The 70,445-nt window shown below is 42.6% G+C and overlaps 2 protein-coding genes across 10 annotated transcripts in view; both read left to right on the top strand.

Moving 5' to 3' along the window:
• RELCH (RAB11 binding and LisH domain, coiled-coil and HEAT repeat containing) overlaps nt 1-24,993 on the top strand; it is a 74,928-nt gene extending 49,935 nt beyond the window's left edge. For 3 of the 6 annotated variants that reach the window (XM_065667522.1, XM_065667520.1, XM_065667526.1), the window contains 16 exons: nt 658-798; nt 1,451-1,615; nt 2,495-2,642; nt 4,143-4,299; nt 4,829-4,952; nt 6,587-6,635; nt 7,105-7,184; nt 7,972-8,078; nt 8,688-8,787; nt 12,835-12,917; nt 13,845-13,908; nt 15,450-15,588; nt 16,545-16,661; nt 17,691-17,779; nt 19,533-19,603; nt 23,170-24,993. In XM_065667522.1, the coding sequence (XP_065523594.1) occupies nt 658-798; nt 1,451-1,615; nt 2,495-2,642; nt 4,143-4,299; nt 4,829-4,952; nt 6,587-6,635; nt 7,105-7,184; nt 7,972-8,078; nt 8,688-8,787; nt 12,835-12,917; nt 13,845-13,908; nt 15,450-15,588; nt 16,545-16,661; nt 17,691-17,779; nt 19,533-19,603; nt 23,170-23,290 (1,755 nt within the window). In that variant the 3' untranslated portion in view covers nt 23,291-24,993. Of the gene's footprint in view, nt 1-657; nt 799-1,450; nt 1,616-2,494; nt 2,643-4,142; nt 4,300-4,828; nt 4,953-6,586; nt 6,636-7,104; nt 7,185-7,971; nt 8,079-8,687; nt 8,788-12,834; nt 12,918-13,568; nt 13,652-13,844; nt 13,909-15,449; nt 15,589-16,544; nt 16,662-17,690; nt 17,780-19,532; nt 19,604-23,169 lie in introns of those variants that run through there. The other 3 variants (XM_065667521.1, XM_065667523.1, XM_065667525.1) reach the window with 3 other exon arrangements.
• Nucleotides 24,994-32,017: 7,024 nt separating this feature from the next.
• On the top strand, nt 32,018-67,592 carry TNFRSF11A (TNF receptor superfamily member 11a). Of its 4 annotated transcripts, none has more exons than XM_065667518.1 (12): nt 32,018-32,096; nt 33,210-33,419; nt 46,192-46,273; nt 46,735-46,860; nt 47,410-47,553; nt 48,530-48,623; nt 48,985-49,079; nt 49,675-49,782; nt 51,447-51,499; nt 53,140-53,977; nt 58,688-59,061; nt 65,735-67,592. In XM_065667518.1, exons 2-12 carry the CDS (start codon nt 33,360-33,362, stop codon nt 65,780-65,782), a joined length of 2,022 nt encoding a protein of 673 aa, XP_065523590.1. In that variant the 5' UTR covers nt 32,018-32,096; nt 33,210-33,359; the 3' UTR covers nt 65,783-67,592. The 4 variants fall into 4 exon arrangements, 3 of the variants coding, with proteins under 3 accessions (XP_065523590.1, XP_065523591.1, XP_065523589.1); XR_010610077.1 differs by lacking the exon at nt 32,018-32,096 and having other exon boundaries at nt 33,125-33,419; nt 65,735-67,025; nt 67,347-67,592; XM_065667519.1 differs by lacking the exon at nt 32,018-32,096 and having other exon boundaries at nt 33,125-33,419; nt 65,735-65,810; nt 66,826-67,592.
• Nucleotides 67,593-70,445: the final 2,853 nt, after the last annotated feature.

Raw genomic sequence — 70,445 nt, 5'->3', positions numbered from 1 at the left:
GTTATGTATAGGCTGTCAGTCTTCTACTTTATATCTCCCATGTGAGATTCAATAAATCACATTGAGGCAATGGCTCACTATAAAGGAATACAGGTCAATCTAACTATAAAATGTCTTCTAAAATAGGATGTTCTGAAAAAAAATCATCTTTGTTTCAGTGAAGATTAAAGATAGTTAGAAACAATAGAGGAAATAATCTCTAAAAAAGAAAATTAGCATTCAATAGCGGAGTTTTTCAGACAACGTGGAATGTTCCGTGAATACTTCTGTCAGTCAGAAACAGCAGCAAAATTAAGTCAGTGGTGAGCTGGAAGCACTTCTCCAATTTACCAGTGCAGTGATTAAAGATTCTGTTTTAAGTCTAGGCCTTTAGTAGGTTTTTGCTGCTAGTTACTTTTGGTTCCATATGAACGAAAGGACCTGAGTTCTGTGCTTACTAGGACAAAAGGCTTTCTAATGAGGCTACCGACATTTTATATTCATTCATCTTCTGGTGTGACAACTGTGACTATAATATTCTTAAAGGGATCAGTGATTGGAGGGAGGGATTTTATTTGTGAGCACTAATAGATGTGCAAATGATTTTACAGAAATTGATATAAACCCAGATTTCTTGTTTCATTGGATTTAACAAGTCTGTTTCTTGATTACAAACAGAAAGAAATTCGTAGTTCATTAGTACTTTCCATGCTTCAGCAAATGCTAATGGAAGATAAGGCAGATCTGGTACGAGAAGCTGTGATCAAAAGCCTTGGCATCATTATGGGATATATCGATGATCCAGACAAATATCAACAGGTATAATATGATTTGGGTTCTGTATGTAGAAAATGTTTTATATAGTTATTTCATATCTTTCCTAATACTTCAGTACATGTTGATGTGTATATGAATGTTGATTTTTATTGTATCACCAAGAACAAAAAGAAAACACATACTTACAAATATCATTAGAATCTAAGGTGTAAGCATTATACAGAAGCTTCTCTAATAGTTCGTAATTTGCTTCAAGAACATACCACTTAATTGCCCATGATGCTGTTAGCTGGTTTGATAGCATCACTTGCTAACAGAGATTTGTCTGCTCCAATAAAGCCTGTTAAGTTGTAATACAACTTAATACTGCCCAATAATGCTTCAGGTAAGTGTGAAAATGAAGAACTTTGAATCCTGTCCTTGGGCTTTTGAAGGCAGAGTGGTAAAATGTGTTTGTACTGATTCTGATAAGTTGACTGTAAAGTACTAGCAGGATCGTTGAACCACCTACTGTTTACCTTTGTAGATGAGGTGGGAATATATGTTCAAAGGCTTCATGTACTGCCTTGTTTTATTTTTATTAGTGTAAAGTTTCAAAAATTGATTATAATCCTTCTCAGCATGCATGTTTTGTGTGAGAAACTTCAGTATAAATTTTGGGAAAATAATTACGTTCTTTATTGTCTTTTGCCAGGGCTTTGAACTGCTGCTTTCAGCTTTAGGAGACCCTTCAGAACGTGTAGTTAGTGCAACACATCAGGTATTCTTACCTGCTTATGCTGCCTGGACAACAGAACTGGGAAATTTACAATTCCATCTTATACCTACACTGCTTAATAAAATTGAAAAGTTGCTCAGGGTATGTGTTCAGCTGTTTCTACACTGGAGAATTTTCTTTGTGTCTTTATTATATATGCAGGCTTTTAAAAAAGTACAGAAAAGGTAGGTAATTGCTACCCAGTGCGGGGGAGGGGAGACATTTTCTGGAGATTCTTGTAACTCTGTAACTGTTACTTGTCCTTGGGAAGAAGGGAAAAAAACTACCACCAAAACTGCCCAAACCAAATGTGTTCCTCTTTAAGAGTGTTTTTGCCTTATAGCCTAATGATTAAACTGCAGTTCAGAAGATGCTTGCTTGCGGCTGTGGCTACATGATGTGTTATTCTCAGTGCATTTGCCCTTTATTTAAATTTGGTTTAAGTGTCACATAGTGTACTTTTTAATAAAGTGCAATATTTATTAAACAAACTAGAATTGAATGGTTTAGTTAGGGCATTTGCAATTATGAGCTAGTTTGCCTGCATACTTGATTTGGTAGATATCTGAAAAGGCCTGGAAAATAGGGTATCAACAGTCTAACATGCTTAACCAAGATGCTTGTTTTCAGAGTACAGGCAACTAGTTTATTCAGGTTTTAAAAGGCATTGGTCTCTGAGACCAAGGATTCCTATTTCCAAAATGTGCTGAAAAATGTTCTTTCAGAATATCGGTATGTTCGCTGATATGAACTATTGAATGCTAAAGGCTGTATTGCTTGAATCTTTAGAATGGAAGTGACTGAAGGGTGACAAGATTTGGATGGTGACACAAAGTAAGCTTGTGGTTGGGATGAATTACTATATAATTAGTGTGTCTGTATAGAAACTTGTCACAGATTTGTTGATCTCTTGCCAGGAAATACATGCCTAAACAACAGATTATGCAAACTGAAAACTTTTAACTGTCCTGTTTCTTTCAGGAAGGAGAGCATGGCTTGGATGAACATAAGCTCCACATGTATCTGTCTGCTCTGCAGTCACTGATTCCTTCACTGTTTGCACTTGTGCTCCAGAATGCACCTTTCACAAGCAAGGCTAAACTTCAGGGAGAAGTACCACAAATAGAAGGTAAATTATTACTGTCTGATGTGTGGCATTTTCGTAAATTAAAGTATAATTAAGCAACAAATCTCAAACCACTATCAACTGCAAAGAAACAATTTCAGGAAGTAGTCCATAGTCTAGGTTTACTTGGGGTTTCTGTGTATTTAAGGTTACTACACAAACATAAGCTGTAGAATCTATGTGTAAAGTAGGTTTTGGGTGCTTTTTTTTTTTTTATAGCACACTGTACAATAAGAACTTGTGCCTTATTGTTTATGCCCCCAAGCCTTTTCTCTAATCCACCTGTTTTTTATGTTGTGTTTTCATATATAACAAGTACAGAGAAAGAGGCTCCCTGAATTTCTGTCATGTTGTGAATTTTTTTCAATAGATTCTGCACTTTAGTCATTTAACTGTTTCAACCTTCTACCCGAAGTAGATTTTGCCAGTCTTCACTCCCTCCCCCAACTCATTACTTAAATGAATTGTCAGAAGAGAATAATTTACAAATAAAAATCCAAGACCCCAAAAAACATTTGAGACCATTAAAATATGTGAGCATTGAAGGTCTGCTACACTAGCGTTGTTTTTATTATGCTCAATTCATGTGGAGCATACTTAAAATTATTCAGCGAAGAAGTTAAGCGACAACAACAACATCTTAGCTACTGCATAAGGTTGGCTACCTTTTACTACCCAGCATATGGCTGGCTTTTTGGGTTGCAAGCGTACACTTGTGGGTTCATGTTGAGTTTCTCATCAACCAACACCCTCAAGTCTTTCTCCTCAGGGCTGCTCTCAATCCCTTCATCCCCCAGCCTGTATTGATACAGGGGCTTGCCCTGACCTAAGTGCCAGACCTTGTATTTGACCTCACAAAGTTCATATGGGCTCAACTCTTGAGCTTGCCCAGGCTCCTCTGAATGCATCTCATCCCTCAGGCGTGTCAACCATACCACTCAGCTTGGTGTTGCCTGCAAAGTTGCTGGGGTGCAGTCACTCCTGCTCTCTGTTGTTGATGAAGATACTAAACTACCAGTCCCAACACAGATCCCTGAAGAACACCGCTCATCACCAGTCTCCATCTGAACACTGAGCCTCTCACCACTACTCTCTTGATGCAACCATTGAGCCAATTTCTTATCCAACAAAAAGCCTGTCCATCAAATGCATATTTCTCTATTTGAGAGAAGATGGCATCTGTAGTTCTTCCCTTGTTCACTGATTTTAGTGATTCCATCATAGAACACCAGTGGGTTGGTCAGGCAACATTTGCCCTTAGTGAAGCTATGCTGGTAGTGATAGTTCCATAATCTCCCTGTACCAGCATTTTCCCTTTTTAAGTAAGAGCTATTTTGTCTCTTCAGAGATGGATTTAACTCACAGATTTTTAAAAAGCAATTGGATAACCTTACACAGAAGGCAGTAAAGAGTTTCAGACTCACTTAGCTATCTTTGCTGACATCACCTCTAAGGCATTTTCATCTTCTTTTGTTCATGATTGCTTGTTCCCTGCTGTTACAGTCACTAGATTTCCCCGACCCGTATCGCCTCTTCAGGATGTGGCCATCATCATTGGAAGCCGTGAACAATTAGCAGTGTTGTTGCAACTGTACGACTATCAGCTAGAACATGAGGGTACCACAGGCTGGGAGACTTTGCTATGGGTAGTCAATCAGCTGTGAGTTCATTTGTATCTCATGATTTCTAATTTTAAAATATGTCAAAATTAATAGTTCTTAAGCATGATTATGTTTAGCAATTATTAAACATCAGAATTTTAAGCATGATTGTGCTTAAGAATTGCTAGAGAGGAAAAAGTTGAATTATTTTAGATGATGTTATTTTTATGCTGAGTTGACTTAGCTGGTATTTTCTGAATAAAATCAGTCTAGCAGAACATGTAAGTAACTTCTTGTTCCAGAAAATGGTTTATTTCATCTTGGCACAAGCATGCAGTCAGTTCTCTGTTGAAGAGAAAAATACTGTATTTGAAAATATAGGTCACACTTTTCTGGCACTTAAACCCTTGCTTTCTTCAAGGGGCAGGAATTGTACAGAATGTGTACATAATTTCATAAAAACCAGTAGTGCTCCGTGTGTGTATATATATGTATTTATCAATATAAACAGTAAATCTATGCAAATATAACTGGATAGAAACAAAAGATTGGAGTAGTGTTTAATATCGTTTTGTTTCCTGATTTCAGGCTACCACAGCTCATAGAAATAGTTGGCAAGATCAATGTAGCATCAACCGCCTGTGTCCATGAGTTCTCTAGATTTTTCTGGAGACTTTGTAGGACATTTGGAAAAATTTTTACAAACACTAAGGTAAGATATTATCTTAAAGGTTCTACAAGAAGAGCAGCTGATAATATATATAGTCTCCATAATTGCAATGTGTCTGAATACCCACACTTTATATTTGCATGACACACTGATATTTTTCCATAAGTACATTTAAGCCTGCTATTATTAAATCTCTGTTTGTATCCTTTTGATACAAAGGCCCTGGGTTTTGACCATTTTGGAATGGCCTTTTTGTCTTGCCCAACAAAATTTGTCATATTGCTTTGTGAATGGCATAGACAGTGGGAGAGATCCATCCTAGTTCTAGTGATTAAAAAATTTCCTTCAAAACAATACAGTGTTCAGTATTTGTGGTGTACATAAGTACTCTAGCCTGTACTTGATTGGAAATTTAAAATTAATGCTTTACCTCCCCAAAATAGTTATATAGATAATATCTGAATATTTTTATCAAGGAAATATATAATTTTTCTTAATAAAATAACTTTTGGATATAATTCAAAAACATTTCAAGCTGTAAAACATAAGATTACCTAAAGCTAAAATTACAAAACAGAGTTAGCATTATGTTCTGCCTCCAGAGAGAAGATTTAAACCAGTCTCTGGTATTTGAAAGCCCTTTCTTCACGTTATCTTTAAAACCCTTCCTTCTGCATCAAAAGGAGCGTGACCAGCAGGTCGAAGGAGGTGATCCTGCCCCTCTACTCTGCTCTTGTGAGACCTCACCTGCAGTATTGTGTGCAGTTCTGGTGTCCTCAACATAAAAAGGACATGGAACTGCTGGAACAAGTCCAGAGGAGGGCCATGAGGATGATCAGGGGACTGGAGCACCTCCCGTATGAAGACAGGCTGAGAAAGTTGGGGCTGTTCAGCCTGGGGAAGAGAAGGCTGCATGGAGACCTCATAGCAGCCTTCCAGTACTTGAAGGGGGCCTATAGGGATGCTGGGGAGGAACTCTTCGTCAGGGACTGTAGTGATAGGACAAGGGGTAACGGGTTAAAACTTAAACAGGGAAAGTTTAGATTGGATATAAGGAAGAAATTCTTTCCTGTTAGGGTGGTGAGACACTGGAATGGGTTGCCGAGGGAGGTTGTGAGTGCTCCATCCCTGGCAGTGTTCAAGGCCAGGTTGGATGAAGCCTTGTGTGGGATGGTTTAGTGTGAGGTGTCCCTGCCCATGGCAGGGGGGTTGGAACTAGATGATCTTGAGGTCCTTTCCAACCCGAACTATTTTATGATTCTGTGATTCTATAAAACTGTTTTGATACTGATTATCACAGCTATATTTCAGAAGAAAGTATTTACTATACAACAAAGATACAAAGCAAAAATCTTCCCCAACCCCCATGTAAAACCATATACTCTAAAGCCCGGCTAAGAATATTGCCACGGGACTTCAACTTTTGGTGTCAGGAGTGCTAAGTACTGCTACCGCAATGAGGGTACGCAGTAGAAATTATTATGCTGTTATGTAATACTTTCAATTTTCATTAAAGTTGGCTATGCTTTTAAATAATTTTTTTTCCTGTACCTTCAAAATGTCCTTTTTCTGATGTTTTTTTGTTTATTGGGGTATTTTTTATTCTTAATTTGCTCCTAAATTTATTGACACTGGTAACATGTTTTCTTACATGGGATTCATCATCCTTTGTATAGGTAAAACCACAGTTCCAGGAAATCTTAAGACTGTCTGAGGAAAACATAGGTAAGTAGCTTTTCACTCAAATGAATAAAAATTGATTTTGAACCACAACTGGAAAAAACCCATGTCAATCTCTTGTTTAGATAACAAATCTGAGAATTGCAGTCTGAAAAAGTTATCCTGAAATGTTGAAAATCTAATCTTAATCTGAATTGAATGCTCTGATGCTGTAGGTTGTGTGCATGTGTAAAGTACAAATAAAATCTCAAATCCAAATACTGCTTAAACGTTATTTTAGCATGCGTGTGCCTGTATATATGTATATATATGTATATAAATTCTTCATGTATATATAAAAAGGTGACTATAATAAGACACACATGTATTATTACAATACTGGTACAATTTTGCCACACATATTATAATACACACGTCTACCTTCTATATATAAAAATACATAGTATATATATTATGCACATATATACACATATATGTATATATAAAAGCTAATTTTTTCATTGTGTTTCATTAGATTCTACAGCAGGTAATGGAGTGCTAACAAAAGCCACAGTTCCCATCTATGCAACAGGGGTCCTTACATGTTATATTCAGGTAGGTTTGTTTTTCTGTTTCTTTCTTATGAAAAAAATATTCTACCAAGAACCTCTTACTGTTTTCTTTGAAAACTTAGTGTTCTTGTACTTTGAAAATACCTGGTAAAGTGGGCAGCTGTAAACATGTTTAAAAGCCAAGTTTTCTTGTGAGGTTGTCCACTACATTTAGATGATATGCTGCTATGTGCGTCTATCAAAAATATTAATGCTATTCCATAAATGGGTTCTTGGACATTAAACTCTGACCCCTGCAAATGTAACTTTGAAAAATTGCCTGAAATAGATGAAACAGATAAGCAGGTAAATCACAATTTTGGGCAATATAGTTGGAGTCTTAAAATTTCAGTGTTACCTAGTATTAAATAAGTAATACTACCTAATCCTCCAGTTATGACCAGCAGTTATGGACTGGCATATACATAGCTTACAGGGAAAAAAATATACTTCTTCATCTCACAGATGTTTAGAGGACTGTGAGCAATCGCAAACTGTCAGGAGCCATGAAAGTGCTCAAGTACTCTTCGTTAAAGTTTCTTTAGTAAACCACTTCAAATAAGTTATGCAAGAGTATGTGCTTAGTTGATGAAATACATAAATACAGTGTTGTTTTGTGTTTGCTTTGAAAGGTTCTTGTATTTAAAACCACATTTTTGAAGTTCATAAGAAGGCTGTTAAAGGCTAAATCTAGTTTTTTCTCATTCATAGTTTGCCTTTCTTGTAGCTGTAGGTCATCAGAACCACAGCAATACCTCTACTACATTAAACATTGTATTCTTTTCTTTCAGGAAGAAGACCGCAAACTGTTAGTTGGATTCTTAGAAGATGTAATGACCATGCTTTCACTATCCCATGCTCCTCTTGATAGCCTGAAAGCTTCCTTTGTGGAACTGGGGTAAAAAGTATACCGTGGAGTTGACTAGATCTAAATGCATCAGAAGTTTTTATCAAAACCTGCTAATCTGTCTGTAATAACTGTGATGCTCTCGGTGAAAAAGGAGTATACATTCCTTTGAGTATATATTCCTTGGTGTTTCACAAAATTTAAACTTTCAGTCTGTAGATTAAAAAGTTGTAAAAAATTCAGATATGTAAACCAAAAAGCAACCAAAGGCCGTACAAAAGCAACAAACCTGCAAGAGTCACTCATTGAGAATAAAATGGAAATTAAATTTTTATTTTCTGTAGTAGTAAGATATACTCTAAATATGTATTTGCACTGAGTTCAAGGTCATAATGTATTGAAAATTATTCTTTAAAGTTCTTTTTTAATGAACTTCGAATTGCAGCATATTTTCTAGACAGCAGCATGTTGCATGTCCTTCCGAATTAGATAAATGTTATGTATCCTTCAGAAAGGAGTTGGAGTAGATTTGTTGAGCAATGAATTCCAGAGACTACATTTTGTAGGCAAAGAACATATTCAGGGTTTGGGAGGTGTTGGTTGTGCTTCGTTCTTTGGGACTGAGGTGGTTTTTTTGATTGCCCAATTGTTTTCTTTTAGTGCAAACCCAGCTTATCATGAGCTGCTATTAACAGTCTTATGGTATGGAGTTGTCCATACTTCTGCTCTTGTTCGATGTACAGCTGCTAGAATGTTTGAGGTAAGTTTTATCCAAACGTTTTTTACACTGTTTTAAAACTAGAGTTTATTTTTAAAAACAGTGATTCAGATGATGCTGTTGCATTAAAAATTACAGATTACTTATGTCAGTTGTGTACTGTGTGATGGAGCAGGAAGCTATGGTGCAGTTGTATTCTGTATCAACAGCATATTTTTCTGTATATCTGTAGATAACTGTTGCTTTTGCTATTCAACACATCAGTAGCCTAATTCACAAATAAGCAGTTTTCTGTCCTTTTTGTATATACTTGTACAATACATTTGCATGGTAATTCAGACTAGTTTCTATTGGTGCCAGGTAATAGTGGTAAAAACAAACAATCTATTTTGTATTTTTTGTAAAAATTAAAATATTTTATGATTACTTTACTTGCCACTTAATGACAGCTTCATCTTTCCCTTAATACCTATAATTTTTTTCAGGATAACTGTTTCATTTAACTAATAAGTTTGCTTTTTTTTTCCCATATCATGCCTTTGTTTCATCAACTGTTAATTAAAAGGGGCATATACAAAAACTCTGGGACATACTCCACTTGCTGAACAAAGATTACTTTTTTTGCATGTTAGACATACTTGTAATCACACTGTCACTGTCCATTTATTTTTTCTTCTGTTCTCAGTGTTTCTTCTACATTTGACTCATTTGGATAGCTTTGCAGTGAACCTCTAGCTGAAGCTTCAACCTTGTATCAGTCTGCAAAACCAAATCTCAGATTTGCCTAGAAAAAAGGAGCACTTAACCATTAGTGTTCTTTACTGTAGCTCTGCAAGTCATTGCAGATAAGCAATAAACGATCTTTAAGCCAAGGGGTAATGGCTTTAAATTGGGTAGATTTAGATTAAAGGAAGAAATTCTTCACTATGAAAATGGTGACAGGAATGGGTTTCCTAGTGAAGTGGTGGCTGCCCCATTCCTGGAAGTGTTCAAGGCCAGGTTGGAAGGGGCTTTAAGCAATCTGGTCTAGTGGGAAGTGTCCCTGCCCATGGTCACTCTTAGACTGTTTCTGAGTTGTTGTTTGGCTTCGGGTTTTTTGTTGGGTTTTTTTTTCTTTCACTTAACAAGCAAAGTGTTCATATTTTATATGTGTAATAACACACTTTTTTAATGATTATTTTTTTAATAAGCATTAGCCAAATGTTTGAAAAACCTCAATTACAGCAGGCTGTTTGTTGTCTCGATTGCAGCTTCTTTTCAAATTCAATTTTATGTTGATTATTTTTAGTCAGACCTGCATGCTATTTGATTGCTTCTTTCTTAATATAGGTGACTTTTTACTTAAGCATAGGCAACTGTGTTGAAGACACTTCTCTCACTTGCAAATAGTTTTATATTGCCATTTACTCAGTAGCCATGGTACGCATATATGGCAATACATAAATCTGCGAAGTCACCTCACTTTTGGAAGACTCATTCATTCAGGGAATTTGACACCTCAGAGGCTACTGAATGGCAAAGCCCAGCAATTAGATAATGTAATAAATAGCATGTCACCTGCAGGACAGCTCTTGGAGCTAGAAAGATTCTAAGCAGCACAGTGGTCTGTCTGTACGGCAGCACAGGGACTGCCATGATTTGAGCCTACCAGAGTGCATTACCAAACCCATTAAGGATTGAGAGGACACAGAAGTGATTTGGAGTCATTCTATCCTTTCTCTCCTTCAGGAGCAGGAAGCTATGTGCTACCATTTTTAAGGTGTAATATGCATAACTAATTATCACACATTAGTCTAGAGAATTCAAAGCAGGGTAAAAATTTGCTTTGTATGTCTCATTGTATCTCACTGTAACCTTACAAGCTGCTACGTAGCTTTGCCCATCCAGCTGTTTCTGTTGCTTCTGTGTTAATGTCCTCAGTCAGTAGTTTCCCATTTGAATGTTGATGTAAATGGCTTTTGTTGCTGCTGGTTTGAACATGAAGCTCATAGTTGAGTTGTAAATTTCACTGGTTTGTTTAGGTTCAAGGCTAGGGACACTTATCTTCAGAATAACACTTGAATTATAAAGCATTTTTTATTTTCTATAAAACAGAACAATGCTATTTACTGTGCTTTACCATAATTAGAAATGTGGCAGTCCACATAGTTATGTAGCAAGATCGTTCTGAATTGTTTGCTAATTCTACAAATCCCAAGCATTTTGTATTGCAAATCACTGTATTACCTTTAGGCTTTTCTTGAAATTAAGATTAGTAAAGAAAACTCAGTTCCCTATTTGTTCAAAATTAAAAATAGTAAGCATACTCTATTTTAATCAATGGGAAGACTGGTATATCTATATATGAGATTAAGTTCATCATAGTCAAACAGTGAGCTATGTCCTTAACAGCTGTTTGGAGAGTTAGCCCATAAGCTCAACACATCAGCACTTAAAGTTCTTGCCACTGTAAATAATCCTGAAATATATTGATGTTAAAATGTAGTACCTGAACTGGCATCACTAATAGTTTCTGAGTAGATAGTATAGGAAGTTGCAGCTTTCCCCCTCCAAGTACTTTTACACAGCTTAACAATTCTCTCCCCGTTCTTCCTCCTCCAGTTACTATCTGCAAGGCCACAATATGTTTTCTGCATGTGTGCACATATGCATGCATGCTCATAGAAGCACACAGAAATATTGCTTAATAAAAATGACTGCTTTGTACAGAATGCTTCTGGAAAGTCAGGTTCCTTGCAATCTTTCACAATTTACTTTGGTTTCATTTCAGAGTTTGTAAGCAGGAACACTCAAACGTAAAGCAGAATGTAAAACCCTCTCTAGTTAGACGGTGTAAATATTGCTTGCTTTCAGTACTGCGTGCTACACTGGCAGCTACTGATTTCCCTATGTCCTGTGGATCTTATGTGTTCTTTTGTTACACTGCTGGGGTGAAAAGCATGGAGTTTAATTTGTGTTTATGATGTAAATTGAGTAATGACATTTCAGATTTCTCATAGGAACTACAGATAAGCTTTTTATGTTTATCTCTTAAAACCAGCAAATATATGCAGGCTTCGTTACATGAGATAAAAAATGGAAAGCCTTGATATTTCCATTTTGTATTAACGCAGACAAAAAACTCACCCTGTTTTGCTGAAAATAAGAAAGTTTGGAACTTGTAATTTTTGAAAATTCGTTGGTTTTGATATGTTGAAAACATTTAAAGGGGATCTGCTACATATGCATCAAATGTATGCTTATATATGGCTGTATAAGTAATGCAAAAAAAAATCACCTGGGAACATCAAAATTCAAACAATTTCCACATATTTATCGATAATAAATTTCACTGTGATCTCAGATTTTAACATTTGGGATGTATTGCAACAAATAAATCTCCTTCCTTAGTTTGCAGAAAGACTTGTTGGAATACATTTCATGGATAATCACAAGATTCTCCATTTTCTACTTGCATAGACCAACAAGAGAAACTTGGGAAATTTTGCATACATACTGCTTGGATGGTGGTTTAATCTAAAATAGTCCTGCATGACTTTAAGGAAGGCTTAATGGCATCTGGGAAGGTGTTGTTTGTCACACTGTACAAGGTCTGAAAGGTGTCACTGAGGATGGGGAAAACTACATGCATTTGGCCTAAAGACATTTATTTTCATGTCAAAGCCACCTACTATAATAAATACAATTCTCTTGAGTTAGTAGCAGCATTTAAATTAAACTGTCAAGCTCAAATTGGCATCACTTTAGTATTTAATTATACATAATTATAATACAGAATTAGTATTTTAATACATAATTACTTGCAAAACTTTTGAGAGTTCAAGTTTTAAAACAGCTGAAAATAGAGAAAACATCATCATGTTGTGTAATTCAGTAGGTTTCTGCTGATTGCCAGACCACTTCAGCTTTCTTCATGCCTTTGCATATATGAAGCACTAGTGTAGCAGTATTTGCTTAGCTTCTAATTTTGGTTTGCTTTTTTGTGTTTTTTCTTTCTCTCTCTTGGTCGTGCTGTTCTTCTTCCCATGATACTGTGCTCACTCTTTCCGTGTGCATCACCTGTGATACCCCCCTGCTCCGACCATTCAGCTGTTGGTGAAGGGGGTACATGAAACTCTGGTAGCTCAGAGAGTTGTTCCTGCTCTCATTACTCTCTCCAGTGACCCTGAAATGTAAGTTTTCTGACTTGCCTTATATACCTAGCATCCCTCTTAATACTTAGGAAGAAATAACCATCAGTTCTGTTTCTTAAGTTAGCTGAACTAAAATGTATTTTTAAACAAATGTAACTTTTAAATAATTTACAAATTAAAATATTTATTGCAACACCTAGATATTGGGTAAAACTGCTGAATAAACTTTAAATAGAAAACTTAATGTCATTCAGTGTTTATGGTTTCTTATATTTAATCATATTCTCAGTTTTGAAATTTGCTTACATAATTTCTTAGGAGAAAGGTGGATAGTAATGTGTTCTGTAATGCTGTCAGCTTTACTACTGCAGAATTAAATGTCGTCTGCGTTACTAAAATACAGAACAGTTTTTTGGCTGAGTTTAATTTCTGATAGGCAACAATAGTACTTAATTTCCTGGACATTCTGATGTGATATTTCTTTCAAGCTATGGAGGGATGCTTTGCAAATCTCACTAACAGGTTTACTAATAAATGCTACAGCATGAGTAGAGTTTTAATCATTTTAATGCCTTGTGTGGGTGACTAAACCAAGAAAAAACCCAAGACTCTGCCTGCCCATCCTCAGTCACAGCTAACCTAGTTCAAGTTTACCAAACCGTTTTTTATTGCATGTTGACTGGTTTACAGCTGACTCTTCGAGGCATGAGTGAAGCGTTAGTTGACAAGCGGGTTGCTCCGGCCCTTGTTACCTTGTCCAGTGATCCTGAATTGTGAGTTTCAGATTGAGACCTTGAGTTAATCCTGTCTTTTTCCTGATCTGCTTTTGTTTTGTTTTGTTTTGTTTTGTCATTGCTAGAAACTAATGTAACTTAAAATTACTAATTTTGTAATTTGGCTTTATTTTTTATTGATTTTATTTTTAATGTTTCACACATATTTAAAGACTCTATTTTTCTGTTGTAGTTCAGTGAGGATTGCAACAATTCCTGCTTTTGGGACCATCATGGAAACTGTAACTCAGAGAGAGGTAAGACACCTGTTCTCAGGCTGTTGTTTTTGTAGCATAAGAAGTGGGTGATTTTTTTTTTTTTTTTGGAAATCCATAAATCCAGTAATATATTAACGAGCTTGGAGAAAGGAAAAAAAATGCAACTTATAAATTATTTCTTCCTGTTATATTCTCTTCCAAAATGCTTTCCAGTTTTGCAGTGGTCGTGGAGGAGAGGAACAAACCAACCCTCTTGTAACTAATAAAAACATTTCCTTCTAAATACCAAACCCAATATAAACAAATTAAACCAAATATGTAGAGGGGGAGGCCTGTGCTAGAAGATGGGAAGTCCCATGCTCAAATTATTTTTAAAAACATTTTCCAGTAGAGTTGAGAAATTCAAGTCCATTATTTCCAAATAGAATAGTCTTACATTAAATGCTAACCAAAGATGTGGTAGGATTCATCTACCAAGATGCTTTAGGATATCCTGCTTGACTTCCAACTACTTCAGAAGAGCACAAGTCTCTTCAAAAGTAGTTCCTGTCATCTTCTGATTTAGCCCATTGTGTTCAAGATGGCATTAAAAGACATCATAGTGACATAACTGAATTAATCCTCAAGGGTAATATAGATACGCAATTCTTTAGTAATAGCTCAGAATCCTGAAAAAGGCACCCAGGATTCTGCTGTAAGCTGTAGAAATACTGTATTTTGTTTTCTGTAAAAACTGTACAATCGCCTATCTTCTTAAAGTCCTTGCAGCTTTTTGCAGAGCTTGCATTCTTCCTGTAATTTCAACATCTTCTAAAAGAATGTGTTTGAGGAAATGTGAGTAAGAAGTCAGTGATGACTCACAAGTACTTGGAAGATGGATAAGTTACAATTTTGTAGCTTGGAATGCATGCCTATAATCAGTTTGGGAAGAATACTGTTTTGTTACCACACAAAAATTACTGTATCCATTGCACTGATTATAAGAAGCCTTAGAGTACAGAGGTGATATTGCCTTCCAAAATGTATCAGAAAATGTTATTTTTACAACTTTGAATGCAAATAAATTCTTATGTCATCTTAGATATATTTGTATTTTCAAGTTTTCTAGCCTTTAGTTGAAGAAATCTTTTTCATTCCATTGGTTTTATGCTTATCTTGCGTCTGTGTCCTCTGCAGAACTTTTTTCAGCATATCGAGATATTACCAGAAAAATAAACTGAATTCAGTTCTAATTAAACAGGAAAACTCCAAAGATATTAATAGTAAGAGTGAAATATTAATAGCAGGTAAAAAATGTATCAAAACCAGGAAACCTCAGGAATAAAGACCAGCTATATGGAAGCACCTGTCTGTAGTTAAAGATAGCTCAGACTAAAACACTGATAATAGCCTTCAAAACTTACAGCTGCATTGAAGAGTTTGGAACATCCTGTTAGGAAAAAAAAAAAAGTAAATTAACAGAAGGGCTAAGGTGTATCAGCTGAAATAAGGAAGATTATAAACGTACTCTGAACTAAGCATCCTGGTTTCTAGTATCTTCATTCTTTTGTGTACTTTTTATTTCTCTGGGAACATTCAAGCTTCTGGAAAGAGTGAAAATGCAGCTGGCATCTTTCCTGGAGGACCCTCAATATCAAGACCAACATTCTTTACATACAGAAATCATAAAAACATTTGGAAGAGTCGGACCTAATGCTGAGCCCAGATTTAGAGATGAATGTAAGTTGCATCAGTGGAGGATGCAGTCTTCCTCTTTCTAAAAGCTAATAGTATGCTGGTTATATTGATTTTTTTTTTTGTTTGTTTTTTTGTTTTTTGTTTGTATTTACAAAAAAGCATGATGAAAACTTGTTTCCAAAGTTTGATCTGTCCCAGTATTTAGGACTATGCTAATACAATTTTCATTTTACCTAACGTTGCTGTGTCACTGGCACAGGATGATGAACGATTTCAAAGCCAGAGGGGACTGGTCACTTTGCTGCAGAGCAAGTTTGAAGTTATCTGGTTTTAATCACTTGATATGCAAAATTCCTTCTTTCCCCCACCCCCCATTGCTTCACCCCCTGCTGGCATATAAATTTCAAGTATTCAACACACTTTAAATGTAAGCACAGCGCCAATTAACAAAACAGCTTCTTCTTCATGGGCCTGAAATGTAAAGCACATGGAAGAGCCAAGTGATTGTTACACTGTCTTAAAGAGACTTAAAAACAACACACGAGGAGCTATCACACCTCCCAGCTGTAGGTGTCTAGTTTAACAGGCTATAAACTCCTTAGGCTTCCTCTGTAGTCAGTGAAGATTTGTCATGACATGCATATTGCTGTCACTAGCTTATCAGCTGTATTTGTAAAATAGAAGCATGTTTTAGACAGCTTTAGCAGCAGGAGAGTAGTTATGTTGCAAAATATTTTCTGTAAACTGTTACTATTTCAAATGTACTCTGAGGTACTATTTTATTTTAGGTGGTGTTACTGTAGTTTTGTTTTGAGTTTGAGCTGATGAGTTAATCTGCTGTTAAGGACAGTCCCATCAAAAGCCATTATTTGCAGTTTTTATTCCACACTTACGTGTGATGCTTCAGATGCCTGTGATTTCCACTTAGGAACTGTTTCATGCAAAGCAAGTCTGTAGAAAGCAATTTGAAATTCTTATTCCAGTATTTACTTTTACAGTTGTTATTCCACACTTGCTCAAGTTAGCCTTGGTTAACAACCAGCAGTCTGTGGATTCGAAGAGACTGGATATCGCTACTCACCTGTTTGAAGCTTACAGTGCTCTTTCCTGTTGTTGTATCCTTTTTTAGGCAAAGCTGTTAATTGTTTGGTGTGGGGAGAGGATTAATACTTGAGAAATAACTAAATTTGTCTTTGAATGTATGATGTAAAACACGATCTGATCAGTGTAAAGAAGAGGTTTTCACAGAAGCTGAGTGAGTGTGCTGGGTTAGCCTGGAGGCCAGGTGCCCACCAAGCTGCTCTGTCAATCCTTTCCTCAGCAGGACAGGGTGGGGAGAAAAGAAGATGGAAAAAATCTTGTGGATCAAGATAAAGTCAATTTAATAAAGCAAAAGCAAATGCTGCACATAGAAGCAAAGGAAAACATGATTTATTCACCACTTCCAGGAAGCAGGGCCTCAAGCTCATGTAGCTTTTGCTCTAGAAGACAAATGTCATAATAATGAATGCCCCTGCTCCTATTCGTTTCTCTCAGCTTTTATCGCTGAGCAGACATCCTATGGTGTGTACTATCCCTTTGGTCAGTTTGGGTCAGCCTTCCCACCTGTCTCCTCCCAGCTCTTGCCCACCCCCAGCCTGGAGGTAAGGGGACAATGTTTGAGAGACAACCTTGATGGTGTGTGAGCACTGCTTGGGAGCAGCCAAACACTGGGGTGTTATCAGCAGCTTTCTAGCTACCACTACTAAGCACAGCACTATCAGGGGTGTTTTGTGGAAAATTCACTACATCTCAGTCAGACCCAACACAGTGGAACTGCTAGATACTTTAAAAAAACCACAATCAACCCCCCCCCCACCCCAAAAAAAAAAAAATAGAAAACCAAAGCTCTTGATCTTAAACTGTAAATTAAAAAAAAAAATAAAAATAGTACAGCTATATGAAATACGTGAAGTTAAATATGTTTAAGATATTTTTTACTTTTTGCTAGTCATGAAGTGGTAAAAAATGCTATCATTTGCTTGGGTTTTGCTGCTGTGGGTTGTCCTTGTGTTCAGTAGAACATTAACAGAAGACAGAGAAAATAAAAAAATGTATAATTTCAGAAGACAATCCTTATAATGCCTTAACCACCTGGGGTTTAGTTATTTCAGAGGATCTAATGGTCAATCACTTTTTACCAGGACTTAAGTGTTTACGAACTGATATGGAACATCTCTCGCCAGAGCATGAGGTGAGCAGCTATGTTTGCTAACCAAGTATGAGATGCAGCTGGCAGCAAAATTTGAAGCATAATGGTATTTAAAACCAAAAGTTAAGGAGAGCTTACTTATAAGTGGCATCAGAACAGCGTGGTGTGGGGGGTGGGGAGGTGGGGGTGGGGAATAGCTCACACAGTTTTAAAAACAGAAAAACTTTTAAAATGTATTTCTATGCTGAAGACCTCTGCGGAGAAATAGTCAACTGCCAGAAATGCATGTAGAAACACACATCTTAGATGTACAAAATGCAGAAGTGTTCCAATGGACAGGTAGAAATGCTAAGTAACAAAAATTATGGCTGCTGTGCTGAGAAATCTTGGCTTTCTTTTGATACAGGAAGAAAAGCTTGCTTTTTCACTGGAATTCTGAATGTATTTCTCTTGTACCTCTGCACTCTTAAGTACTTGCATATTTTATGCAAATGAAGGGCAGCAAATTGAGCAGTAATAGCTGTAGTCCTGTTACTTGTACACATGTTTGAATGCTGCTTTCTGAAACATTCAAGGGTGTGTAACAGCTGCTGCCCAAACTGCTTCAAGTGTCAGAGTAATACTTCTGGAAAAATAGAGTGACAAGTGGCACTGATCTGCAGACTGGGCCACAGCTTACCAGTGTAATAAATGGTTTCAAAGGATATTTTGTGCTGCAGCTGTCTTACAGGGATTTGACAGAAACCAGCTTTTTTATGTATAAAAATCTGTTTTTAAATAGTTACCACTTGGTAGTAACCATTCATGACTGATCTGTATTTTGGAGATTAAAATTAAGCTTTTTTCTTCATTGTATTTGTTCAAGTTTTGGTAAAACACTACTGATTTTAGTTGCTTGTAGCTTTGACATTTTAGGTTTAGTGTCGCAAAGTGCTTAGCTTCCTCCTGAGCTGTGAGTAGAGAAAGCTGCCATTCATTAAATATGTTTATAGTTTCACGCTCTGCATTGCAACTGCTTTGTGTGTTTCAAATGCTTTTGGTTTAATGTGTTAAAGCAGTACGGTTGTGAGCAGAGTTATATATCTGTCCAATGAATGGTATGATTTCTTTCAAAGCTTGCTGTTGGGAATCATTCCTTTATTTTTGGTATGCTGGGAAAATGTAAAATGTCAGTGTGGGTGTGTTTTTAGTCTTAAATATTCTGTAGAAACCTTTAACACTGCAGTTGCCTGAGTAAAGTGAAAAAGCCATAATTCACAGAAACCCTTGAAGACAACAGTGAAATGATACCAAGTTGGTTTTAGCACTTCCTTTCCACTAAAAACTTGTCTCAGAATGCCATCACACTGTTGCTTTCCTTGCTTTTTCTTTCATGTGTGATGCTGGTAAAGATATGAATTTTAAAAGGTACTTGAAAACTCTCGAAAGGAAAATAGAGGGAAGATGAATGTGTGTTGAAGTTAATGGCTAATAAATAAAAGGATTGTTTGAAAAAAGGAAGATAAGGAGGTGTGTCTCAGGCCTGAGTTTGCTTTGGATCTATTTTAAAAAGCCAGGGGAAACAGGAGGCAGTCTTGGACTCCATAACTATTTCAAAAACATTTTCTTCCTTTATTTTGAATGATTTTGTTGTTTCTAGCCATAAGGTGTTATCAGATAGCTGGAATTTAAATGCACTTTTAAAACAACAGAGTCTCTTTAAATAGTTCTGTTAATGCTAGAATTAGTTGTGGAGTAGGTTTCGTACAAAGTGTTAATGTAAAAGAAAATCATGTGTATCTGTTATGTGTCTTAGGTTATTTTAAGCTCCATGATAAAAGAGTGTGAACAGAAAGTGGAAAACAAGACCGTCCAAGAACCACAGGGGTAAGACTTCAACTTCTCTTTTTTTTTTTAATATGCCTCCAGAGTTACGCTCTGCAGAGTGTATTCCTTAATGGTGTCTGAGGCTTGTGACCAGAAATCCAGCACTGACATGCTCTGTATTTGAAAGCAGATTTTAGAAACTTCGATTTGTGATTGTTTGTCTCCAGGACATTTTTTTGTCATTGCAATGATACTCTTGTTTTCCCATGTTCCTTAGTTCTTAATTGTTTATCTATTTAAAGCAATAATTGAATTTCTGTCCTGAATCCAAGATGGCAGGGAATGCTTGACCTATATGCTTAGGGCAATGGATGTGACACACACCTTGCAACTCACTTTTATTGGGATGGCCTGCAGGCTGAAAGAATTGTTCTGGTCATGGTAATAACCTGCTCCAGGCTACTGGTTTTGCTTGCATGTGGCTAATGTACACAAGAACAGTTTCTTCCAGTGTAAAAAGTGACCTCATGTAGTGTGTGTTAGTTTTATCAAGGTCTTCCCTGTACTATGTACCTGGCGTAGTAGCTACCCAGTAGGTAGTTGTGATAAGTCAGAATTAACAGCCAGACTCTTTGCAGATCTGATGCTAAGCAATTGCTGTAGACTCACCAACCAACCTGTGCAAGGATATCCCTCCACTTAAGCAATGACTTAATATTTTGCCTAATGAATTGATTTATTAGAATCAGTTGCCTATATGAGCATCTATTACTTTGTCAGTATTTCCCCTGTAGAGGTTTTATGGACTGTTTTTGTTTTTGTTTTTTTTTTTTTTAATTCTACAGACTAACCAATAATCTTCTTTGATTTTTCATTTTCATTCTTTGTGCAGTAAAAGAGCCACCACCTCAGACTATGGAAATTAAAAAATAAAAGCGATATATCTGTTTAAATATATAAAACTTTTATGTCTGATAAACGTTTATCATTTCTTAAGGAACTATTTGACAGCCATTTAGGAGAGATCATTAGAAAATATGAAATTAATTCCTTCTCAAGCAGACATATTCCCAGAATGCAGCAAATACACATGATATCAAGCTGGTCTCCTCAAACAACACCATTAATCTTAATCTGAAGGGGTTTTAATTTTCTTACCTGAACCAAAGGTTATGAAACAAAATTCCTTGGCTGAGCTCTTCCTAGTTCTCAAGTGGTGTTCTTCAGTTGGACAGGAGTTTTAACTTTTTTGATGTGTGCTTTTGGCTCTCAAATGTTTTAACCTATTTAATTCCTCAAAGCTGTTCTCCGTGTGGCTAGAGTTTGAGTGATCAGCTTATTTTATGTAGGGTTTAGGCTTACCTTGCTTTAGCTTGTATCAGTGCAAGACATGTCAGCCTAAATGTGAGAGATCTGTATTACTTAAAATCCTGCTTATGAAAATATTTTGAAATCACAGTTAGTCCTGTTAAGCACTTGCAGAAACAGATAAATGCAATCATGATTCAACGTCCAGTGTTTTCTTTTAGAATGCAGCTGCTGGAAACTGCAAGGTTTGAAAAGGATGTCTTTGAAATGCATTGCTTCATTCTTTAATTAGCCTTCACCTTTCTTACTCAAAGCCAGGCTGTGGTTGCAATCCTTTACTGTACAAAATTAACATGAAATATTTTGCCACTGAAGAAATGACCTTTTCATATACATGAATGTGGGGTTTTTTTTTCCTTGCTAAGCCCTTGCCAATTTCAGTTCCTAATTTCAGTGTTAAATATGTATTTGATGAAGAATTTAAGTGCAACTAGGAGATAAATTACTGATTTTTAACATGAGAATAAATGTACAAAAACCCTAAGACTGTATGCAAAAGCAGTCGTAAGATGCTGCTGGTCATCTTGTCTTTGCCCCTTACTGTTAGAAAGGTTGGTCAAATAATACAGGGTCACAGAAATAGGTTTTAAAAAAAGATTAAACTTTGTCTTTTTAAATCTTGGATAGCTGCTTTTGCTAAACATTTTCTTTAGCAGTTAACAACAGTATGCTTTGTGATACTCTTCAGATGGGCTATGTGTACCTAAGGCCCCTTCAAAGATCTGGGTCCTGCAGAAGACAGGGTGTCAATTCAGCTTCAAAAGTAGAAGGGATGTGGAATACATTTGAGGGGATATATTTATGATACAATTAAGTTATCTGTAAATCCGTAAGACAGCATTAGTGAGAAGCTTCCCTTTTGGTTTCTGAAGTACTCTGTTTAAAAAGAGCCTGTATTCATTACCTTTTCTTGTGGTATGAAATGGCAAAAAATTACTGATTGCATCCCTGCTACCTTTGAAGAAATCATTCAAATTCTGTTGAAGCGGTTTGAAGTTAATTAATTTGACCTGCCTTGATGCAGAAGTGTCTGCGGAACTGTTATAACCTTGCAGACTGAAGAGTCAGTGTCTGGAAGCAGGCCTGTGCCAGTAAGACAGATCTGCTCTTAGGTATAATTGAAATGCAGGGTCCATGCTGAGCTCACAAGGGAGAATTTCACTGGTAGTGTTTTGTAAAATTGGTCTTGTCTAATGCTGAAAAATGTTTGCCATTTTAACTACAAATATAGGAAGTATAGAATATTTATTAATACTCCTATCATATTTTTGCCTGTTACATTCTGTCTTAAGACAGATTACTCCTACTATGCTGAAGTTACATATATCTGAAATAGAGCTCACTCATACATTTCAAATTAAAAATAAATACATTGCAGCATTTGGATAATTTAGTAAAGTTTAAGGTTGTAGCATCTGATAGGCTCAGCATTGATTGGGTTGCTCCTTCTAGTCCAGTTTCTTGGGGGAAATTTTGGACTCTCCATTGTTTTCTCTAGTGCATATGAACTAAGAACATGCAAGGAAAGGTTGTAGGAGTCACATTCACGCCAGCCAGGAGAAAGCTCTTTACCCAGCAAGGACTAATGAACTAGTAGGACTCAGTGCCACAGGGTGGGATTTACCAGAAGTTTACAAGGGGATTGAGGGAAAGCCAAACAAGTAATGTTAAATAAAGATTCATTGGGAGTTGCTAGATGACAGTCCACACCAATTTTAAACTCTGTTCATGATGAAACAGTTGGAAAACAAGAGAGTTGCAAATTAAGAGAGGTCACTGTTTTGTGCTTACTTTTTATTTACTGTTTCCCTGCATACCTCCTAATGGTCACTGTTGGAAGCAAGATACGTGGGCTAGACAGGTCCTTGCTCTGACCTAGGACCGTTGTTCTTATACTAATTGAGTGTAAGGATTGACATTTCTTATGTGGGGATTAAGTCAGTCTTCCACAGAGGTATTTGTCACTAGGGCAGTTGCCCAATAGCTAACAAGTGCTAATGTGGTGACTTCCAAAGGCAATGAAAAGTAGTGTGCACGAAAATATTCTACAGGTTTCACTAGGACTATGTGAACACAATAATTAATATAACAGTGTATGTTTGGGCTGGGTGGTCATGGTTTTTCAGTTCTTGATGGACTGGTCCTTTGTGATGTTGAAACCTCTAGAATGCAAGGACAATTCAGCTGCTTATTAAATAACAGCACAGTGTTGTTTTTTCCTTTGTAGTCTTATGTCACTAATATCTTTACTTTCCTAGCTCGATGTCGATTGCGGCAAGCCTTGTGAGTGAAGACACAAAGACCAAGTTTTTGAACAAGATGGGCCAGCTGACAACATCAGGTGCAATGCTGGCTAATGTGTTTCAGAGGAAGAAGTAAGGTGGGAAAAGGAACCCCCAGCTAACACTAAAATGGACCTCACAGAGACTGGTTCCTGTACTTGAAGTACTTGCCTTTTAATTTCTTCTGTCTTATGTTCTTGTTGTATAATTTTATTCTAACCTCCAAAGATATTTGCACTGCTTTTGAATATCGCTGTGTATCTGTTAATTTTGGGTTACCTGTGGTTGATATAAAACTGAAATCATAGTCTGTACCAAGTCCCTGTTCTGTGTTCTTGTCTTTCCAGCATAATTTTTTTTATATAGCGGGAGGTTGTTTGGGTTTTGATTTTTCTATTTTATTTTCTGACAGGATATCAGCAAGTATCTGTATTATACATGGAGCTATTATGACGGTACTTAAAATAATGTAAATTTGAAGTCATTGTCATGAAGTAATAAAAGTGGAGATTACTTATGTATTTAAATTATGACAGAGTAATGCAGATTTTTTTATGATGTTTCTAAACAGAAGAGGAAGAGCCACCAGCATTTGTCTGTGCTTCTAGGATTGTTTTTGTAAGTATTGTGCATCTTGAATCCAGAGGAATTGCAGTAGCTAATGTACGAGCTGTTTGCATCAGTCTGCAGGGAATGCTCATGTTTCAGATGCTTTACGCTGACATTGTAAATGCTGTACAAAGTCCTTCAGATAATATTCTCACACCTGTTGTGGTTTTTTGAGGGATGTTTTCTTTTGTTGGGGTTTTTTTGTTTTGTTTTAGAGCACTTTAACAGCCAGTCTGCACATCCAGGGGCACATCCACTAAGTAAAGGAAAAACATGATAAATTAATACAAGTTAATAAATGTATAAGCTAATATACTTAAGGACTAAGGGTCCTAGAACAGTCCTGCAGGCAGAGGAAAGTTATGTAGGAGAAAGAGTGCTTTCGTCTTGCGCTCAGAGTGCAGTTCTGTGTACTGTGAAAGCTAAAATTAAGATTTTTCTTTTAGTTGTCATTTAGGTTGAATCTCAGTTCAAATTTAACATCAGAGTATTTGAAATTGTTATGTTTGACATGCAGTTTCTTTAAAATGTTAGGTAGGCTGCATACATACTTTATACAAATGACATTGCAAGGAGTATCTTCAACAACTACCAAATACTTTTGTTAGCAAGGAAGCATTAACAACTAAATCCTTCTATTCTTATGCAGCACTTTCTTTTTTCTCTCCTTCTTTATGTCAATGTAAGCTTCTGAAAGCAAACTTAAGTGCATGCATGAACTGGTGTGAGGTTGCAAAATATAAAGCTCAGGCATTCTCTGACATGGCTCCATTCAGTTGGAAGCATTAACATCTTTGAGGACAGGGGAAGCAAAAGGCATGAGGGAAGAAAGTACTCGCTTCAGAAGCAGAATTGGATGGAGTAGCACTTCAGGTATTGCCCTTAGACAAAAATAACAGAGATAACTTGGGGCTTCTTCCAACTGCTTCATGTCTGTTCCTGTTGGCTCTGCATATACAGTTGCCTGCCATGTTTGTGTTGTGACAGGGCACACTTGCACACTGTCAGACTCTTTACACTGCACTGATGAAACATGTTCTTGAGATTACAGACAGCTCCATGCCTTCATATTGCTTGTTACCATGAAAGTATACTTTTAGCAGACTGACTGTGAAATGGAGACATTCCTGAGGAATGGGAAGTGGTGACATTCCTCTCTATTGTTCTGTTGTCAATAAAAAGTTTTGTATACCTGCCTTGTCTTGTTACTTCTAGTCTTCTCCAAAAAAAGATTATAGAATCATAGAACAGTTAGGGTTGAAATGTCAGATAACCGTCCCTGTCATTAGGACACTGTGTGACTGTATGGTCTGATGTTAAGTCTTTCAGTATATAGAATCATAGAATCATAGAATAGTTAGGGTTGGAAAGGACCTTAAGATCATCCAGTTCCAACCCCCTTGCCATGGGCAGGGACACCTCACACTAAAGCATCTCACCCAAGGCTTTGTCCACCCTGGCCTTGAACACTGCCAGGGATGGAGCATTCACAACCTCCCTGGGCAACCCATTCCAGTGCCTCACCACCCTAACAGGAAAGAATTTCCTCCTTGTATCCAATCTAAACTTCCCCTGTTTAAGTTTTAACCCATTACCCCTTGTCCTGTCACTACAGTCCCTGATGAAGAGTCCCTCCCCAGCATCCCTATAGGCCCCCTTCAGATACTGGAAGGCTGCTATGAGGTCCCCACACAGCCTTCTCTTCTCCAGGCTGAACAGCCCCAACTTTCTCAGCCTGTCTTCATACGGGAGGTGCTCCAGTCCCCTGATCATCCTCGTGGCCCTCCTCTGGACTTGTTCCAGCAGTTCCATGTCCTTTTTATGTTGAGGGCCCCAAAGCTGAGCACAGTACCCCAGGTGGGGTCTCACAAGAGCGGAGTAGAGGGGCAGGATCACCTCCTTCAACCTGCTGGTCACGCTCCTTTTGATGCAGCCCAGGATACGGTTGTCACATCAAAACAGCTATTACAGGAGAGAGGTCTAATGTGCAAGCATTATTTCGCCTGAAATTTCTTTATGTAGTAGATGGTAGACTGGTCATGTGGCTTTATTGCCATTTTCGTGCAGGGCCTCCTCCTCTCCTGTGCTCTGTTCCCCCACTCCCTTCCTTCTCTCTTCTGTGTCTGTTCCAGTAGCTGCAGTGCCAGAGAACTCTAGTCATGAGACCAAAATGATTTCTTTATGGTTAAACTTCTACTTTCCAAAGCAGCACAGCTGCCTGCAGGCTGCCTCTGAGAGTGACTCCCTAGTCCACACTGAACCCCAGCCAGGGTCTGGAAACCTGCTAATGTCACAGCCGAAAAACACTGACAGCAGTTTAGCTATGGGTGATTGTGGGATGAGACTCTTTGGTTTGTCGGTATAAATGTTGGGTCTTTGCCCAGGTAGGTCCAATGTCTCTAAGCCCTTGCATAATTTAGCTTTTTCTAGTCTGCATTTTACTTCATGCCAATTGATCCAAGAAGGAATTTGAGTGAGGTTCCCAGGAAGACCAGCACAGTAACTACTGATGTGAAAAAAATTCAGTGTGGGCAACAGTTGCGCAGGTTGTCTTCAGGAGTTTTATCTCCTGCATTTCAGGCCTCTGTTTGTTAACTTAGCAGACACTGACAGATTTTCAGGAAGATTGCAAAAAGTTACTCTGTGCAGCTTTTGGGAATGTTCAGGGTGTGTTTTGTTCTTTTTCCTCCTAGCTATGGCACTGATCCCAATTTGGGATTGGGAAAGAAAAGAGAGAAATTGGGAAAGAAAAGGTTGGGAGAGAAAAGTGTTGGTTTTGTGCTGGGTTTTTTTTTTTCCTCCTATTACACAAAACAAGTGAATCTTTTGGGAGAAAATGCATCATTAAAAGATGACAGCTGGATATCCAGCATGGAAAGCAAATCACCCCCAAAGTCAATTGCTTATGACTTTGCCTAAATAAGGATTCTGTAAAAACAGGATGATGGCTTCATTAGCTCTGCCTGAACTTCTGCATCTTGTTTGCTGTAAATAGGGAGTACATCGAAGCTCTCCTGCTGCCCTTAGTGAAATTTCGGAATCTTAGTATCTTTATTTAAAAGGCTGGCTCTTGCGCTCTCAAGCAAAAGTGCTCAGTGGGCTAAATGGCTCTTCAGCTGCCTGAATGAGTGTTAATGATTTAATTCTGCAGATTAAACGTAAGGCTGACTGATATTACATGGTTTGTTCTGAAAGAGATTGTTTTCTAGAGCATAAATGTGGCAAATTACTCTTTTCCAGTCTTCTAATTGAGGCGAATAAAGGGAGCTCCTTAAGAAAAGCTGCACATTCTTCTCTTGTCAGCCTCTTCCCACTCCGCTTTCACACTAAGAGGAGGAAAAAACACTGTTATCACTGTGCATAAAAGTATATTCTCATTAGGGGAGCTAAAAGCAGTGTTTGAACAGATTTGGAAACTGAGGAAGCTCACGTTTGCAAATTAAACTGTTAAGATTGAAAGATGAACAAAAACCCAGGAAAAAAAGATTTGTTGTGAATAACAAGGAGTTTTTGTAATATATTATGGGAATTTATTGCTACATATGGATGATGATTCAAAATGGTACAGAAAAAGCAGAAGTGTGGAGTATTTCTGTTCTGCCGCTGTTGTGACAGTGTTAATGGCATTTTCCTGTCCCAGGAGTAAGCGGCTCTGCATTTTACTGCAGTTCCTAAAGGTAGGTGTCATGCCTTTAAGCTGTTTTAAGTAATTTCCCATGTGAAACTTACTGATGCTGGTATTTAACTAAACCAGAGAGAACCAGCATGGAGCAGAAAATCGCTGATTACGGTGCTGTAGCGAGCTGATCGGCATGGCATTAATCCTAGGTAGAATCACAGAATTTCTTGCATCAGATGCAAATGCTGATTAATTACAGGACTGCAGAATGGTGCTGGGCAATAAGGCTTCAAGGGAACAGGTTTGGTGGTTTGCTGAGCGCATGTGGCTAACGGTTCTAGCAAGCATATTTGGATATGTAGCTAATTTGGTCTAGACTATAAAATTGGTCAGCAAAGGCTGTTGTTGGATAAGTAGGCTAACTGGGTCCCGGATGTTAGTACCGAATACTAATATATCATATGTTAACTAGTCTAGATGAGTAACCATGAATGAGTAATCATTTTCCAGAGAAGCTGTTTCTGAAGTGTTTTGCCTTTAGCTTTCATGCTTACAGGTAAGCTGTAAGAAAAGGTGGTTCTGCTTGTAGACTTTGGAATGGGCATGTCAGTGGCAAACAGCCTGTATGTTTGGGGGCACCTGCACTACATGCTGAGCTTGATCTTCCAGCTTGCTTCCAAAGTAGTGAAAGACTTCCTGGACTGAAAATCTAGCTCCTTGAAACTTGGAGCATGAGCAGTTCTACTGTAGAAGTCTGTGACTTGAAAAGGTGACTCAGGAGCTGGCTTAAAGGGCTGACGCCGTGACAGTGGTCGGTCAGTCTGGTTCCTTTCCCAGCACTGGTATCGCATGTGCTCCTCACCGCATCCCTTATTCATCATATTTCAGGCTGGTCTGCACCTAAACTGTCAGCTTTTGTATCCCACGGAGGCAGATATCTTTTCGTTCTACCATTTAAATACTGCACGTATACAAATAGGGCTGTTCGCAGTGTATTTTAATATTGCCATTCCAAAACCAGTGATTGTGCTCTTGTGCTGCTGCTCCTTGCCCTGTGCTTTAATGGAGGTTTTTCCCATTCCCCAAAACCTGAGAAGCCTCTTCAGCCTCAGTTGCAGCTGAGGTAGAGGCGCTGCAATGGAGATCTGCTGAAGTTGCAACAGCAAAGCATGTGCGTGCCTTGTAGGATCCTTTGTGTCGTTCTGCCAGGCGTGTTCTACCTTCCCTTTAAACATGCTGCAAAGGGATGGGGAAGTGCTGACAGGGAAGAAGCAGCTGCAGTGTTTAATAGGCAATAACGTTTTGTTTAGATTAGATCCTTTGCTGAGGGATGAATGCTCTCTATTGATCTAAGTATGAGTCATCTCAGTACTCTGAGTTTTCAAAGGAGCTCAAGATTAAGTGTGCTTGTAGATAAAATGACAGGCTGGCTCTGTGGAACTGGAAACGGGGTGTTGAATGGTGCTTGAGGAGTTATGGTCTCAGTTATCCTGCTGAGTGAGGGGTTGGTGGATGTTTGCTAGCCTAAAACACTCATCTCCAGGCAGGACAGAGCTTGAGGTGTATCCTGGGCAGCACAAGCTGCCCAGTTTGTGCCAGCATGGCTCTTGTCCTAGGGATGAACATATGACTTGAGTTGTGGAGGTCATCAGGTTGGTCTCTCTTACAAGCACAAGCAAATAAGTTAAAAACTCACCGCAGTTTTGCATTTCCTTCCAGAAGCATGTAGGCATTGTTACTGCCACAGCGGCGGGCGACAACCTGTAGGTTCACTGCACGCTTGTACATACTTCGAACATTTGACACATAGCGGTGGCTGGTTGTGAGCTTATACCCTCTGAATGCTGCAGACTGCAGGGTTTTGACAGGCATTCAGTTCTGTGGGATTGTAAAAGGTGGGTAAACCACACCAGTGTGACTGAGGAGCTTTGTTATAGTTGCTCTGTCATGAAAAATGTGTGCGTTTGAGAATCTCAGGGAGATTGGGCAATAGTCTGCTATGGAAATCTGCATTTCACAGGAAGAAGGCAGTTTCAGGTTGGTGCCATGGTTTTGTGTATGATTTACTTCTTGTAAATAATAGATTTTAATGTATTTTAATGGATTATTTTAATAGCTAGAAATAAAATTAGAGCTCTCTGTACTAAAAGCGTGCAGATATTTTTCTACCTTTTCTTCCCTTTAGCCCAGTGCCGAAAGCTCCATGTGCTGGGTGATGCAGTAGGTCCCTCTCCCTGTGGTAACTGATGAGGCAGCTGCAGGCAGCCCTTCTCCCTGCCCCCCCAGAGAGCTCTGTGCCTGGGTTGCTGTTACTCCGGGAGCTTTGCTGTGACCCACCTGCCTCCCAGGGATCAAACTGGTTTAGAGGGCTCCTTCCTGCAGTCTAACTTTGCATTGGGTTTCTCCCTCACCTGCTGAGACAGGTGCTCATATTTGCAAAGCCTGTGTTTAGTTCAGAGTCCAAAACTTTAACCAACCTTTACAGCATCTAACGGGAGAGAAATATTGATCTGTATTCAATAAAACCCTTCCTGTCACCCCCATCCCTCAACAGGATGTGAGAGGTGGGAGGATGGAGCTCCATCACAGCCTTCCTGCACGGTGTGAAAGGCATCCTGGGGTGCAACCGCATGCCTTTCAGTTTTGCTTCTCTGCCCAGGTTTCCTTCACATCGTTTGAATACCCAGGATTAACAGGCAGCCTTCTGTTCTCCCTCCTGGGGAAATGGAGCATCGTGAGTGGTTAGGGCCTTTGTGCAGGTGAGGGGCAGGGGAGGAGTGTGTCACTGTTTATCCAGGCTCCAGAAGAGAGGCACGAAGTGGTTCTATTTTCGGACAGTTCCAGAACTTGCAGTACTGCAGTGCTGTACTTCTTGTACGGTATTTAGTATGCGATGTCCATTTTTGTCTCTCCAGGAAGGAGGCAAGAAGACACCCGTACTGACCGCAGCCCCGCTGAGCAGTCAGCCATGCCCGGTTTGCTTCCCACGGCAGGTTTCACCAAGGAAGGGATCCTGCTGTTGCCCCCGGAACTGTTTCCATCGCGTGGCACCTCTGAGGCTGCACATGGTTTTCCATGTCTCTTCTTTAGAAAAAGCATCCCGAAGGCCAGTGCAGTTGAGGCTTTGCGTGCCACAGTGGTGAATGGAAACAGGAGGCGCCTGAACACCACTGTAAGTTTAGAGCTTTCAGATTTCAAGCATTTTGGTTTCATTCAAAATAGGTGCATGGCAAAGCAGCTGAAAAAAAAGTATTATAGAAAAAAACCTACTCTCTACAAAAGGCCGACAAAGCAGTTTTTGTGTAATTTGGGTTTTACTTGTGCTGCATAGAATGATGCATGCGATAAATGCAAGAGCATTGACAGCAATTTCTCCTATACATTCCCTAGTTCGTATTTTCTAGCATTCACATTTCAGTTTCTAACAGCCTACTGAAATACATAATTAAGACTATAAAGCACCCAGTAGTGACTTTTGCGGGTTTGGCTCGAAACATAAAGTTCAGCTCAGAGGGAAATGTCTGAGCTTTCAGAAAGAGGCTGTTTTCACATAGTGGTAGAAAAGGAGAGAGATTTCAGCCTGAACATGAAATACTGTAGGCAAGATCAGGAGTGAGAATGCAACAGTGATGGAGCTAGCATGCAATACTGAACCGTCTGGAGCTCCCCTGGGCCGATCAGGGCTTGGCTTTACTCAACACCTCCAAAGCCTTTACTCAACACCTTTAGAGTGAGCCAATAACACATCTAACTGCTCATGGCAGTGTGAGTTTGCTCCTGTAAATCTGTGGTTAGAATGAGCAGCTGGTAAATAAGCACAGCCTATGGCCTTGGTATTGTGCTGAACATGAAAAGGGGAACAGGCTCAACAGGCTGTTCTGTTTAAAGAGAAACATTTCCTCGTACCTTAAATACGAACGTTTGATAACACCCTGGCCAGCACAGGGCTGTGGGTTGTCAGCAGTGGACAAACGCGGCTCTGTCAGAAGAGCCACCACCCAGCATTGCCCCACATCTTGCCAAGCTCCTTCTAGGACCGATGGGGAATACCGCTGCTGCCATAAGGCACATACATGACCCTTACCTTGCAAAGCCCCCGGTGAAGCTGGCTGTGCACATGTTGCCTACCGGCAAGCTGGGTGCCATGGTCATCCCTCCCACCCCTCATTCTCAGCAACGGTTCTGTTCAGTACAAAAGCTGTATCCTGTCCAGCTCGACCGTGATGGAACCCAGCTCATCTGGCACATCAACAGGGCTCTGACACTGCAATCACAAGCTCTGTGGCTTGCTAAAGCCCATCAGCAAGTCACTGGCCCTAGCTCTTCTTGAGCTGAATGTGGAGCAGGAGTAGGCGCTGGCCCTGAGCCAGGCACATCCACAGAGTCATTCTGCCCCATGGCCCATTGCGGAACATCAAACCCATGTAGGGGCTGCCAGCCATGTCATGTTGGAGACCAGGTGAGGGAATGTGGGCACTGAGACCTGTCTGAGCACAGGCCTCTGCAGCTTGCGGGGCCCAGCGCTTGCAGGTGTTAGCTACTGAAAGGAAATTAAGGACGAGTGAAAAGCTCTGGCTCTATGGCACCTGGAAACTGTGCAGAGATGAAGTGAAGGTCATGGCTCACGGCTCTGAGAAATGCTCCTCTGTGCAGAAATCCCACCACAGCAACACAGGTAAAGGATTTTATTGGGTTTTAATGTTCTCCTTATCTTTCACATTTATTTGTTTATTTGCAAGTGTAGAGCAACCTGTAACTGTTTTGGTTTTTTCCTGGTCAAGGGTTAAATCTAAATCCACAAGTGAAAGAACAACTTCCTTTTTTGTTCAAGTCAAGCACACTCCTGGCTTATTTCGCAGCAGCGTATGAGCACGGGAGGCAGGGAAGGTGGTGTAATGCCATGGCTGGCTCTGCCAGATCCTCAGCCCCCATAGATCGGCGCTGCCAAGCGGCACTGCCCTGTCCTGCCCTACCACCGAGGGTTCCAGCTCCTCTTGTGAGACAAGGGGCATCATGTGCTGTGCCCAGGCTTGAACAGCACAGGCAGCTGCTGCTGGGCCAGTGGTGCTGGTGACGAGTGTGTTCTGGGGTCAGGAGGCTGCTCTGCATTGCCCCACGTTGTGTTGCAGGGACTGGGGCCATCCATGTGTAGTGTTTGAGAAGAGCTCTCGAAGCTCATCTTCTGCTTTTCTTCCCCCTGGAAGCAATCCCACCCTCCAGCTCTGGCCATCAGCCGAAGCACAGGATGCAGGGGGGCCTGGAGCTGTGCCAGAATGCCCAGGCTGGCATGCACAGGGCTGCTGCATGGGATGGGATAGAGCATGGGACAGGATGGGAGGCTTTCCCCATGCCAGGGGCAGGAGCCAGCAGGAGGGTGGTTGCACCAGGGTGGGTCAAAGAGTGAGGTGGGAAGCTGCCCGAGGCCCGGGATGTCCTCTGGCAGCGTATGGCAGTATCCAGAGGTGGTGGGGAGAAGGCAGCGGTTGCAGGCAAATGCAGGGCAAGGGATGGTGCCAGGTGAGAGGAAGGCTGGGATGGGAGGGCACAGCAGGTGGGAGGCAGATGGATGGGTGTCCCTGCTGAGAAGGACAGGGAAAGCCGTCTCCATCGGCAGGAGGAGGGACATGGGCATGGTGACTAAACTTCTTGTAAAAGGGGGTGGAGAAGGGAAAGGGAGGGACAAGAAGCGGGGGGGAAGCCTGCATGTCAGGGCTGAGGAAATGCTGTGGGAACTGCAGCCAGGCACTTTTTTTTTATCCTTCTTCTTCTCTCTTCTCCCCTCGTGTAGCTGAGAGGAAGGAAAGGAAGAAAGAGAAGTAACTGGCTCAAATGTGCCTCGCTCTGCTGCCGGGGCGCCGGGGCTTGCCTGCAAGGATCTAGTTTCTCTTCTGTGGCAGGAAAAGGAGCCACGGGAGGAGGCAGACCCGGACACCCAGACATGCCCGTCCCGTCAGGCCGCTGGCTCCTTCTCCTGTGCCTCGCTGCTGCTGGCAAGCAGGTAAGGGTGCGCTGCCAGGGCGAGCGGGAGCAGGGGGAGGCGGGTGCGCATCACAGCCCGGGGAGTTTGCCTCCTCGCTCCGAGGAGGTGGCGAAGCCGGGTCCCGCGGCGCCTGGCCCCTCCGGCACGGCCAGAGCGGTATCAGCACAGCAGCTCCGCCGGGCTTCTCCTGCCTCCTGGTTGGTCGGGTTTTGGTTTTGGTTTCCCCCGCAGCTTGGCCGGTCTCAGCCTTCTCTCCCTTCTCTCAAATCAAAATAGCCCAAACCCAAAGTTCCAAAGGAAGCCGGAGGATGTGCAGGGAAAGCAGCCCGCTCCTGCCCGGGGAAGGGTGTGAGAAGCCAGAAAATGTTTCCAGTGAGGTCGCTGAGGGATATAATTTGCATGTGGAGTAAAACTAAGGCAGACTCCACCCTACCAAACCCATGTATACAAGAAAGCGTGAGCACTCTTGTTCCTCCGATGTAGGATGAGCCCAGCTGCAGCTTTCCAGCGTCCCTCGTGCTCTGACCACCCCACCATCCCCAGTGCAGGCACCCCTGTGCGGCCCCGGGATTGGGGTCCTTGCTGTGAGCCCCTGGAACACTGGGGCCCAGATCTGCTGTGTAACCCTCCTGGAGGTTCACGTGTCGCTCAGGACAGAGCTGGGAGCCAAGCCGCAGCCCCAGGTCAGCGGCCCCACAAGAGCAGCCCTTTCTTCGTGAGAGGAAAGAACTGAGCAAGGTTTGGCTCTGTGGCTGTTTGCAAACAGAGTGTGCTCATTTTGCAGCTTCGTGCAGTGCCAGGTGGCTAATGGTCAGCGTGCTTTACGGTTGGCATCATTGCTGGTCTTCCCCTGTCTTCAGAAAGACCGCTTTCTACAGCCAGCTCTCGCTGAGCCTCATGAGTGGCGCACATCGGGTTTCCTCCAGTGGTTCAGATTCGGAAAACAGAATCTTGCTTTGCTCGAAGTGTACATCATAAACATGACTCCTCTCCCTTCAGGTTATTTAGACCCCTCTAGACTGGCAGACTGTCTGCGGATCCTACAGGCACTTTATTTCCTCCATTAATCAATGTTTGGCACCCTCGCTACCATTTGCATGTCTTTCATTTGAATGTCTACTATTTCTCTGGGTCTCATTAGTCTTGATCAGCTGTGTTGCTTCAAGTGCCTCCCTCACTCAGTGCCATAACTGGGCCATGGCTGTGTTCCCTGAGAACAAGGTGCAGCTTCATGAAAAACACAAGTTAAGGAAACAAACCAAAACAAAAACCCTCTGGTGTCTACAGCTTACAATTTGATGTCTGACCGCATAGTCCTGACAGCCCTTCCTCTGGATCCCTGGTCCTAAATATGTTGCCTAAAACCACACAGGCCTTTTTTCCCCCTCTAAAACATATGTTTAGTTCTGACCATCTTCCCTCCTTAGGCTTCTCTTCAATCGCTGCTTCCCAGGTGCCCTCCTTATGTATGTGAATGAGCCCACATGATTCACAAGTAAAGTTACATCATGGCTTTCAGGTGGTTTGTCCTGTTCCTCAGTACCTGCTGTATCTGTCTCCCTGATGCACAGCCCTGGTGTTCAGGACTGTGATCAGCAGACCTCAGTGTTCTTCATACCTTTGCTTCAGGTCACTAACTATTGCAATTTGCTTCCTTCTGGATCCATTTGGGTTTGGGCAGTTGTTCCCTTTGGAATCTCCTTACTGCCTGGAGCCTACTCAACTCTTGACCACACCCTGGAAATACGGATTTCCATCCTATAGCTCCCAGCATGTTTTGGATACCCTGAGGTAGGACCCGGGAGGACAGGAGGAGCTCCTCATTATTTCTCACCTCTCGATTCATAGCTTTTCAGAGGATGCAAAACAGGGAACTTGTCTTTATTTGGGGTTGATGCATAAAGACTTTCCACTGCATTCAACACGTGCTTAATTCTGAGTCTGTAAGTGGTTGCACAGGATGCAACTTTCCATGTCCAATGCTTTGGGCAAGCAGCAGTACAAAATAGTAGGGGATAAGTCGTACTTTGTCAAAGAACCCATTAATCTAATATTCCGTATTCTGATAACCTGCAAGGCAAGCCTGGAGAGATGCTGCTCCCAGGCAGCCTTTCAGGTTCTCCTTTGTTTGACTGATATGAACAGTGCTTTCGTGTGAGTGCTGTTTTCTGACGGAGCATATTGTGAGAGTAAGTGTGGCAGGGGTGAAGTTCGTACAATGCACTTGTTCGAGTTGATAACATGGCGGTGTAGTGGTAGGGCAGCAATATTTGCAGTGTATTTCCTGCAAAGAATGAGAAACTCTTGGAAATGTAAGATAATGAATACTCACAGTTCTGCTGAGAATAGGCATGATCATCGTCATCATTTCACCAAGGAGGAAACAGGAACAGAGAATTCGTGACTTGCTCTGGGTCACACACTGAGCGTGGAGCAGCTCTGCTGGGAGCAGGGCTCAGCCCTCCTTGTCTTGTGCTTCAGCCACAAGATGATCTTTCCAAGTGGTTTGTCTTGGGCGCCTGTCAGAGGACACGGGCGTTTGCTTCCTGAGGTACCATCTGCTCAGCTTCTTCGTGCAGAGCAGTCACATCCCTTTCCTTGCTTAGCACCGGTGAAGAGCATAAATGTTTCTATCAGATGGGAGTTCAAGCCTGTGGGAGTGTGCATTAGCAAATATGCAATAAACCAGTTACCTGGTTTAATGACAAGGACTCCTCTTCCCCTCTGTGGCAATGGGATGGGTTCTTCCACTACTCCGTAATATTTACTTTATAGGGCAAGTTGGCTCACTGAAAGCATCTGGAATTCTTTGTAAGATAGAAAGAATTTGGCCAAAATAAAGATTACTTTTAACTTCCTAAAATACACACTCTTTATGATGAGGGAGGGGGGTGAAGAGCTTAAAAATGCCCATGCTGTGTTGTATCATGGGCTCTCCTGGTCCAGTATTCCTGCTCTGATCAAGGCCAAAGGAATTACTCAGTAGAGCAGAACTTCTACAGTATCTAATCTAAACTCCTGTATTTACTGTGTTGTTAACAGCATGGGTTTCAAAGTTACTGTAATTCAGCCAGTTCATGTGCCAAAATGCCCTTGAATTTGTATGGTTCTTGCAAGCAAAATGGGAAAGTTTTCCTTGCTTTGCTGTTTCCCCCAGCACATGTGAAAGATCTCATCTAAAAGCAATAAATATGTTTAAGAAACCTCTGCCACTTCTCTGTTCATGGTAAGTGTCACCTTCCTGATGTCATTTCTTCTTTCCCACAAATGGGACCAAAACAAACCTTCACCATATTTCAGAAGTCAATAGAATTCAAAGCTCATCATCCATCTCCAGGGCACTGACTGACATCATTTATGGTGCAGGGCTTTCTTCATACTGTGCCAGAAGGAAATAGAACAAGGAAAAGCAGATCAATCAGAGAGATTTAACTGTGGCCTGAAGGATCTGTTTCTATTGCTTGTTGATATCATCCCAAGCACCCTCAAGCTCAGAAAAGTGGAATGTAATCTGACCGCTCTGCCAGAGCCAGCACAGACGGTAAAAGGGATGCATGCAAGCTACTGCGTAGAAAATCGCAAAACCTCAAAGTGGTGCCCTCTGGCATTTGTTCTTTAATGCTATTTAGAGGAATCATATTTGAGTCACTCTGCTACGTTTATCCATCTGTCCCTTGTGGTGGAAAACCCTGCTCTACGAGGCACAGGCGTAGACACAACGAAAGGTAACCCCTGTTGCAAGGATATCCTCGTCCTGCATCTGACTGGGTTTCCCGGAGATGTTTGCGGTGACCAGAGCCACGAGGGTTCCTGCCACCACATCCTGTTACCACAGAATCCAGACCTCCTTCCATCAGGGCTCCTCTGCAGTGCGAAGGCTGCTGGACCCCTGGAGGAGGGGGTTGCTTTAGGGGCTGGTTTAGCTTACTGGAGGCAGGCAGTGGGGAGAAGAGGGAAATGCAGATGGTTCGTCATGCCCTCTGCTGCAAATGTGCTTCTTGCACAGGCTGTCCTCTTCCTTTCCACGGAAGGAAACTTGCCTGCTGCTGCTGACTTCTGCTGCAGCTGCTCACTCTCTGGTTTAAGGTTGGTGTTGCCTGCACAGAAAAGCAGCTGCTCTGAGAATGGATCATTATTACTGATGGAAAACACAAAGGCAAATATTTGTATGTTATAAAAGCAGTATAACAAGTGCTGTTTGACCAGGTTGCACTATGAACTTGGGTAGGCCTCAGTGTGTATGACACAATAGCCTGCCTGCAAGAGCTTGCCCCTTTTTATGATTTTGAGTATGGTCCAAAGCTCATATAATAGAAGAGAGACTGTTGCTGGACCTCCACAAGCAGCAGTGGCTGGGAGTCACCGGGTGGGCTTCAAGAGGGAATCCTGCTCTGTAATGGCACCCAGGGCAGGCTGCTGTTGTGCCTGCTCCATGGCAGCAGGGTTTGGCGTGATGCTCGGGGCAAATGCAAGTTTCCTGATTTGTTCATGTGTCACCACAGCATGTGGTCATATTTGTGATGGGATTCTGCGTGAGGGCTCAGCACTGCACCTGAGGAGCAACGCTGACTTAGGCCTGGTGCTCTGGCACATCCTGGTCTTTGTCCCATTCCTATGCAGCCTCCCCAGCTGCTCTTCACAGTGCTTCCCATGGTTACCTTTTCTGTTTGCCTTTCCAGGGCGTGAGTTATCTGGGCTGAGGGCTTGGCTTTCTTCGGTGTTTGTACAGCACTTAGGATGTCGTGGCTGCAAACAAAGCTAAAGAGTCATTAATCACCACAGGATAGAGCCATGTCCATTTCCCACCAAAGTCACAGGGAATTCTGCCCATGCAGAGCCAGGAAGGGAGTGGATACATCCCCCCAGCTGACTGCCATCACCCAGGCTGCAGCATCAAACCAACCCTCACCCTTATTCTCTGGGTCTCCTTCTGCCTGCAGTGGAGGCATGTGCTCTGCACCATTTGGCCAAATGTGTTTGTGGTGCTTCCCAGCCTCTTCCCTGCAATATTCCCAAAGGAGAGGCTGGAGCAGGGGCTGCTGCAGAGGATCGCAGCTCAGCGGGCAGGCAGAGAGCTGAGACCCAGAGCCATCTCTCTGTTCTGCAGAACTCGCTGGCTGCTTCTCCCCTCTTAAAATCCCAATAAGGAACCCAGGCAAGGCGGTGTTGGGTAGAAGAGCCAAGCCGGCCGGTTTAATCCACTCTGCAAGAGCTGATGAGCCAAGGAGGGAAAAAAAATGAGGTCATTCACCCTCACCACTTTGTGGCTACTCCAAAAGAAAAAGAAGTCTATAGATCTGTTCAAGAATGACAAAGAACAACATGTGTGACTGCAGATGGGTGCAGGATATATTTAGTCGGTGGTCAAAGTGGAGGGAAAAGAAAAGATCTCACATGGAAAAAAAAATACCGTAAAGTTTTGTTAGGCAGCCCGTTAATCTGGGATGCAGATAGGGGAAAATGTGCTACTAGGTTCATATGAAGTCCTAAAAGTTGCTTATGTAGCATGCAAAGGAATCTATTTTGAGCATGTTATTTTGCTACAGCAAATAGCTTTGCCTTATGAGCATCCTGTTCTTCGTCATGTTCTTTCATTGGTCAGGAGCAAGGATGTGATGATTCCTTGAATTTGCTCTCACAGAAAAAATACTCTCCCCTGCAATACCACATGTAGCAAACCAGGCTGCTCATGGAAATGAGCCAGAGCCCATCCAAATCAGGGAGGAGTATTTCCACCTACTTCACTGGTCCGTGGTCCCCAGACAGTGCCTTGTGGTGACACCTAAAGAGTAAATGACCCAAGTCCTCAGTCCTCTAATAAAGGCAGCAATTCCTTCACGATGGAGAAGGTGCAGATCTGATCAAGCAATACTTACTGTAATTCACACCAAGACGAAAGGGTCTGTGGGTATTTATATATATCCCTATTATACAGCTACTGTCCAGAGTAAGGGCTATGGCCCTATCACTACTCTTTGTAATTCTGCCTGCAAAATATTCAGCATTTGTTCCACGTGGAATGCTAAAATCCAAGAGAAGGACACCAAAGCACGGAATTGGGTGGTGAAAGCAGGCTTCCCCTCTTCTGTACAAGCTTTTTTATTCTCCCTGGCATCTCAGCTAGGATTGCAGTTTTGCCTCACAGTGTAAGAGATTAATCATGGAATCACAGACTGGTCTGGGTTGGAAGGAACCTTAAAGCTCATCCAGTTCCAAGCCCCTGCCATGGGTGGAGGCACCTTCCACTAGACCAGGTTGCTCCAAGTCCTGTCCAGCCTGACCTTGAACACTGCCAGGAATGGGGCAGCCACAGCTTCTCTGGGCAACCTGTTCCAGTGCCTCACCACACTCATAGTAAAGAACTTCTTCCTAATGTCTAATCTAAACCTACCCTCTTTCAGTTTAAAGCCATTCCCCATTGTCTGATCCTTACATGCCCCTGTCCCTCTCCAGATTTCTTGTCGCCCCCCTTCAGGTACTGGAAGGCTGCTATGAGGTCTCCACGCAGCCTTCTCTTCTCCAGGCTGAACAGTCCCAACTTTCTCAGCCTGTCTTCATACAGGAGGTGCTCCAGTCCCCTCATCATCCTTGTGGCCCTCCTCTGGATTTGCTCCAACAACTTGCTCTTGTGTTGGGGGCCCCAGAGCTGAGCACAGTACACCATGTGAGGTCTCACAAGAGAAGAATAGAGGGGCAGGATCACCTCCTTTGACCTGCTGGTCATGCTCCTGTTGATGCAGCACAGGATACGGTTGGCTTTCTGGGCTGCAAGCACACTGCCGGCTCATAAGTTTCTCATTGACCAACACCCGCAAGCCCTTCTCCGCAGAGCTACTCTCAATCTGGTCTCTACCCAGCCTGTGTCTGTGCTTGGGATTGCCCTGACCCACATGCAGGCTGGAAGGAAAGGTACACAAACAGATATTTTAGCATAGAAAGTCCCCATTGAACTTCCAATCTGACATCCAGGAATAGCCCAGCCCAAGAAATCTCTCATGGTCATTTATTCATTAAGACTCAACTTCAGTTGATGAAGCATAGAAAAATAATCTGCAGAACTAATTTGCTGAGCACTGCTGTTGCACCTGTTTAATCCAGGAGAGATTTGCCTTTGCAGGCCTTTTTACAAGAACGTCTGGGTATCAGCTTTGTTAATGTCATTATTCTGCTGGGTTTATTTCTGTTTGCTATGGACTGTTGTCTTGCTGCCAGGCCTTTTTGTTACATGTTTTGGTTTGGTTAGCCTTTGGGTCTGTGCTTTCTGATTCATCTTTAAAATATTCTATCTAGTGACTGTTGGTCTTTCAATTGCTGTGGCAGTGAGGACGTGTAGGGTTAAAGCATGAGGTTTTGAACAGAGCACAATGTGCAGCTGCTGCTGACCACCCAGCCGATGAAAATGTTTGGTGTAGCCTTCTGGCTGTTGTATGCAGATGATTGTCTCTGAATGATGAATGCTGTGCACATGATAGTGAGCTTTCAGCCCACAGAAGAAAGCTGGCTCATTCACAGGTTCCATAAGTAGCCATTTCAGCCTTGCCTTCTGTCGTCTCCCATCTGATACACCTGAGGTTCCTGTCTGCCTTACCCACACCGTGCTGCTGTGAAAAGTGGTCAGTGCAGCACTTCTCCTTCACATAGTCTGCTGGCTAGAAATAACTCTGGTGGGTTTGAGCTTGGTGAGTGGTCCTTACCGCTGATGGAGCAGCACCTGTACTCAGGTGTTTGCTTTTTGTTGTGCACTAAAACACGGGGGGCAAGGGAATAGTCAGATGGGGCACTGTTTGCCTGCTTTCTGGCTGCAAGTTGCTGTTTTCTCTTGACCTCTTTTACTATCAGTTTTATCCCTCATGTTCTTTCTGGCCACTCTAGGTATTTGGGCTCTAGTAGGGTTTCAAGGACCTATTTTTTAACAGTGAAATAGTATTTAGGATTTAGCTGTTGCCATTTCCCGGATATATTTTAGCACGTGGTGGTATTTCTGTGATGTGGTTTACTGGTCACTGGAAAATTGACATCACCAAAGGCATCTCATTCACAATCTAAGATTTTTATGATGAATTACAGACCTGCAAGCAAATAACTGGAATTGCAAAGCTGAGACTTCTGTGCTTCTTTGATCCAGTTTTTATTGACAGTGGAGACTCTCTGTGAAGGAACTGTTGCATTCAGCATCCATGTGATTATGATTAAGCCTTTAACATAAGACTCCTCTTTCCCCTTGTAATCCCAGAACTGTAAAAATTTCCAGCATCATTCACTGTGCATGTTTCTATTATGCACCTCAGTAGAGCGCCAGGGAGCACCAGCCGCAGAGCAGCACCCATTGAAAGCCACATTCTAGTTTTATTCTTCAATAATTTTCCATGCAAGCCTCTGAAATGGGCAACAAACTGCAGCAATCTGGGGTTTGCTTAGAAATACTGAAGACCCAGTTCCTCAGGTAGGAGGCTGGAAGGCTGCGGGCACACAACCAGTACCTGCTTCTTGTATTTGAAGCGAACAAAGCAGCAGGCAACTGCAGAGGCCATCCTAGCCTCTGTATACCAAGTATACCTAACCCAGTATACCAAGGTGCTGTGTTTGCAGGGCTACTTCGGATCAAGAAATGGCGGTCAAAGCTCAGTCCCCTTGACAAAGGCAAATAAAGCCCCAAATCCACAGAAATATTATAGTTCTACAGCAGGCACCTCAAAAGCAAGTGGTTTGAATAAACTCAGGCTCCAAAGTACGAAGAAGTGTTGTGTAAGGCAAGGACAGACTGTAATTGTTTCTCCCATAGGTACTTTGGTTCTATAATACTAAATGGGGACAAAAAATGTGCTTTGCCCTGTGAACTGGTGACAGATGACTTGAATACTGTCCAGCAACAACTACAGTGATCAGGAAGGTGTCATCTCAGTATAGTTACCCCTTGACGTGTCCCTCCACATCTCAGGTTTTTTGTAAAACTATGATTATCACTAATGAGCAATCCCCACTGAGGCCTCAGGGTCTTATTCAGAAGTGACATGGGAAAAGGACTGTGGAAACCCCCGAGCTTGTTCTTCCAGATTTTTTCTTTTAAAGGAAAGAGGCCCATGCAACTCTATCTTCTCTGAAATGTCTGTCTGGACGTTCATCTGAGCGAGAAAGTAATTTTAGCATCCATGACACACAGCTTCTGCAGCCATCCGATTGCTCAACGGCACAAAGAATAAATATTTCCTTAAGCCTGAGGACAGGAATCGGAACGCTGCTGGTTCCCCCTTCAGAAGCACCTGTGTGTGTGTGTTTTTTCAAGGCCCGAGTAACAGAGTGGTGCTTTGTAGCTCTGAGTCATCGCAGCTTTCCAACCCTACAAGCACAAGCACACTCTTGCTTGGCGTCCTTTTTAACAAATAGGCAAATAAACAAAAACCGGCAAAGGGCTGAAGGTCTGCCTGCAGCTCGACACCAAAACAGTGTTCTCCTGCAAACCTTGACATGATCATGCCTGCTTTCCCAGAGAAGTCAGTGGTGCTACTCATGTGCTCAAAGGGTAAGCAGGTATTGGCATGCTTTACCAAACTGGATCTGCAAGGCCTGGGGGAGGTTTGTCTTTTTTTGCCTTCAATTATTCATCTGTCAGATATACTTGTTCTGAGGTAATGTTGATTACCTGAAGGTAATTAGAAGACAAGCTGACTGGAGTTAGGAACTGGTGCAATCTGTGTGCTTTGCACAATTTAAAAGTGACAAGTTAAATTTACATAGGATACCTGCCTAGAGCGCTTTGAAGCAAATGGTGGTGGGATTTAATGGGCAGCTTTATCAATAGTGAGGCAGTTAAAGGAACAACCAGGTTGGGTTTTGTCTTACCACTTCAGAGGAGGTTGATGCCAGCTCATTCATCGAGGCCCCCTCTCTCTCAGTATTGTCCAAATCACTGACCCACAGGCCAGCAGCCGATGAGAGGAAGGATGTTCCAGGGGTTATGAGGCGAACTTGAGACTTGGGAGACTTGGTCTGGTTTCCTGTCACCTCTGTGAAGCTAGCTGGCCTCTGGGTGCAAGTTCCTCATCTGCAAAATGAATTACACTTCCCCGTCTCAGAGGGACACTGTGGCGGGAATGCGCTGGTGACAGTGAAGCATCAGGTCATCGTGCACGAGTGCATCTTAGCTGCCAAGGGAAGCCAATGTACAGTTTGACAATGGGACATGCACAGTCCCCTGCAGAAGAATAAACAAGGGACAACCCAGCTTCAACGGGGCTGTGTTAGCAAAAGGCCCAAGTTCAGCTCCCACCCTAAGAAAATCCCAGGTTGCTTTTGTTTCCTTTCCTATTCTCTCTCCCCCTGCCTCCGGTATGCTTGGCAGGCCCAGCCAGTCCGTACCAGTGCAAAATCCCTTGCCTCTGGTGGGAGGCTGTGTTCACGTGGGGGTTAGCACAAGGATACCGAGAGCCTTGTCTTTACAGCACTGAGCGTAAATCAAAGCGGGGAGAACTGTAGCTCTGTGAGTGCGTTGGCTTGTGTGAAAAGGGGAAGGACACAGTCGCAGAAGAGACTGCTTGTTGACATAGAATGTAGAATTATGCAGCTGTGAGTTATACCATAACAATAGCCCTTTTTATACAGTAAAGCACAGAGGTAGGAGATGATTTCCAGAAGGTGGCTGAGCAGTTCACCTGCTCCAGTAGCCTTGGCACCAGGGAATTGCTGCTTCTCCTCAGGCTGAGCTGCGATTCTCAATAATTATTCCAGATCTTCTAGCTGAATGCTCTTTATTTGTCTATCCTTCCTTAAAAAGGATGACTTTGCCCTTGTTTGACACTTCAGTAATTTTTTAGTCTTTTCTTCTGAAGAGGAACTATCAAACCGGGGCAAACAAGAAAGGAGAGGACATTCTGTGGCAAAAAGTGAGTGACCGGACCTGTTGTTGGTCTCACCACTTTTGTTGCCTTTTCAGATGTCTGGGAATAGCGAATCAGTTGCTCAAGACCTTCTCTCTGCTGCTCAGTCCCTCAGCATTGCCTCAGTCCTGTGCTGGACAGCTTAATGCTTTAGCAGACACCGCCTGACCAGTGTTACAGGACCCGAGCTCCTTCGATGACAGGAGTGTTTTCAATGGTTCCCCGGGGACGCTGAGCGGTGTCACTGTTCCACTGCCAGGCTGGCCCAGCTTTCCATTTCCTAGATCACCTCCGGCCTTGCCAGCACCGATCATTATCCTGTACTCCTCTTGGGAGGTGCTGCACAAACACAAAATGCAATGTTTGCTCCTAAACCTATATAACCTAATCACAAGATGGGTACAGCTAATGAATGCAAAGAGACAAGGAAACGGGGAGACCACAGAAAGTTTCTTATAAGACTAGGCTTTTAATTTGACCTGGGATTGTTTTAATAATAAAAAAATGGCTTAAAGTTGTTCCTAAGCTGCAAAAATATAGAAACTCAAGACCTCTGACTTGAGGTACTTATTCTGTTCCAGACACAGCTAGTGCAGTTTTGATAAAAACAAGTCATGCACCAATCCATGGCTCAAACTCCAAGCCAAAAGGTGGTGTTCTAAAGCAAAATGTCAACCTTTTTGGTCATCTGTAAGTTACAAGACCTTCCCAGCATTAGAAGAGGACAAGAGGCTTAGGGATAAAGATTTTCTATTTAAAGAGATTGTTGTTGCTGAAACTAGAAAAGGAAAGGAAGTAAAGACTTAGAGGAAACAAGAGGAGAATGCTAAGTAGAAAAACAGAAACCAGTGTTAGTAGGCTGTTAGTAGGTTGTTAGGCTGTCTTATGCTATTAGATGGCAAAAGCTTACTTTAGCCAGCAGCAGGAGCTTTACTGCAGTTTTCTCGAGGTAAATGGGATTTTAACAACCGTATCTAATAAAGAAGGACAGCTTGCTATGGGTCAGATTTTGAATCATCTTATCTACTGAAAGATCAACAACTGTTTGCAAGGTTTTGAGTTTGCCTGAAGGATTGGTACTGAGGGACTCCTGGGCAGATGAAGCAGGGTCAGTGAGGAGGAGCTTGTACTCGGCTGTGTGTAGAACCAGGGAGCAGGGAGGGCATACGAAGGCCCATAAGAGCTAGAGGCAACACTGCTACCTGCTTTGTCCATGCTCTCTCACATAACAGTTTCAGGTGTTTTGGGGCTGGTTTGGTTTTGAGTTTTGAGAAGCAAAAAGCTGTTGTCTTTATTGTGTCATCTCTGCAGGACACAGTGTCTGCAGGACACAGTGGGAGCTATAAAACGCTGCAAAATTAAAGCCCAGTATTTCCTGGAGGTAGCCACACTCCTGGAGGTAGCCAGGGGTGTTGTTGCTGGGAACTTCTTTTTCAGCAGTATAAATCATTCACCTTACTTGTTTGCTGAATGTTATACCTTAAACCTGTCAGTTGCTCAGGTCTTGGTGTGAGTTCTGTGGAAGAGACTACAGAAGTATCTCTGTGCCAATTAGTATCTCTGTGCCAATTTTCTTCTCTTTACAGTTGTTTTAAAGTCATAGATTTCAAAAAATAGAGTACTGTAAGAAAAGGTTATATAGTGGGCCAAAAGTTCATGACAAATTGCAAGATTGTGTTATTTATTCACCACCTGGCTGTATTACAAGTACCTGCGTGTACAGCGTCAAGTACATATTCTTAGCATGTCTACAAAGCGCCTTTGAAGTCATAAATGTTAGGTAATTTTTACTGCTTAGCTATCAAAAATGCTATACAGAAGGAATGTTTTCTTCTCTGCCAGCACTGTGACTAGGCAGATCTGAAGCTCTTTGAGTGTATTGGTTCTCATGTCTTCTCTCTCCTTCCTTACTCCAGCTGTCACTACAAATTACTCCTCTGTGTGAAAGCGAACAACACTATGAATACTCTGGACGGTGCTGCACAAAGTGTGAGCCAGGTACGTGAGCACTGGGCTGTAGCAGCTTCAGAACTGAAGAGCTCATTCAAACCAGCTCTGTGAGTCAGTAAGGCAGCTTGGTCTTGTGACTCTGCTAATCTATTGGCACATACTATTGCAGGTACATGATTTTAGGCTTACAAGTGCCTTCTGGTGCAGGAGTGGCCTTGCTGACCTCAGCAAAAGCCACAGCAGTTATTTTGTTGGGATAGCACTTAACCACTGCAGAAGACAGAAAGCAACTTGGTTCTTGTGCACATAGGTAGGGCTGCTCCCAGGCCATAAGCTTTGTGGATGTTTCAGTGCCACGCTAAATGGGGGACAGACTGAGGAAGTGAAAAGGTGGCAGTAAGAAATGATTGTCCACAGCAGTGTTAGTCCAACCTGTTCTTTTCCCTAAGCTGCTTAGACAGCTAGCGTGCAACTTGCAAACGGCCAACTTGTCCTTCTGTCATTCACAGGAAAGTATATGTCTGCCAGATGCACTGATACTTCTGATAGTGTGTGCAAGCCATGTGGCCCAAATGAGTACATGGATGTCTGGAATGAAGAAGATAAATGCTTACTACATAAAATATGTGATCAAGGTGAGCTGTTCATACTGAAGAACCTTTCAATCCAAATGAAGCATAAATATGGGAAGGTGGATCTAGGGAAGTGGCTTTGTCCGAGTACTCAGCACTGGAGGCTGGGCTTGGAGAAGAGCCTGATGGAGAGGGAGGTCCCCAGACAGCAGAGCTTCTGTGCTGAGCACCACAACCATAGTCTCCATGCTACTGATAATTGTTATCTTCACTGGGGCCATTCACCTCCTTTGAGTTGATCTTAAAAGTTGTCCTTTTGCCCAGCATACCGTGCACTCACTTCCTCTTAACGCATTCATCTCACCATTGCAGAAGCTCTGTTTATTTCCCACAGCAGCAACAAGGAAAATAAGTATTGCTCAGGAGTGCAATCAGTGAGGAGCCCCCTGTTCTGGTCAAGGGTCTGCTATGCTTCCTCAAAGATAACATTTCCTCTAACATGGGTGGGTTTACTTCTGGCATTTAGGCAAAGCCAATAGATAGAACAGGAGGTTCATTAACTTGAGGCTTATTACCAGAGACATTTTTACTCCCATCTGCTTTCTCTTTCAGGTAAAGCCTTGAGAGAAGTGAACCCAGGGAACAGCACTTTCCAGAGGCAGTGTGCTTGTACAGTGGGCTACCACTGGAATGAAGACTGCGACTGCTGTCAGCGAAATACCATATGTGCTCCAGGATTTGGAGTCAAGCATCCTGGTAAGATAAAGAAAGGGGACATACAGAGTGAAATGTCCAGCCTTGGCCTACAAGGTAAGGCCAGCATTATGTGGGTTGTGATGTTAGAGAGGACACTTTGGACTCTCAGATGACTGTCAACAGAAGATGCGTATCTGAGTTATCTTTAGTACTGCATATAATCCTCCTGGACTGTTTGCGTTTTGAAGCCTTTTATGTTTGTAGTTGAAGTAGTATCTTGGATCAAGTGATTTTTACAAGAAACCACGTGGACCTGGCACTAGTTGCAAGGTGTTCAGTGTATTTCTAATGCTTGCTGAGGTGTCTGACTGAGTCACTAGGTCATGCATTGCTCCAGTGTTCAGAACAGCAGTCCATTCAGAGAAGCAATCTTCAGGGATTGTTCCTGAGGTTGGATTTGAAATCAGGTTTTGTTCAACGACTTTGCTTTGGCATTTTATGATATTATAAGCAAACTCAAAGTTGTAATGAGCACTGGGAAAAGCTGTGCCAAGCCTGTGAGGAACCCCAAAAAAGCAGCACGTAATAGAGTCATGGAGGATGAAATGCTGCATGGGCTGGAGCACAGTAGTGCTGTTTTTTCTGCAGTCTAGCAAGTCCTGATACAGCATTTTGTTTACTGTGGCTTCACAGAAGTGACAAAACCAGTTAGTGTTGCTGTCTGTGGCATAGCACTGACATGAGGAAGTTAATGGAAGGGGAAGGATATAATAGCTGTGTGTTGTTTCACAACAACTACAAATGGCTCCTGGTCATTTCTCATTTTGATTATGTAGAGAAGTGCTCAGGTGAGCCTAACATAATTTTTTCTGCTTACATGTGACTGTGATTGCTGCTCCAATGTAATCTAAGATCCCTCTCTTGTCAGGGAAGCTTTCAAGGGGGCTGGTGGGGTGAAGCAGGAGTATGGGGAGCGTAATCACCTCAGCTGAAAGGAAATTCAGCTATGAAGTTTTTCTTTCTTTACTACACACAGTGCAACAAGACCAGGACACAATGTGTATACCATGTCCCAGAGGTTACTTCTCAAAGGTTGCTTCATCTACTGACGAGTGTAAATCCTGGACCAAGTAAGTCCCTGTATCTTGTAAGAGGACCACAACAGCCAGGAGACTGGGAGAAGCTTGGGTAAAAGCATTTTTCAGTGGGGTTTTTCTGCAGAGCACACAGAGCATCTCTGTTGGTAGTGCAGCAATAAAAGCATTCTCACACTGAAGCTTGAGTTCTCTCTCTTGAAGTAAGAGAGAGCAGGAACAACAGAACTGCTGAGCTGATTCAGCTGAAAATAAAGATGGTATCTGAGGTTCTTATGGGTGGAGAAATGCAGGAGAAATGTTGTATGTTACAATAGAAAGTGCTACTCTGCATAAATGTTGGAGCTATGACAAGCTTCCTCTTTGAGAACCTAGGCTCTTTGTCTTTCTTTTTCAGCTGTACAGCTCTAGGAATGACAGAAGACATGCCTGGGACTGAGAAGTCAGATGTAGTTTGCGCAGAATGGAAGGTGCCAGAGCCATCGGAAGACGGTGCGTGTCCTCGTACAGGTTACATGTTAGAAAGTGGCAGGCAGGAGGAGGCATGTGTTTACTAGCGGCTTTGGCTGGCCTAACTCCATTCCCGTTGTGGGTGACTTTAGGGGGAGCTGCTGTAGGCCAAGACCCTGTTCTTGGAAAATCCCACCATTAAAGATTACTTGAAGCCTTGTGGCCCTAGGGCGCATGTCTACTGCTAAGCAGAGCTTTACACCTCACACTGAAACTGCATGGCAAGCAGCAATGCTGTTATACCCATGACCTCCAGGGGAGAAAGCACAGCCTGTGGGCTGCTGGCAGCTTGAAAGAGGACTTCCAGAGGAATATGACTGGGTCACACCTCTCTGAGACACAATGACTCTGGTTTCTTACAGAGATGGCTCTTTTCTTTATAGAGATGGTATCTTCAGTAAGGCTGCTTGTCACAGAACTGCATGAATTCTAAAGCTGTTGTCTTTATTACAGAAACTGAAAATGAACTAGGAAGGAAAAAATTCTCTTGTGGAAAAGCAGGTGAAATGAGCAAGGATTGTCATACAGCTGAGTACAAGCTGTGTGTTGATGGCACTATCTTTTTTACATCCTGCAGGAACAAACCAGATCTTATACGTGTTGATTGTCGTCTCGTTTTTTGTGGCACTAATTGGCATTGTCATCTCCATTGTATACTACAAAAATAAGGGAAAAAAGCTGACAGGTACGTGTAGCTAACGATATTCATGCATGTGACAACCGCATGGCTCTCTGTGCACTCTGATTTCATGGATAATTACCATTACCATGTTTAACTATATGCTGCTCTGCACCACGTGGCACAGAAGAGCCCTTGGCCAAAGGGAAGCAGGCACAGACACAGGGAGCCTTCACCACCTCTTGTCTGCTTTATCCCACTCTCCCTCCTCCCCTGAAACCAACATCTGGACGGGTTAAAATATGGATTTCAAGACAAAGGCCTGTTGTGCTTTTGAAAACATGATGGAGGCAGTGTTTTTAGCTGAAGTTCTGATGAGGTATGTGGGAAATACTAGAAGGAAATAGAATAAACAGTAAAATGAGAAAATTAGAAAAATTTCAGCAAAGGCATGCTGAATGACATTGGGGTTCTCAGTATATTATTAATTCAGTGGAATTACCTTCAACAGTTACTCAACTCTGTGTTAAGCCCTGGATCTCCTTAGTTAAGGACATGTCCATATTGTTCTGTTCACATTTTATTTTCTCCCCCAAAACATGGAATGTTTTTCCTTGTGTAGTTTTCCCATTGTTTCCTTTCCCAAGCCCTAGCAATGTATGAAATGTTTCGGGAACAGTGGAAGGGAAGAACAGCAACCCTGTCTTGTAAAGTATATTTCAGCCTGTGTTTTAGAAATAGGGTGCCTCTGCCACACTAAACATGGGTTGTGCTAAATCTGGAATTCCTGGGATGGGCTGGAGGAAATGGTGACTCTTCTTGCAAACCAAATACGATGCAAAGCAGGTTAAGGGGGAGTTCTTTTTATTGACAGTCCTATTGCCCTGATGTTCTGCAGTGAGAGTCCTTCATTGCCTTTGGGTGGTCAGTTCTGCTAGCCAGAGCCCCAGAGGCTTGTAGGCTCAGGAAGAAGCTCTGCCTGCCTGACGAGACAGGGAATTGATGGTAAATGTGCAGGCTCAACATCAGAAGAACAGAGTCACTGCTGGGAACTGGCAGTGGCTACATAGCTGATCTATCTTCAGACATACAAAACCAGCAAGTGTACATGAGACTCGAGCCCTACAAAATCTTCTGAAAGCATAAACAGAAAACAAAAATTGGTAACTCTATTAAGTAGCAGCCTTTACCATAAAGTATGTTGAACTTCAAGCTTTTCCTTGGAAAATGCTCCAAGTACATGAATTTCCTCATTAAGTACACCCTGATTAAGTGGAATGGGCTGCATTTGAGCCTGCCATCCTGTGGTTTCAGTGGCTTACCCTCTTCTCGCCAGGCTCCTCACTCCTGTCTGAGAATGGCCTTTTGGCCATCCATGTGACTTCTCTTGAAATAGACCATACGGCTGCAAGCGGGTCGGTATTGGGCCAGTCATAGCCTGGTGTGACATATGACCAGGAAAGAAACCCCATTTGATGTGGAACACAGTTTAACTGTGGTCTATTTTAGGAGGTTGGAAACATTTGTTCCACAGAAATATATCCCTGTTCCAGTTACAATGAATCCTCAGCTAGAGTGATGCTGGGACACTTGAACAGTCAGTAAAAACAGTCTTGCTGGCTTTTATTTAATATGATATTGTGGACTGTGCATAACTGTGGGTGTTTTGGTTTGTGGCTAACTACAGTGCCTGCTATATGTAACAGCTACTTCTTTTGTTTTCCCTACAGCAGATCTACAGAATTGGGCTAGCGAAGTGTGCAGCCAAATAAAAGGCACAAAGGTAAAGGCAAAGCCACTAGCATTTTCTCTTTGGTTTATGTTTTGCTTGCAGCATTCCTTAAACTCCTCCTGAAACAGACTCCACATTAACATTTGTCTAAAAAACAAGTTTTGAGTTCCTCCTTTGTTTTTTTCAGTCTGGTTTTCTGTAAATGTGAGGCATATGAAATCACCATTCTCAAGCAGCTTCTGAACCTGCTCTCCTGTTTCCTCCAGTTTGAACAGTTCTAAAAGTCTCTGTGATGGTTAAATATTTAGGAGGAGAAAGTTAAGCCCACCGGTTGCTGAACACCTGAGACTCTACGAAGCAGACAGCCGTTCTAAATCCTAAGAGCAGGAAAAGCTTCAGCTGAGTTTGCACGTTTTTCATATACCAGAGTGCTCACAGGGGAGAAACCTGGACTTGGGGCAATAGCAAGAATGCCAGACATGAAAGGCAGTAAGCACAGGAGCCATCAGCTAAAGAAACTGGCTGGGAGACACCTGCATTCTAGTGCTTGCAGAAATCCTTCTTGTCTATTCAGATGTGAAAAATGTATGAGATTTTTCTATGGAAGAACAACAGAGCCTGTGCTTGAAACACTCAGACAGGGACACAGGTTCAAATGCATGTGCACTGCCTGCTTCACACTGTGGACGTGGACTGAGGTGTTCAGGTGCATGCTATCCTCACCACCCCATCTAGGAGCTCTGTGTAGTTTAGCTGCTGAAAGACTCAAATTCCATTACTAAAAAAACCCCATACCAAATAAACCCACCTTTCTGATCAGGAAGTTCCTCTTTTGTCTCATAATTGTTCGTGCAAATTCCTGCCTTGGCAGCTGCTCAGATCCTCTGGGACAAAGGCGTGAATCAACAGCAATTAGTAGCTGGCAGCATTTACACTTTCTTTTTTATCCTGGAAGATCTGAACAGACATCACAGATGAAAGCTATCAGTTTCCAAGTAACAGTTTTTACATCACGACTTCCATGAACTGAAGGAAACCCTTGAAGTATTTCCCAACCTTTTTTTTGGGGCCGCAACCAAAAATACAGCTGTACTTTGACAAGTAGTGGCAACATGAATGGCACTGTGGGCCTTTGCATTTCTTGTCCTAACATTTTCTAAGTTCAAGGAACATTGCCCATGTGATTTTTTTTTTTTTTCCTAGCTTGTCTTGGTCCCTCTGAATCAACCCAGTTTCTTTCTTCCGTCATTACTGATAATAAAGATTTTACTCCCAGTAAGGCCCTCACAGTTCAACAGCCTTTCAAACACAGAGGGAGTTTTGAAACCCTTATTAGCTGTTAGGTAAGTCCTACTGATGGTCCATAAGGAACAACAGAATGCAGTGACTCTTCTAGATTTATTAACTCCTAAGTGCCTTCTTAAGAACTAGGAATAATCATCTCCCAAAATTAAATGCTATTGTCCCTGAGGCCTCCAGATATTTTTCTGAACACCCACTGAGCTCAGCACCACTGCTCACAGTTTCATAACAGAATGGAATTACCCATGAAGGGTCAAATATAGCGGTGTTCCTAAACCTGAGCATCTCCACGCGGAGAAGGAACTGAGATCTGCCTTTTCCCTTGTCTAGGAAGATAACCTTCTGCTGATCTATTTTGTAAATATGTTTTTCTTTTTTATTTCTTTCAGGAGCCCCCCAGAGATACATCTGTTACCATGAACAACGTGAATGTTGTTGTCCCCCAGACTTCTGAAGGCATGTGCCTCCTGGGTCCCGCTGGCTCTCCTGCCCGTGGAAACACATGCTGCACCAGTGGACATTCTCCTTGCAGGAATGGGAGCCCCAGCATGGCACCGTGCGAGGTGGGAGGGAGCCTACAAGGGTTTTCTGTCGTAGCTGAGACTGATGATGACCATTTCCCACCAGTTCCCACAGAAGATGAATACATGGATAAGGATCTCAGTACCACTGATTATTTGTCCTTACCAAGCAGGACTGCCAGTAAAACCGTGTCGTCATTTTTGGAACCGATGGAGGCAGGGGAGAATGACAGTTTAAATCAGTACTTTTCAGGGATTGGGAGCACAGAGGATGTATCAGTCTCTCAAGGCTTTCACCCTTTCACAGATGGGGCACACACTGCCACGGACAAACTTCTTCAGAAATCTTGCCAATATGCCCACAGTTGCCCGAAGGAAATTAGCAACAAAAACACAGATCATTGTGCAACAAACTCTGACTCAGAGAAGATCTGTGTGAGGTGTGGCATTTCGTACAGGGAATCTCCCAGAAAGTGGAGCAAATCCGGTTGTGCTGCAGCTGACAGTGCCTCCACCTCCCCAGAAACTGGATCCTATGCACAGTGCACGTGTGGCTTGAATTTTCTCTCTGCTGGTCAGAGCACGCTAGCAAGTGACCATGGTATGAAAGATGCATCTTCAGATAGTACCAACATGAAGTACCAGAACACAAGCAGAAGTACTTCAGGGACAAACAGCAGCACTTCAGACCTCCCTCCAGCATCTGGTAAGCCCATAAGACTTAACCCATACACAGTCATATAGGATTATTCTCTCTGCTAGCTCAGTATTGTTCAGAGGTCTGATTCAGGAAAAGGGGGGGGAGAAGAATGAAATTATGACTTTTCACTTAATTGCCCTGAAGCTAAACAGAAAAAAAAACAAACCCAAACTGAACCCTGAAATAGTAAAGCCATTTGGCTTGTAATGATTTCTGTGACAAGTACAAGCACTGTGAGGAACCATTGTCCTGCCCTGGTCTAACCAGCAATGCAGAGCCCATCTGGCTGTCGCTGCAGGGGCCAGGCAATTCTGTTACTGAAGTATTTTGGTGATAGCAGATGCGTGTGTTGGAGAAAACTGGGAAGGAGGAGAGTATAGGAGCCTAGAGACTGAGTTAAGAAAGGATGCCTAACACTCAGAAGGGTGATTTTCCATTCAACATTCTGCACTCACATTTTTGCCATTAGGTTTAAGTCCAGTTACATTTATATGGTGGTCAGTGAAATTCCAGCTGGAGCTGTTAATGTGGTGGCCATGACTGGGTCTGAAAGATTATGTTCAATTTTGTGCTTTTAGCTCTCTGTTTTAATTTGCAATGATTGTCCTGGGTTCAGCAGTAGCAGTCATTTTTCTCCTTCTCCGCCTAGGGGGGGAAGTGAGCAAACGAGGTTTGTAGTTGGGTTTAAACCACGACAATGATATAAGCATCACCTAAAGATAATTTCATGCAGACATTGTTTCTCCATGTTCTGTCTCCTAAACAATACTGGAACACTGTTGCCAATTTACTAATTGAGTAACTATATCAAAACTGTCAAATGAAAGCAGGTGAAATATCACTGAAGCAAAACGGGTGGAAGGGAAGTTATGAGCCTTTTCTGGATGAAACCTTCCCCTCTTTTCGCTATAGAAGTCTTCAATCTGCCTGTCATGTGTTACCAGTCACTTTAGATTATAATCTCTTAAAGTCCAATGCTATATTTTTATTTATGTCGATGCATTGCCAAGCATAATGAGACCTTGGTTTTGACTGGGACATCTAAGGATTACTGTAATACACGGAACAGTTGTAAGCAGTTGCTCTTCTTTAAAACCATGTTATGCTTTAAAGTTTCTTACGGAGACATTCTTGTTGGTCTGCCAAAGCCCACAAGCAGCACTTTGGAAGGCCCTTCTCTAACACACATGCCATGTGGGAATCTGAAAGTGTGTGTCTCAATCTTTCTGAGAGCAGATACTCCTTCTGCCGTTTCAGTTTCCTGAAATCCTGACACAGTTTCACTGCCTGGTCTGTACAAAATTCAGCAGTGGTAAAGAGAACACAGATTATCTGTTGTTGTTGCTGTTGGAAGGTGACTCTGAGGTACAACCGAAAGCCAAGTCATATTTGGCACTGCAGAAGTATTGCTTTTCTTTCTAAATCTGACAGGAAGAGGAAGAGAAAATATTAAGGAACAGTAGGGCAAAAAGGAGAGTTTGGATTTAAGTGACATGCTAGAAAGTGCCATCTTGGATCTGCAGCATAATACTTTCTATTGAATTTTTATTGTGTCTGTGCCTTCAGGTATGTAGATGCTACAGTGCCATCTGGTGAAACCTGAGCACAGATGCTGTCTTCCTAATGTGCCATTTTTCAGGCAGGAATGCTGGCAGATACTGACTGAGCTGTGGGCAGCATGAGAGTGTGGGTTAGTTAATCTGCAGGTCATGTGGCTTGCTGGCAGAGGGTTTTTTCTGTCCACAGAACGGCCATGCCCTGCTGGCAATGCCTGGTTACACAAGGAGTGGGACAGGGTTTAGCCATAGGTTCCACACTGAAGCACCCTGCCCATGCTGGGGCTGCACATGGAGCTGCAGCAGCATCAGTCATTTTGCTGGGCCTTCTGCAGTGGCCAGATGGAATAAACTTGCGTTCAAAATAACTTTCTGTAAAGCTTCTCAAAGCAACTGAAGCCACCAGGCTTCTCACAGTAATGCTAAGACAGAACAGTTCTAAAGAGGGTGGCTTAAAAAATGGGAAGAAAAAGGCCATGGGTAATTCCATGAAGTTTTGGTTTTAGTTTCATAACACTCAAAATAACAATAGAAACTGCAAACTCTGTTCCTTTTGTGAAATAATCCTAGAGGACCAAAGTAAACCTCTAGACAGGTACCACTTAGAGGGATCACTGCCAGTGACAGAGTAAGCCTTTTAGTGCTCTTTCAAACCCCCCAAGCCTGAAGGCAGTCAGAACATGAAGCATCAGTTCATGACACCTCAAATCATGTGCAGGGCTACAACATAAAGCATGAGTGCAGAAGGACTTAGGTGACTTGCAATTTGGAATGGTTTTGCAGAGCCTTTCTCTTCCAGAACCCAAACCAGCCCAGACTGGCAGCAACAGTTCTTACCACCTAGAGGCCATCAGATGGCTCAGAGAAAATTAATCACCTGCATTGTTCCAGTTCGTAGTGAATAATTAGTGCAAAAATTAACCTGTCATTGTAATTACTATCATCAGGTAGTATGAAGAGATCAAAAGGCTGAAACCTTGCAGAGAACGATGCCTTCACTTATCCCCTGAACACATCCCTTATACTTTTCAGGTTGGAAGCACATGTCTTAGTGCAGTCCAGGAAGCTCTTGTGTCCATTTTCTGTGGTTTTGGGCCCCAAATACCCTTTTGTTTCATCACAGTGCCTTCAGAAAGCAATGAAGATTTGGCAGCCACATTCAGCTAGACATTATAAATGTGTTAACCTGCCCCCCATCCCCACTCTCACATATATCTCTAAATTCTTGGCCTCGTACTGAGCACTGGTATACTTCTCCGCAAGTACTTTTTGCAAGTGACAGGACACCTGAATGAAGGCAAACAGTTGTTTTTGTATTCCCATTATGCGTAACAGTTTTGTTGATGGCAAACAGCTGAACCAAATTGAACACAGGGGATGCAACTGGCAGGGAAAAAACTCCAGCAGAGAAAACTTATTGACACCTCATGTTAATCAACAACACTTGGAAAGAAAGCAAAGAGCTAGCAATGCAGTGGTTTAGCAGAAATAAATAGGATTGCTTGAGGGGGGCTATTTAGAGAGACACTTGAGTGATACTCAGAGTCAGCTATGAGCAGGTACAGGTCCTAACTCAACACAGCTGGAGCCCAGTGTCCTTTGCTGATGTGCAAACATCACCTGTGGCTGCTAGAAAAACAGGATTTCTCTGGGCTGGGCCATGCTTAGCTGCAGTGAAAGAAGGAATGTCTCAAGTGTTAAGGATCATAATGAGGAAAGGCACAAAACATCTTAAGAGCTGTCAGATCGGTCCACAAGAAATGATTAAGTGAAGCACGACAGGAAGAACATTCCTTAGGAAGAGTGTTCATAGGCTAGGAAGATTTTTCTCTTTTTAACTTGGTTGCTTCAGTTTGATTTTGAAACTTGAACAAGTTTGTTAGTTTGTGGTTGAAAGTTTGCTCTCAGTTATTTTCTTTCTGCTCTGAGGGAAGTCTGTTAATTCCCAAGCCTGGTCCTGCTGTCACTTGAGTCAGCAACTTAGTCTCTGAATGGTAGAAAGATTGAATTTATACTGACAAATCTCTAACCACAGTCAGATTGACTGAAAAAGTAACTGTGTTAGGTTGCTATAATATAGGCTGCCTCTTCACTAGAGTCAGCATATATCCAGGTTAGTCCATGAGAGCACTAGATGAGTACCAGAATGTACCTACAGGGAGGATCAGAACAATGTCAGATAACCGTCCCTGTCATTAGGACACTGTGTGACTGTATGGTCTGATGTTAAGTCTTTCAGTATATAGAATCATAGAATCATAGAATAGTTCGGGTTGGAAAGGACCTTAAGATCATCCAGTTCCAACCCCCTTGCCATGGGCAGGGACACCTCACACTAAAGCATCTCACCCAAGGCTTTGTCCAACCTGGCCTTGAACACTGCCAGGGATGGAGCACTCACAACCTCCCTGGGCAACCAATTCCAGTGCCTCACCACCCTAACTGGAAAGAATTTCCTCCTTATATCCAATCTAAACTTCCCCTGTTTAAGTTTTAACCCGTTACCCCTTGTCCTGTCACTACAGTCCCTGACGAAGAGTTCCTCCCCAGCATCCCTATAGGCCCCCTTCAGGTACTGGAAGGCTGCTATGAGGTCTCCACGCAGCCTTCTTTTCTCCAGGCTGAACAGCCCCAACTTTCTCAGCCTAGAAATTATATATTATATAATATATATTATATATTCGATAAGCTTGCTACCTAGCCCACACGGTGTGATTGATAGTTTACCAAAGGGGAAAAGAACCCCAATGTGATGCTTGGGACTCTAAAAAATTATCTCATAATTAGAAATAATGACCATTTCCTCACAAATCATGGGCAGAGGCACTTTGGATGCAGCTTGTGCATCGGGCACCACGGGGGGCATGAGACTGCTGCTCTCACTCTTGCTTCCAAGAACACAATTGAGAGAGAAAACGCTTCCAAGCCTTCCAGTCAGGATCCGTGTGGGTGATTGACTTTGTCCTAAGGAGGCAAAAATGGAAATAATGAGAAGGTCCAGTGGAAGGCATAGATTAAAAGAGCATCCTTGTGTCACGGGGAAAAAAATAATGGAACAAGAGTAAAGCCACCACTGCGGATTAAATTCACAGTGCTGAGCGTCCATCTTGTGAGGGGAAAACACTAATCACACGTGTCTTCTCTCCCCCTCCTTCCCCAGGAAATGTGACTGGAAACAGTAACTCCACCTTTATCTCAAGCGGACAAGTAATGAATTTCAAGGGCGACATCATTGTTGTCTACCTTAGCCAGAACTCCCAGGAGGGCGCAGCGGCCTCGGGGCCAAGCGAGGAGGAGAACGTGGGCAGCCCCGTGCAGGAGGAAAACCTCAGCCGCTGCGAGACGTTTGCCGGCAATGGCCAGCACTACAAGGAGAAGTGTGCGGAGCTGCAGCAGGGCTCCTGCCCGGCCGCGGGGAGCGGGGGCCCGCGGTGGCCTGCCGGATCCCTGTCCCAGGAGCAGAGCCCATCCTGCCGCAGCCAGGCCTTGCGGCCAGTGCAGGAGGAGGGGAAGCTGGGACACTTCTCTGAGAAGGTGTTGAACTGAGGCCAACCGCAAGGGGTGGTGGGGCTGCCATGGGGCTGCTGAAATCCCGGGTGTCGCGACAGACATGGAGGTTGTTGCTGCCCACGGGGTATCCCAGGAAGTCTTACAGCTGGAAAGGACGTTTGTGGCACAAGTGCCAGCAGTGGTGCTCTCGCTGAAGAGGTTACTGGTAGGGACAGGCACACGTGTGAAGCAGGCACACTGCCCTCGTTGCAGAAGCAGCAGCAGGGCTTTCTCCTCTCCCTCACAGAGTGGTTGGCTCCCACTGGACCCCGCTCCCTGGCACCTCTCCACAGCAAGCAGCAAAGGAGGGTTGATCCTTGTAGCCCATGACATGGTGAGGAGGAAAACGTTGCTTGCCGGGCATGTGGGGCACTCCTGGAAAGAGGATAACATGGTGGAGGATGCACTGAAAGGGGCCTTGAGCTCTGCCATGGGGTTTTTTTTGCAACTAAGCTGCACCCATTCTGCTGGGTCTTGGGCCTCCTCCATGCCTCTGTGGTGGAAGGAAGTGGCAACCACCTCTGCTGCTGAGCGTAGTGCCGCTGGCAACCTCTGCCTCCCTGCAGAGATCAAGCAAGTGCTGCCACCCCTTCCCATCTTTCCCCAAGGAAGCAGATGTTCCAGTCTCAAACCAGGGCCAGAGCCAACATCCTGGCCTGCCTCTTATTACCTTGTGGGTAAGAACAGGTGTAATGCTGCCCCACGCGCACTGTGACAGGCAAAACAGCTGGTATGCCTTACAAGCATATCAGATAAAGCCTAAGCAAAGAGCATTTATAGTTTTGGAGCCTGATTCACCTCTGCCATATTGCACCTCGCCAGAGGAATCCACGCCCCTGAAGATGAGAGTGACAAGTGCCTGGCATGCTGCTGCATGAATAATGTCACTGAAGCTTAAGACACAGAGCTGCTAGCAGGTGGAGGAAGGGTCTGTGATAACCAGCTGTGGTCATTTCCTGAGTGACAGGAGAGGGAGAGATTACCTAGTGATGGAGAGTTTGATCAGGGTCAAACACTGCCTTCATCTGCCCAAACAATTCTGTCATTCCCTCTGACACTTTCATTAGCAAGCAGAGCTCTACTTAGGTAGCATGAAGCTATTTCCAGAGCTCAGCCTCCCTGAACTGAAATCATACTGTAGCCACTGTCACAATGAGAGCTGATAAGCAGTGGGACCAAAGGTTCAGATTTAAAGAATAATAGTAGTTGTAGTTAGAAGGGAGTCTCAGCTGGCTTTGGTTCAGGTCCCGTATCCTGCAGCCTCCTCCAGCAGCCACTCTGGAGAGAAAGGTGAAGGGAACAGAGTCTCAAGGAACTCCCAAGAAGAAAAGATAGTATTTTTAATGATTTCCTGACAAGGGGTAATTCTCTGACATTTTCCTGCACAAGTGAGTACTGCAGGAGGCTATCTTCAGTCTGAGACTTCAGGAGGGTCAGTGCTGTGTTTCTTGCCAGACTGTAAAGGGATCTCTTACCTAGTGTGATGGAAGAGGTCTCTGGTAGGGAGGGCTCCTCCCTGAGAAGGTTTTAAAGCTGAGGGGTTCACTGTGTAGCTGCTCTGCAATAGTATTTCTCTGCAGGTGAAGATACCTATAAAGCTGACAAGGTGACCACTGTGTCATGATAATGGATGTGTCATCCATAATACAAAAGGATGGGTTTAGCCACCTTCACCTCTCAGGAGAACAGTTCTGCATTATTTATATATCTGGGATGTAAAGTTCAGGACAAAATTTCAGGTCTCTCTTGGGTGGCTGGCAAAAAGGGCACTGAACAACCAGTCTCCTTTCACCTCTGCATGGCCCTCCTAGCCTAGACTCAGCCAGGCAGGTAGGTTGTCCCATTCAGTGATGGCTACATCTGCCTCTTTGAAGGTGTGTAACTGAGGCTCTTTTATCTGTGGTATTCTTTTGTCCTTCCTGCTGGATCCTTTACAACCTACTTCTAGCCTCTGCTGGCCTAATTCAGTATACCCTAGGCATTGGTGCAATAGGGACAAGGAGGCAGAGCCACCATCACCTTGATGCAAGGTGATGGAGATGCTTCCCCACTTCGTCTTCGTATTTTCAGTCATGTTTTCCTGGAAAGCATTAATCCAGGATATCAGCACCACTTACAGAGCAGAATTCTTGTGCTTGGCTCTGGCTAAACTACCTGGCCGCAAGTCCATCTTCTCCTTCTGCAGCTTTTTTCTTCCATTAGTTTGTATCTGCCACCAGAAAGCAAACTCAAAATCCTGATTTCAGAGAAGACAATGGCAAGTTTACTAGGTGTCCTCAGTCCTCTGAATTCAGGATCCTCCTGAGCAAGGACTGAAACTAAGATCATCAAGCGTGAAGAAATTGATCATAATAATCTTGGCACTTTGTCAACTTTCTTATGGGAAATGTGATGTTCCAACAGGTCCATATTTCCTATAAAGTCTACCCAAAAGTGAAAAAACCATATCACACTCATCACTGTGCTGCATGTTCCTTGGGTCTCTGCCTGGCTGCTTAGACATGGATCCAAAGGGACTTTTTATCCTTGTGGTTTCATTTGCCATCAGTTTGGAGCTAGGGCTGGTTTTTAACATCCCTTTGTACAATGGGGCCCTATGTGTTGGGCACTAATTTGGAGGCTTCTGGCTGCTATTGTAATACACATAATTAACGATAATAAAAATCTTAAAGATCTACTTGAGAAAAAGTGAAGATTTTCTTTAAGTTAATGGACAAAAGAAAATACATTTTTATGTGCCTATTTTGATCAAAAAAGAAAATCAAATGCGAACATAAAAACTTTCCCAGTCAGTTTTTTTTAATATCTTTTGTATGTAGAATTGTTTTAACAGAAAGCAAACCCATGCCCATGCATAGAACCAAACAGGAACTCTCATAGATCTGGTGTAGTAATGCCTTACTGCTGAGAACTGGTCACGGATTCCAGCTCATTCCTGAGGTGTCCTCCTGCACAGCATGCATTTTTACACATCTTTCAGTCTGAGAAGCCACAACATGCATTATTCATGATGAATATACTAGGTGCTCTTGAAACTCAACTACTTCAGGCCTGGCAGGGCAGCAGTACTTCTGCATATAACCATGGAAAAATGAGGAGCAGTCTATTGCTCAAGGGCACTGGAACAGCCATTCTTATCCACGTGGAAAACAAGATAGCAAAGATCAGTATAAGCAGTAACTGCTGTTAATCTGTGTACTCTGCTGCGGGTTCACATAGAGATTGGAAATCACTTTACAAGGCTTACAGCATATCTGGGAGTAGCATCACTAAAATGTCATAATTTTTACTTGTTCATTCAAGTTCCCTTCATTTTATCATACTGATGGTGTCTGAGCAATTACACCCCTGTGCCTATGATAAAGGAGAATTCTGCTGAAGGATGTCTGTGCTAATCAGGTATTTAATAAAGCTGTAGTTTTATCAGATACCTCTCTATTCAACTTAGGCAGCAGTGCACTCTCACCACCACCCTTAAAAACCATCCGCAGCAATTGAAGGATTCGCTTCTGCCAGTGCATGATACTAGACATGGTAAAATGGCTGCAAACTCTTTGTGTGAAGAAGTTATTTCTGGAGTATGTAGCATATATTATTAATAGATACTTCATAATAGTCACTGAAAATTTGAAGCGTACTTGATCAAGTTATCTGAGGTTTCTTGCAAGGAATCATTGACTGGTTTGGGTTGGAAGGGACCTTAAAGTCAATCTAGTTCCAATCTCCCTGCCATGGGCAGGGGCACCTTCCACTAGACCAGGTTGCTCAAAGCCCTTTCCAACCTGGCCTTGAACACTGCCGAGGATGGGGCAGCCACAGCTTCTCTGTGCAACCTGTGCCAGTGCCTTGCCACCCTCATAGTGAAGAATCTCTTCCTTACACCTCATCTAAATCTACCTTTTGTCAGTTTAAAGCTATTCCCCCTTTATCTTATCTTATCCCTACATGCTGCTGTAAAAACTCCCTCTCCAGATTTCTTGTAGGCCCACTTTAGGTACTGGAAGGCTGCTATAAGGTCTTCCTGGAGCCTTCTGTACTTTGTGAGGCTGAACCACTCCAAACTTTATAAGCTAGTTTTCCAAACCTCCTTCCAAATGACTGTTGCTGTTTTCAGTCTATCAGGAATAATTTGATGTTGACTTGAAAGGCACACGCTAGGGAAACCTGCCTACAGCGCTGCTTTACAGCACACTTGCTGGGACATGTTGGCACGAGAAAGCTCTGCCTGGCAGCATTTGACATTTGAGGATTCCCACCCCCTGCTCCCCACAAAGTTAAATGCCAACAGTTGGCATTCACCTTGGCTGAATTGCAATGATATCTCTGAAAAAGTCAAATCGGTAATTTTACAGCAGTCGCAATCACTGCTGAAGCAAGGGGCATGTGATTCCAGGTGTTGGTGGGAACAAGTCCCATTTCAGACAGAAAGATTGTCTCTTCTTGCCTGGCATTATCCTAATTTCCAGAATGAAGACTGAATTGTTGCTGTACAATAAATGAGTTCTCACAGAGCTCTGCCATAGGAATTTTTACTGTGCCATTGTGCTGCAGTGTCAATCACCTTGTTGAGTGGGAAGGCTGAAGCAGAAAACGAAATGCAAACAGCTCCTTCACATCCCAGTTTCTTGAACTCGATTCCATAGTAAAAGGTACTACATTACATATGATTGCTAAGTCCACATTAACAAATGTTGTAAGGGGGAAATAAAGAAACAGCATTTCCCCTCTCTCCTGCCCCAAACTCAGAGGAGGAACTGTTGTTGCTTAAGTGGTGTTGCTGATCACACATGGTGTCCTTACCTGAGGAGATGGTGCAGGAGAAATTCCTCGACCTTCTTCTTCTTTTCCTGTATTTGCAGTGGGTTTTATACCTTCTTATTTCTTTCCCCACTTTCACCAAATATGGGATGATTTTCTTGAGCTGAATGTGTGTTATTTTCAACCATGGTTAGGCCTTCAAACCCATTCTACCCAGCAATAAGGGCCGCACTCCTCGACGGGCAATGTGCAGTTTTTGCATGTACCTTCAAAGGCCTCTATTGTCATCCAGTATTTGTACCCTAAGGGGTCCCCATGAGGACTCACCCTTGACAGACCTTAGCATATACCTCTATTTCTCATTGCTCTCACTTCAGTAAGTGTGGTTGCTTGGCTTTTCCTTCTACAAGGCATCAAAGCTTCCTGTGGCCAACAAGTGATCATGTCATCTCTGCAGCAAGATTTGCTAGCCCTCTGCTCTTGCCTTCAGGTCCTCCAGTGCTCCTGTTGCATTGTCATACACTTATGTTTTTGGTTCTGGGTTTGTTTTTTGTTGTTGTTTGTTTTTTTTTAATGTAAGCCGCAGTGTCTGATTGGATGTGTTTTAATACTGCTTTTTTCCTTGTCTAGCTATCTATGGTTTCTTTGTTTTTTGGCTGAGGATTACCACAGCCCTTCTGGCTCATTCCTTAGCCTGCCTGATCACTTGATCGGTCCTTAGGTTTTGTACTCACTTTAACTTGCATCAAAGTTGACAGGTTTGTGGCATCATGTTGCTATTGGGAGTCTCAGATTTCTATACATTATATACAGATGATCATATATAAAATTGCTCCCGATTTCAACTTCCCAGAAAACTGTTAGAAAGGTTTCCAAGGAGGGAAAAGGTGCTCAGGAGTACTGGGGACCACTTGGACAAGCTGTACATACGCAAGTGAATGGGACTTGGCAGAATGCATCCAAGGCTGCCACATCACTGCAAAGCCATGCTTTGACATCCTTGACAGGTCACGGAGTTGAGGGGAAGTCCCAGCTGACTGGAAAAGGGCAAATATTACACCCATCTACAAAAAGGGGGAAAAAAAGAAGACTTGGGAAATTACCAATGAATCAGCCTTACTTGAGTCCCTTGAAAATGGTCGAACAGGTCCTCATGGAAGCTATTTCCAGGCATGAAAGACGAAGAGGCAACTAGGAGAAACCAACACGCCTCAACTAACTCAATCCTGTCCCAGTGTCAGCAGTTCATTGTTTGCTTTGTTACTGCTTCTGTAGAAACTTGGGAGGCTGACCTTACTTATGAAGATAAGGCAAAGAAAGCATGAAGGAAAATCTTCATGTTTCCCTCTGGCATCTGTAACTAACTGGCCAACCCCACTCAGAAGTGGACCTGCTTTTTCCTTCTGCTTGCTAACATGCATACAGTATATTAGTACTTACTACTCTTGACATATTCAGCTGGGCTTTCACTCTTCATCTCTGCATGCCAGAGTGGTATTTCTATATTTTGCTGTGGAAGCTTGTTCCCTTTTCTGTCTCTCATGTTCCTTTTTTGCATCTCAGTTCTCTCAGTAGCTCACAGGCTGATATCTTGCTGTGCTGGCTGCTTTTCCTGCTTAGGTGGATGGACTGCTCTTGTGCTTGAAGAAGGCCGTCTCTGAAAGCCTCCCGGTATTCCTGAATGCCTTTAGCTTCCAAAGTAGTCTTCTTGGATACCTTTAAACAGCTCCCTGAGCAAGATGAAATCTGCTCTCACTAAGTTCTGGGGCTTTATTCTGCTACTTATCTTCTTCACACTCCTTAGGATGTTAAAATCTATGATCTTAGCACTGCAGCCAAGGATGTCGTTCCCAGTCTTTGAGTGGTCTGAAGAAGATGTCTGTTTTTCTTTCCCTATCAGGTTGTCCATAGCAGACACCCACACCACAAGCACTCCCATGTCCTCTGATGGTGACACCTCTGACTTTGACCTAAAGGTACTCAGCTGGCCTGTTCTCTTGCCCATGTCCTCAAATCACACTTTTACAGAGAGCATAACCCCTCCTCCTCTTCCACCTATTTTGTCTCTCCTCAAAAGCGTGGAAGCTGTTGCTTTTGTTCTAACAGAGCTATTTCCTCAGCTGGTTTCTAAAACTACAGAAAACCCCCAACATTTCAGCAAGTTCCCACTGTGGAGCCTTTGGTTATAGGTCTGAAAGCTTTATCTTGGGCATAGAATGGGCCTTCAAATTTCCTACCTGTAGGAAGGAGAAGGTGAGAGGCAAGGGTTGGATCTGGAACAAGGAGGAAATGCTGAAAGAGCTGCTCTTCTCACTGCCCTGTGGGGGTGGAGGGAGAAGACCCTTGCCCCTCTGGTGGAGGCAAGCTGGGCAACAGCATCCCAGAGACTTTGTCAGTGAGACCTGGATACCCCCTTTTCTGAAGGGGAAGAAGCACCCAGCAAGTGATCCAGGGTTTCCATCAGGTGAAATCAGACCTCTGCGTGTGTGTCTCAAAAAAATCGGTGTATAGAAAAGGAAGTGAAATTGGCCATAGGCAGTACATGAGAACAAAACAAATGCCAAAACTGCTGCTCTAATAGGCTGCTCCTATGATCTTCACCTTACTACAATGGCAGGCTGTTTAAACAAAGTCTTGATTGTTTGAAGAACCTTAAATGAGGATTTAGAAGGTGTTTTTCAGCATGCAGGCCTGTCATTACAAATCTTGCTTACTTAGCCTTTATGAAGCAGCTAATTTTCTTCATTCTCTCTGGTTTTGATCAGTCCTAACATTTTTTTTTCTCTCTCTCTTTTAGTGTTGTAGGTGCTTCTAAAGCACAGAGGTTCTTGCTCCCTGTGGGAAACATAAAACACTGTTTCCTCAAGGACATTTTCTTTTTGCATCATTTCAGTTCTTCATTGGGTTTTTTGTAAGCTTAGCTGGAGATAAATGAGCTAGACAACAGATGGTAGAGCTCATGTGATAACACAGAAAATTTTTCTTTAACAGGGTGTCCACTTAAAAATGCAGCTGCCTGCTGGTGCACTGCCAGATTTCCTTCTGAGAACACCCTTTGAATGTATCAGAGAATGGGATGGATGCACATGGTTCTAATGATCGTCTCAGCAGGCTGCTTATAAATGTTTCCTGCAACCCCTCGTCTTTTCATCCCCACCCCAACTTGTCTGCTGCGTGGGCAACAGTTTGTGGTATGTCAGAAGCCTGTCCCCTTCATCATGTTCACTTACACAAACAATCTTTGCAAGGTTTTTGTCCCGTTTGTCTGAAAGGATGCTCCAAGTATGATAAAGAGAGGCACATAAAAATAAATCCACTTCAGTGCTTCGGTTTTGTCAGTCAGGCTGGCCTACTATATTCAAACGTTGATGCACTTTAAGCCGGCTCTCTTCAAAGTCATGTTCTTTCTCAAGTCCCATTTAGGTCTATCACACTGTATAATAAATCTTACAGCTGGTGCTTTGTTGATGGAAAACACTAGAAATTAGTGAAGTATTTTTGTTCTTCTTTAGGAGGAGATGGAACATGAGGAAAAACAGACTCAAGAATCCTGTCCCATTAACCATTTTTAAAAGTCTTGAAGACTTGTTTGCTTTGGGATCGCCATGTTTTGGTTACTTTGACAGTAAGCACTCTTCCATGCAACCATTTTGTTCTTTCACAGCATTATTCTTTTGAGGGAGATGGCTGAAGGGCAGGTTTGCCCTAAATTAAAGATGGAATTGAGTTCTAAATAAAAATCTCATATGGTTCCTTTACTCCTTTACAAAGCTTTGCCCTGCTTTGCTTTGACCAGAATATGCCCACTGCAGAGACTGCAGTGCCACTGACACGAGTGCCTTGGAGTTCATTGCAGATACACTAAACAAGCCACAGCAACAGCTTCTCTAGGTTGCATCTGAGTAACAGCAGCTGTTTCAAACAGCAAAGACTTGCTCAGGTTTGGGGTTTGGGTTTTTTCCCCCTATAGTTTTCTTTCCCTCTCCCAAGCTTATCATTCCTTTTTTGTTGTAAATACAAAGGTCATGGTTTTCAGAACAGTGGGTGACTCATTCTCATGTTTGAGCAATGTGATCAAAAGGGAAACTTAGAAGTCCCAGTGCGGTATGTATTGTTATTTCTCACGCACCACGCAGCCAGCATGGTGTGTGAGAAACACCTCTGGGGGTGCTGGCTGTCCTGAGCCATACCCCATGATTGACTTCTCACTGTGTGCGAGATCGAAGAAAATTCTTTTAACCTGACAGCGCTGTGCAGGATGGTTTGGGCTGGAAGGGGCCTTAAAGCGCACCCAGCTCCAACCCCTGCCGCGGGCACGGACACCTTCCGCGGGTCCAACCTGGCCTTCCTTGAGCACGGCCGCTTGGCAGAGCGCCGCCGCTAGGCGTCGCCAGAGGGCAGGGCTCGCGCTGAGGTGACGGCTGCTGCCTGCGGAAGGGGGGAGGGATGGCGGGGCAGGCCGCCCGCGCTTCTGCCCACAGACACCCCGTCCTCACGCGGAGCCGTTCGTCCGTGCCTCCGAGCAGCACTTTCAATACCGCCCGGGTACGCGGGCGAAGATGGGGAGCTTGCTGGGGTACAGCGAGCGAAGAAGCGAGGCCCCGCAGCTGACCGCAACAGCCCCCGCCCTGAAACTGTGCCTCCTCCTCTCCGGCCTTCGGCAACCACCACCTCACCGCCAGACAGCGCTGCCTCTGCAAGCTCCGCCGCACGGCGGAGCCCCAAACTCGGGGGTTCCTGAGGAAAATAGGCACAAACCAGCTAGTATAAAACAGTGCATAACCTCACCGGCCCCTACAAATAACCTGAACATGGAAATGCAGCAGCATCCTATGCCAACACAGAATCATAGAATGGTTTAGGTTGGAAGGGACCTTAAAGATCATCCGGCTCCAGCCCCGCTGCCACGGGCAGGGACACCTTCCACTAGAGCAGGTTGCTCCAAGCGCCATCCAACCTGGCCTGGAACAACATAGGCCTACGTGTCACTGTAGCATTAAATAATTCTTCCTAATATCTAAATCAGGTCACCACTGACACAGCTCAGTTCCTCTTTTCCGTCCACTATGTGCACAGAGAATGTATGATTCCTGTGCTCTTCAAATACATCTTCTAATCAGTTTCACCCGTTGACCAGTCCTAAAGTGAAATGTATAAATTTTGTGCCAAAAGCCCAAGAGGTTGCTGTCATGAAGCTTAACAAAGGTTTATAAACAGGGTAACTGGGATTCTTCAGGGCAATGTAAAGATTATGGACACAAAATGGAAAATATATCTAAAATCCTGAAGCTGCTTCAAAATACTTAGCCAATGAGGACAAACAGCCGCAACAAATAGCATAACTGAAACCAGAATGGGAGGAATGGTAGGTTATACGCAGACACTGATGGTCGTAAAATGAGACTGTATCAGCTGTCAAAGCCAGTGGGACTTCAGGCTGCACGAACACAATGTGCATAATTACGTATTTTGTCAAACGGGCAAGCTCAGGAGCTGAGTGAGCTGGGCTGCAGCCAGCACTGTGTGCCACTCACTAACACACTTTACAAAAACAGACATTCAATTAGTAGAAAACAAAATCTAAAGAAAAAATGGTTGGGTTTATCAGTCCTGTGCCAGCTAGAAATTAAACCTTTGAAGTCAAAGGCTGTTTTGTGCTAGTATTAAAGCTTTCTTATCTGACTCTTGTACTAGGCCAAGAGCTGCCTCCATTTGAAATCCTTTCCTACAAGTCTTCTAATTTCTGAGCTGCCTTTGAAAGTAGAAATTCTGGGAAAAAAAGAAAAAAAAACCCATCACCTTCTCTTAACAGAGAAAAAGAATCCTAGGAATTTACTCTATTGGGAATTACAAAACGGAAGTAGTTTTTGCCTGCTAAGTCTAACCTGGACATACTTCCCTGAAGTGAGAACTGCATTCTGTAAAATAAACTCAACGGGAAGAAAACTATTCCATTTGTAACTACTATAACCTCTGTACTTTTGACTCCGAATGATGACACAGTATTAAAGATGGAATATGGCTGTGTGTATTTTCCCATTTCCATGTCTGTAAGACACGACATATAAATAAAGTTTAGCCTCTGTGAAGAGTAAACATATACCCTAAAAGGAAAGCACTAATATATGTTTGATGATTTATGAACAAAGACTATGCGTTAAGGCAAAAAATTAGCATGAAAATGTAACACAGCTACTATAAAAAGTTACATTTTTAAATCAAATATCTTGGCAGCCTAGTAATATCCTGATAGACTTCCATTGCACTGTGTGTAGCCATACACAAAGTGTTAAAAAACAGTAGAATTGTTGTGTTCAGATTCAAATTTCACTGAAAACAGCCCAAACAGGACTTGGTTTGCCAATGATAACTTTTACCAAAGCAGAGGCTTTACATACTTTTGGTTAAAGAGTGGATGTTGTGATGCAGTGCTGATAAGTAATATTAATAGTATATAGTAAACACATAGTACTAAACTGTAAAGGAAATTCATTCATTCTGAAACAATTTTTTCTTTGTTTTCCTCAAAGTTACATGTGTATACATTTCAAGACAGCAACACAGAAATATTTCCTTGATGAGGATATTTTCTCATTTCCTAACTCCTTGAC

The sequence above is a fragment of the Lathamus discolor genome, chromosome 2 (assembly GCF_037157495.1).
Source record: "Lathamus discolor isolate bLatDis1 chromosome 2, bLatDis1.hap1, whole genome shotgun sequence".
NCBI lineage: Eukaryota > Metazoa > Chordata > Aves > Psittaciformes > Psittacidae > Lathamus > Lathamus discolor.
This window is presented reverse-complemented; position numbering and strand designations above follow the sequence as displayed.

What these genes read in the sequence shown, in the direction of transcription:
- TNFRSF11A (XM_065667518.1), top strand. Translation starts at nt 33,360, where the DNA reads ATGCCCGTCCCGTCAGGCCGCTGGCTCCTTCTCCTGTGCCTCGCTGCT. An exon ending in GAGTGTAAATCCTGGACCAA is followed by an intron (nt 48,624 to 48,984) that starts GTAAGTCCCTGT and finishes TTTCTTTTTCAG; the next exon opens with CTGTACAGCTCTAGGAATGA. An exon ending in TAAGGGAAAAAAGCTGACAG is followed by an intron (nt 49,783 to 51,446) that starts GTACGTGTAGCT and finishes TTTTCCCTACAG; the next exon opens with CAGATCTACAGAATTGGGCT.